The sequence below is a fragment of the Streptopelia decaocto genome (genome assembly GCF_964273445.1).
Source record: "Streptopelia decaocto genome assembly, chromosome: 4".
In the NCBI taxonomy this organism is placed as follows: domain Eukaryota; kingdom Metazoa; phylum Chordata; class Aves; order Columbiformes; family Columbidae; genus Streptopelia; species Streptopelia decaocto.
Window position 1 is genome coordinate 40,166,012 of NC_138658.1, and position 72,089 is coordinate 40,238,100.

The following is a 72,089-nucleotide window of genomic DNA, read 5'->3' on the forward strand; positions in this document are numbered from 1 at the left end:
ATTTTGAGGATAGGTATCTTCTAAGCATGAATCAATTTCAGATGGTGGGAACATCTTTCCATGTTGATAGGGATAACTTGTTGTTGTCATCTGCTTTCTTCTGTTAGTGATAGTGGCTGCTATCAGAGACAGGAAGTGGAAGTTTGACAGTTCCTGTGTACTCTCTGATACAGTCACTGTTTACATAAAGCAGAGAGAAATACTTTAATTCTACATTGCTTTTAGTTTTAATGGATAAAACAGATGCAAAAAGATGAGATGAAAAGTCTGTGTGCCAGAGAAACACTTCATAAAACATGCAGGAGAAGCTGCATGCATTTCAGACATGTAATTTTTTTATTAATTTTTCTTTCCTCACCCCGTCAGCAGAAGGAACAGAAAATACTATGCTGTCCCACTTTTGAGGCTTTGTAACAATTTTGATCCCTGTTTTTCTGACAAAACACCATAAACCAGCTATTGAATGTTCCCAGTTATGTCATCTGCCTGACTACAGTCAGTTCTGGGGTTCAGGATCTGCTCTGCTTACAGTGACTGAAATTGATAGATTCTCCTAGTTTATTTGATTTGTTTCTAACAGTGAAAATACTCCTGCATCACAATCCATTTATTTTATGTGAAGTATTTTAGGAAAAAGGACAAGATTAGAGTTATTACTATACAAAGTGTTCCCAAAAAGCCCAGCAAACAAAAGGAAGCCAAGATTGTGACAGATAAGGAATGTCTTTACGAACATAGTTTGGGACTGTTGTGACTTGTGGCCCTAAATGGAGGAAGTCATTTTCCTCCTGGATCTTTTTAAAATATAGGAACAAAATAAAAGTCTGCTGATTGTAGGTATGGTGCATGGGAAATACTGCAAGGTCATGTAAATGCCTGGACAATAGAATACCCATATTTAGGTATGTCCTTTTGAAAAGCTGAATTGTTTTTGTTTGCATGTATATGAATTCATAACTCCTGTTAATTTTTTTTAGGATGTTAGCAGTAATATACCAGCATCTGAGACAGAATGACTCAACTTCTTAACAGCACTTCCTTTCTTAACAATCAAATAGTGTGGTAGGATGTCTCCTGTTCTTATGCTCTGAACAGTATGTTCACAGAATTGCATAGAAAACCTTTTCACTTCTGTTTCCATTATGTCAGCTACAAGAAGCACATGCAGAAGCTTTAGACATTTCAGTAATTAACTGGAGAACTGTTTAGATTGTTCCAAAAGCCCAGACAAATACCACGTATATGAAAGAAAGCCTGCTAGGATAAGAAATCAAACAATTTAATTTCCAGAAGTTTACCTTCTTCTTTAGTAGAGATCAAATAGTGTATATGTTTATCTCTACATGTGTTTTTTTTTTCTATGATTAATAGGTAATTTTCAGCTTTTATTTACAGTTCAGCTAACAGTACTTTCACTCTCTCAAGACTTTATTAGTATTTATATTTGTATATTATACACATGTTCTTTACTCCCTCTATACATGTATTCTTCATAAGAACTTTTTTTGGTTATAAAGTTCAGCTAAGTATCTTGCTATTGGGTTTTTGACTCAACCACGTTTTTCATATTGTATTTCAAAGTTAATTCTTGTGAACTCACCCTGGTATAATGTTCAGCAAAAAAATATAGTTTATTGCTTATCTGGCCATCTTACTTTCTAGCTGCATATTTCCTGCACTTCACTGATTCTTCCTGGATGTTTTGAAAAATGAAATGTTATCTGTAAATATTCTTCCCTTACTACTTGTTCTGCATTAAATTAATTCTTCCCCAAATCTTTGTTTGTACCGAAACTTGAGGGCATACCAATTTCTTTCACTTTAGATTCAGACAAGCAGCTTGCAGAACAAAGAGAAATGAAGTTTTGGTGAGATAGAGTTTACACATTGCAGGAACTCTTCCTTTAAAATTCAATCTGGAAATCAAAGTTCTTAGAATATGAAATTACAACACCTGGAGTGAAATATTCTTCTGTGGGGTAGCTAGGAATGGGGTTGAGGTTGGTGGTAATCTTGCAGGTTGTTTCATTTCATGGTGTTCCCTAGAGAAAATGTTATTTTGCTTTCCTCCACTAATGAAATGTTTGGTAGATACAATGGGCAGCACTGCTTTGTATAAAAAGGACAGGTCAAGTTGTTAGAGCCACCCAGAAGTTTGTTTCAATGACACTGAGCCGTCAAGTGCCCATATGAATTTTGCCATACAAAATACTGTCACCATTACAGAAAATTGTAAAATCCCATAGCCCATAATGATAGGTTTTAATCTTGAATAGTCTCCCTGTTTCAGCTGTAGATTGTAGCCATTCTTTACTGCATGATCAAGCATATAAAATAAAGAATATCCTTCATTCATACGAGAATGGGAACTGTAGTAAAACATAACATACCATTGCAGAATACGATTGCAAGACTAGACTTTCTATAATGTATTTCATTTTGCTTCAATTTCTCTCTGTACAGATCCCTAGCAGGATTATTTATAGTGCAGAGAAAAACCATGAAGTAATCAGCATTCCAGAAATCCTGCAGTGGACAGTGAGGAAAGCATGGAAGCAAATTAAGTAACGCATATTTCATTTCATTAGTGGTTAGAAATTATGTTGATTTATAAGAATACAAACAAAAGCGGACAGTTGACAAATTCTGTGTCAAAGGGAACCTAATGTTTAAGTAGAAGTACTTAAATAAAAAAAACCCTCTTATTTGTTGAAAGGAAATGTTTTAAAACTTACACTTACAACATTTCATTTCATTTTTTTTTCGTAATTTATAAACACTTTTCCAAAGAAATAAGGTGACAAAATTAATGTTTTCCACACATTTTTATAGTACCCCTATCAAATTCTGTGGGGAAAATTTAATTTGGGTCTCAATGTTAAAAGGAGATAAGGTAGTTTACAACAAAACCATAAGTCAAGATTAACTTGCTAAATATAACAATGTAAAGTTAAGATATTCAAGGTCTTGTAGAAGTGGTGGTAAGTCTTCTGAAAACTAGCCCAAGATGCTGCCTTTTGGGAAACTTGCCACTGGACTGTAAAATCATCACTAAAAGTTTTACCACACTTCTTGTGAAAATATTTGCTTTTTTCCTCTAGGCTGCTTTTCCTAGAAGATGCTCACCCGCAGAACCAATATTCAGCAAAAGTCAAGTTTTTGAGAGAGAGGTAAGTTTTTTGAGAAGCATTTTTTGTTCTGCTGTGGTATTAGTCATGTAAATATTTAGAGACTATGTCAAAACAAGAGCTGAATAAGAGTTGAAAACAGAAAACATTGTGTAATGTCTCAATTGTATCTTTTTATTATTTGGAATGTCAGTTTTATTTAGTATGACATTTATTATTAATTCTTTGTTTTCCAGTTTGATTTTTAAACCCCTTTGTCAATTCCAGCCAGAAGCTGCTAGGTACTGTTAACTTCTGAAAGTCCTTCTTCTTCAGTGTGGGCAGTTTAAGAGGTTTAGGATCAAGGTCAATGGTTTGGTGGACTCAAGGACAGAGTAAGAGGCTCCAAGAAGCTCCTGGATTAAAGAGGCACTTAAGTGTTGTCTAGCAAAGAACAGGAGAGAAAGAATGAGGTTCAGAATTACCTGCCCCTGTAAACACAAACCATTTTTCATGTTCTTGTTCTTTCTCTCACTGAGAGGAGCAAAACCACTTAGTACATCAGTTTTCCCTGGTTTCCCCCCATCACATTCTAAGGCCATGTCTGCAAACCTTCTTGTAGAAGGAAATCAGGTCTTAATTATAATGAATGATTTCTTTTTTTTCTGCAGCGAACTTTCTTAACTAAATTAGGGCTACTGATTTTACATTGTACTATTTCTGCTGAGAATAAATTTCACATGGAAGTGTCCCAGGAAGTAGAAATTTCACAGGGCATTTTACTTGCAATGTTTCTCTCCATCTTCTCCTGAAATTTGGTTCATACACATTTCATATTCTTCTGTAGCACTGGCTGGTACAAGGTTTCTAGTGAGAGAGAGGACATCCGTATTTATTGAAAAATGGTTTCATAGCATGCCAGAAATCACAAATTGTTTGGAAAGGATACATGGAATCCTATGATTCAAATCATACTAGTGCAGAGAAACGAAGGAATTTTTTATAACAAACTAGCAACTGACAGCTAAAAGGCAGAGAAAAAACATGAGCCAAAAGAGAGAAAATTATAAAGGTACAGTTTATTTGCCCCCAAAATTCAGCAGCTGCACATTGGCAAGTGCCCTCTGTGATTTGGAAATTAAATATTATTTAAAAAGTTAATCCAGTAGGCTTTCCTCCTCAGGCCAAGTGTAAGAAATAAAAGCAGAACATGCATGCCTGGTCATGTACCCATGAACGTCTTCCTGCACAGCCAGGATGTGGACTCGTGCATCATCCTCGTGCCTCCATTGTCCCACACCAGTCCTGGTGCTGATGGTCCCTAGTGGTATGAACTGGCTCAACCTTCTGAAAGCTGAGTCACTCATATTGTGTGGTACAAAATACTGTGGACAAACTCTTGGACAACTTGTGTTGCTTTATCAGCAGCTGACTTGTTTACAGGAACATCTCATTGAGAAAGGCTGTAACATCACCAAATGGGATGAACGTCTCGCAATGAAGGCACAGGGGGAGCGTAAGCATAGTCAGGTTTTTGATTCTACTTTCTTTTCCCTTTTAACTTGTCATCCTGATTTTCAGGCCTACCTGTATATTTAACCATGACCTCCAAAGCTGTAGTATTTCAATAAGCTTACTTTTGCTATTCTTGTTTTACACAAGAAACAGAAGGCAGTATACATTTGTTCCAGTTTTTCTCATGGAGCCTGTGTAGTAAAAGTGATTATAAGTAGGCTGGAAAAAAACCCCAAACCAGTAAGCACACACATGGAGCTATCTATAGGATGTTTATTTTTTTTAAAAACTTATGAATTACAGGATCTGTGGTACAGGTCACCTGCTTGATATTACATATTGCCACATGTGATATCAGAAGCATTGCAATTTAGCCTTTTTCTGGATCTTCATCCATGATAATGTGACCTTCAAAAAGTCTGGCTACTTTGTGTTTACAAGAGAGTAAGGTAGTTATGGTGTGCTCTATTATACAGGTGTTTTAAAATATATATATAATAATATTTAAATAAATGATCTTTCAGTTCTTTCCCAATCAGTTTCTTCCTTCTAAAATATATTATACATTGAAGTACAATCTGTTTGTAATGTAGTGTGATAAATGTATGACAACTAGTGTTCATGAGAAAATAGAAGGCTTATTTGAATATCAGTTACTAGTTAAAACCAAAATTGCTACCCCTACTCAGTAGGGTAGTCACAACACATATTTATCCAGGTTCAAAGTGAGTTTCAGTTCCAAACAGGTCACATATTCTTGAGAATAAATTATATGAGCTCTGGCTAGTAATGATGGAACTACTTTCCATTATGTTAACAGCATATATTGTCTTTGTCATAGAAATATTTTGCCCTGAACTCCCTCCCTGCCAAGGAAAATAAGGTAAGTACATCTAATACTCCTAGTCTTAAATAGACTGAACAAATTCAGGATTGTGTTTGTCACTGACAACAAAATTTTTGTATGAAGCATTTTTTTATGTTTTGGATAAAATGAAACTTCTACTTTTGCTTTTAATGATAGCAAATATTAAAAGTCTTTTGAACGTGACGCTAGCACAACTAACAATGCATTCTGAGAAATAAGAGGTTACAGGGAAATTAGAGGTATGAGAATATTGTACTAATTAACAATTCAATCTTTTTATGTGAGGAAGCCTGTCTTACTAAAGTAATCCCATTTAATTGGCCTTCCATCTTGAAAACTGCCTGTTTTTGCAAAACCAAAAGGTACTGTATCTCAGTAAATGCTGCAGGCAGGGACCTGTAAGTTCCCTCCCTGGCCTTTCAGGCTATTTTGCCAGCTTGCTTTCTAAGCTTGCAGCTGTGTTTTGGACATCATTTGCAAGCTGTAGAATTAGGAACAGACAAGAATGCACTTCCTGCATACTCCAGATCAGCTGATCAATTATTGCTGGTGCACAGGCCAAGAAAGGAAGGCAGGTTCAGTAACGTCCCAGACCTCCCCTGGGCAGAGCTGATGTTGGAGGGGTATATAAGCATTTAGATTATTCTAGTCCATTCCAACCTGTCAAGTCTGGAGTTTCCTTAATGTAGCAAAGTATCACTAGCCAGGAAGCCCTTTGAAATGCTGGATACCTCCTCTTCACAGCTGACTCCAGGCCAGCTTAGGAAAACAATTCCTCCTTTTCTCAAACTGAATTAGATGTGTACTTTCTGTCCATCAAGGGTAACTCAGAAAACATGAAGGCACTGTGCATGGTGTCCTCACGCTGCTATCAACACTGTTTATTTTTTTTTCTACCATAAACAGAAGTTTCCCTTCCTTCACCAAGATGTGCACACGGAAGCAGGACTCTACTGTTTCAGGCAGTGGCCAACCTCACAACTTCACAACCTCCTTGGTATGAGATAAAATCCTGCAGCCCATTCTTCTGTGTATAATTTCCAGACCTCTAGATCTAGCACGGGAAGTGGAATTTTGCAGCCATACTCAGTGATTGCAAGAGAAACAAAGAACTTTGCATGCAAAAAGGCATTTTGCCCTTCTCTTTCTTTTGACCTAAAACATAGAATTTACTACTTGAGAAGTTCCAGAAGCACCATAGTATGGCCCATGTAGAACGTGTTAAAGAAGTAATGTACAGAACCACAGAACAGGCCATGTTGGACAGGATCTTGAAAGATCACCTGGTCCAACCTTTCATGGGAAAGGGAGTTTAGATGTGATTATTTTGATGATCTAGAACATCATAAAGTTCTCTGTCCCAGAGGAGATGCCTCTAAGAAAGCTTTCCTGAGCTTGAGTGGACTTTTGTCTGTCTCCTTACCCTTTACTCTTTTCACTGGAACTGGTTCATGCTCTTCCCCGATGGGAATTTTGACACTTCATCTCTTGGACTCTGGACTGATCTCCAGCCAGTGGGTAACAAGTTTCGGTTCAAGTTTTCTACTTAGTCATCTCGTGACTGTGTTTCACCAGAATTCAAGTGAAACTAACCCGATACCAGTCTGATTCTAAATATGGGGGGAAACACTCCAATTCTGTGTCTGCTAAGGTGACCCCAAGCTTTACAGATTCCCTTCCTTAATGACTACCTTTACTTCACCTTGTCATCCTTGACCATCAGACAGCTAACCTCGAAGGGTAAAAACATGAAGCTGCAGGTGTGGAAAGGTCAAATATAAAAAATAATAATGTAATTTCAGCCTGGCGTTAACAGAACATGAAATTAAAAACAGTGTTTTGCTAGATAAGGAAAAATTGATGCATGTCGGGAGGCCCCAGTCCTCAGCTATCAAATCTTCCATCTGCCTCTAACCCACGTCATTTAGAACGGGAAGCCCAGAAAAATCTGTTTCCTCCAGATCATATTGACGTAATGGTATACAAGGTAATTAATATTCTGGATTTCAACATGGACCACTGGAATCCTCAAAGGCAAAATGAGACAAGAAAGCAAACAAAACATTTCCTTTCTTTCCCAGAGAAAGATAAATAGAAACAGCTAAGCAAGCTCTGACAAGCTTTAAAGTCTGATATGAAACTGGATTGTATTATACCACTCCAGGTGGTATAATACAATGCTGGATGTCATCAATTTGATAAGAGCTTGTTGTTCCACTAAATAAACCCCCATTTTAGGAGGAAAAACAAAACAAAACAAAACTAACAGTTGGTGACTAGAAAGTCTCTTCATCCAGAGCTGAAATGCTGTCTATAGGACTAAAAGCTGATGGTTTTAAAAATCTAAACATTTGCTAAACAGTAAAGGAAGCAAAGCAAATAATTTCTCAAAACTTTTTGTTTGGTTGATTTGTTTTGTTTTGTGGTTTGTTTTTTTTTTTTTTTCTTTTTGGTGCTATCAGAGAAGATACAGTATCCTGGTGGATTTTAAAGCTGTTCTTTTAATCAAAAAATGTGATGTGTGGCAAGAGGTTTGCTTTTCATCAGCTTCAAGTTTTTCTCCTTTCTTTGGCCACCAGGTAAGAGGGTGGTGCAGAATGTAAAAAAAAATACACTGATCTCCACTGGATTTAATGAGTACAGTTTTAAAACTAATTTCATACAAATTTATCACACCATTTCATTTTTTTTGATATGTGAGTAGAGTTATGTATCCAACAACAGATATGCAAAATCCTCAAATGCTGCCAAAGAATACAAGTTATACAAGCAGGCATGTCGCAGGCTGACTTAGTGACTCAAGCCTTGGCAGCTGGCCTATAAACAAAGCTACTGGATTGCTTTGAATCTGTCTAATCATAGAGCTTCTTTTGCAGCTCACTTTCAAAGATATGCTTTAAAGAATTACTAGAGAGTGAAAATTTGATCAAAATGCATGAATTACTAATGAGTTGAAAAATTAGAGTCAGCTTTAGAAATCCAATTATAATAGTTGTATTTCAGTGTCTGAGTTTTAATCAGATATGAATACATGCTAAATTTAAAGCAAAGGTTTGCAAATCAAAATGCATTATCTCTATTACTATAATTTGCATTACTGCTTTGGGACTCAGACTCCAGCTTCTGTACCAAACACCACTGTCAGTACTGCTGATCACCTACAAAAACTGATTTTGAATATCAGTCAAATGAGGATCCAATAGTGTAGGTTGCTGTATGGATAATTGGAGGCCTGTTCATACATTCTGGATATACAGAAAATAACAGCATGCAAGGAGAAAGTAAAGTAAGTAATTAGAAACCAGTAACTCCGATTCTGCAGGTCAGAACTTTCCTCAGAATTATAATTTTATAGAGGTAGCTGAGTTCCAAGAGAGTATAGTCATGCTGCCTATGATTGTTATTTGGCAGTTTATAAAAGTGTAAAATGTATTTGTATTCCAGAGTTCCATAGCAATGAGTGTTAAGTAGTAATATTTGAGGATAATTTTCCTAGCATAAAATTTCCTGCTTAACTGATAACAAGTCCTCTTAAGCAAATCTCTATAAATACTGAAAATGTAGAATGATTACTGTACTATAATGCTAGAGTCTTTATACGTAGATTTGTGCTAATCTGCACTTGTGACTCCAAAGTCTCATGACAGCTCTTTCTATTTTCTTTTCTTCTAGTACATTATTTGTTGACTTCCAGAACCGGGAACTCTGTCACCTCTCTCTGGGGAGGAGGGAAAGAGTATTAGCATTTCATTTAGAAAGGGAACTTGACATCTCAGTTTATGCATATTTTCAACTACTGTTAGCAAATCTGGATGGTTTGTCACATGTTCTGGAGCAGCATTTACAGTTTGTTAGTGCCCAAGTCCATGTAAATTAGCACTTTCTTCTGCATTTTCTCCAGAATTGTGCAGCTCAGAAGCTGTGACCCAATAGATTTGGAGATGAACTTCAGTTTTCTGGTATAGACCAAAAATTACTTTTAACTGAATATTTCTCTGAGTATCCAGAAGTTAAGGGAAGCTGGAGGCAAAGAGTTTAACTAAGACTAGGACAGCTAACAAAACCTGCTTTTCTCTAGAAGATGGAGAGCAATGTCACACAGGATGTGTTGGAGTGAGGCAGAAAATTCCAACTCTTTTTTTTTTTTTTTTTTGGGAATTCTTGCTTTGTTCTTGCCTTCCTTGCTTACAAGTGCTGTCCAAAATGCTTAGTCCTCACAGGAAGCTTTGGCAAGGAGGGGCAAAACTCCAAGCCTGCAGGACATATATGCAGTTAATGCCCCAGTGCTATATGTTGTCTCATAACTTTCTGTCTACAGCACAGAGTTAGGCTCTCATTCAGTTCACCAGTACGCTGGCTTCAGTCTCACTGAAGTGGATAGGATCTAAGCATTTCCCTGCTGAGCGTGCATTTTCAAATATTGCTTTACATACAGATCTTTCTGCAAAATGACTGATGTTTCAGTGCCAAAGTTACATTTAATTTGAGAAAAAAAAATTGTAAATGCAGTACCAAAGCTTGAGAAATTAAACACATTTAGTTTATTTAAACAACTATGATTGCTTTCAAACTGTCACTAATTGAAAATGCCATTAACAAAGTTTAATATGCTTTTAGTCCCTGTGTCTGGGAAACAGACCCTGCAGATGTTTTTTTGGCAACCTGTAGTGTTTTAATTAATGCTACCAACATATTTTCCTGGTTAAATGTTCTAAGAAACTCTCCTTGGAAATGACTTTTGAATTTCATTCCTATGTGTAGAGTGATTAATGAATCATTTTTCTTCCTTAAGCTGTATAAATATTTTTTCCAACAGTTTATGGTATGATGACAAGATGAGGGAAAATTAGTGGCCAAAAGCAACCTTACTATTCATTCCAATATGTATACAGATTCTTTGTTGCTCATACAAATGAATCTCATTCTTTTAGCCACAGAGTTTGCACCATAGACAAGTATTCTGGAAGAAATAGCTACTTATCTTCAATTCAGGTTAGTAATACAAACTTTAATTTATGGAAATGTTTTTTCTCTCTCTTTTTTTTTTTTTTTTTTTTGAATGGTTGACATATTAGACAAAATTAGGAATGGCAGGGAATAATTAGACTACTCAGATGATACATACGATGATTTTTCAAGGAACACAGTCTCAGAGATGAGCCTCCTGAATACATTTTTGGTTTTGGCCACACTGTAACATAATCATTACTTTAATTTTTCTTTAGGCAGAACTCACTGTGGCACCAAGTGGACAGTTCTGCTTTTTTACTTACCATTATTCTTTGGATGGGTAGCTTTCAAAGGGGAGTTTGGTTTTGGAGGGGTTTGGTGGTGTTTTGTTTTGGTTTTGCTTTCTGCTAGTAAAAAGTAATACTAGCAGCTCAGATACCAGGAGGAGAAAAACCCATATAAAATAAAAAAGGAAATTCCTCCTGCCACAAAGACTGTCATGAAATATTCAGGAAATGTCCTGTGCACCAAATCACAAATATTTCAGTGACTATGAAATTGATCCATCTATGATAAAATATAAAATAATATATAAGAGAGGCAACAGATTTGCCTCAGCAGGTGGAATTTTAGAGATGCATAATATGTCAAAGATTATACACCAGTTAACGTGTGAGTGTTTAAATGAAAGAGCAAATATAATTTTGGTATAATTCAGGAACTGAGTCAAACTGCAAATTGGAATTAGACTAGGTAAAACCTGCTCAATGACATGTAGTTTATAGAGATTTAAGCATATTTCATGAACTTCACAGAACAGATTTGGCAGATGAACATCACTGAAAAATAGTGCTTTAAACTTAAAAGTAACTAGCTTCAGGTGTGTGCATACATAGTGTACGTTGCTCCAGAACAAAACATACTTTTTTTTTGTATGTGTGTTCTGTGAGTGTGTAGATATACATATATGTGGATACACATATATATATATGTATGTATATATATATATATATAAATAAAATAGTAATGTACGAAGAATATAAAAATGAAGTGTAGTAGTCCATGTATGAAGTCAATATGTACTGTTCTTTCTCTATGAAAATGTGAGTACAAGTAAAAGTGCTAGTGTCGCATCAGGTGTGTATGAATCCCTAGCTGCATTTTCTCTAGCCTTGCATTAATACATTTGTGTGTCCTTCTTGAGAGCTGCAGCATTCATGTGTACATGAGGTTAACTGCTTCTAGTGATAATTGCAGCAATACCTTTTCAAGGTCAAACACTGTACAAGATTCTGAAGTGTTAGTCATTTATGTAAATAGGAATGGCTAGATGAGCTAAAATACAACTATTTTTCTGAAGAATTTTACATTCTTATGTTCCAAAAATATCTTTTCTTCCTCTTCTGTTTTGTGGGTTTTGTTTGTAGCTGTGGGAAAGTGCACTCAAAGCTGTCTTTTTGCTTTTTTTTCTGAAAGCAGGCAGAAGTGTGCTTGTTCTCATGTCCTACAGTAAGGAGTTCAAAGCCATGTAACTGAGAGCCTTATTTCTTATTCTTCTTTAGTTTCTCAATATTTCAGCTGCTGAGGAAAGCTCACATTGCAAAGATAAAAATGTTACTGAGATACCTTGGGCCATTTCTGTGGAGTGGAGCATAATCTGAGCTAATAAACTGGCCTTACAGTTTGTCTGAAATTAGTGAAATGAATGATATATCTAGTGAATATGCTCTTGGTGACTGCTGAAGAGGTGCCGTTGTGTTTCGGTGTAACTGGAGTATTGTTCATTGCTGAAGTGCTTATGTTTAAGGTAGTCCAATGGAAACATGCAGAGGAGGTGGCAAGGTCCGGGTGACAGGTAAGGGTTTAAATAAATATTTTGCATTCTTCTTGGATGTCACTACAATGGATTTCTGTTTCATGAGGCTAGATCTAGAGCCTTAGATCATCCAGAAATCCTGGACCAGATGTCAGATCTTTCACTAGATGATCATCCTGTCATATGTGGCCTCTCTTCTGGATGAAAGCTGAGGGCTAGAAACCCTCTGATGAAAGTAAAAGCTGAAGAGGTGTAATTCTGTAGCAAGAAATCATTTTTTCCTCTGCAATGTAACAATCTCTTTGAGATTTTTCCAGCAGATGCTAGCAGTGAATTAACACAGATTTGTGGAAAAATAAAAGGAGCTGAATATGTAACTTAAAATAGATTATTTTTTTTTTCCTTGGGGTTAATTTTTATTCTCTGAATCCCTGAGCATAGTGTGTTAGACTGCCTCTGTATACAAGTCAGAAACATTCAGGTTTAGATTTGGTCTACAGTTCCAAATACTGGCCTTCCAAATAAACCACAGGATCAAGTTGCTTATTTCAAAGGTGTTCTAGGTTTAGCCTTTTTGCATCTTATATATTTTTACTTGACTGGTTCTCTTCCTGTTTACTGTCTTCTTCAGAGTAAGAGCATAACTCTTCTTGTTTACTGCTTGTCTCAGTTTAAATTACAAATTTGACCTGACATTAAGCTGTTCCTTTTTGTACTGGAGGAAAAAAAAAAAAAATCGAAGTCATATGGTATTATCCTTCACTTCCATCTGGACTCCTGGAGCCAGCGCTGAAAACTGTCAACATCTCTTGATGCAAAGCAAATAGACTGAGCTAAAAGGGAAGTTCAAGCTGGAGAATCATCCTGTAGAAAGTTTAGAGCAGTTCAACACTGGAGGAAGGAAATAATTATCTGTCAGAAAAGCCCCATCCTGCCCCAAAGCCGTCGCATTAGATATCTAATGATGTTCATTTAAAGACTAGGCTCATATTTAAGATTTCAGTGGAAATGAGATTTTGAGTTTACTAAAGCTTATTTTTGGTTTACTGTTTGCAAAACTCATGTTCCAAACAAGAGGAAGAGGTCTAGTCTTAATTTAAGGAAACTACAAGGAGGACTTGTTACTGCATGCATCACCCCTTCAATAATAAAATTGATACACATATCATTTTATGGTACACATAATACAAGTCAATCCCAGGTCCTTCCGAACTGAACAGAATATATTGTGTTATCCTCATAATTATGCTGATGATTGTGGTTATGCACCTTTTTTTTTTTTTTTTTCAGAAATATTTCCTTGAATCAAGGTGTTAAATAATATAAATAAAGTAACATACTCATGTCACAATGCAGTTGAAATGCCTTAAGATTTGAGCTTTAACATAGAATCATAAACTCTGAAAAAATGGAGTTCACTAGTAATATTTATTCTTTACCCTTAAAAAATTCCTCTTTGAAACTCTAAAGACCCACTGTAAAGTAAACTCATGTCACAGGGAACTGAATGCTCCTTACGAATAATGGTCATTTTATGAGCCTAGATTATTACTTGTCATTTTATGTTCTTGGCAATTAGAATCTCTCATTTAAAATATTTATTTTTCCTCTTGGCTGAGTTTCCCTACAAAACTGGAACCGTTGTCTTAAAAATGATGATATCACAGGCAAAATAAATTAAGTCTTGGAATTATGTCAAGACTTTTAACTGAAGATGATTTTCAAAAAAATCTTTGTGCAGAAATAAAACTTGCTTTTTCCTTTTAACTCGTCTTGCTACCTACTGCTTCTCTGGGTGTTTCTCTCTGTGAATCAAACATATGCTCCTTTTCTTGCTTTCTGGAAGACTTCCAAAGATTGGGGGGAAGTCTTACAGGAAAGCTTTCCAAAACATATTTAGGATTGTTCTTCCTGTGCAGATAAAACCCTCAGATGTGCGTTAGTATAGACTAACTGAAACTTGAATCTGTAATATTAAGCTTGGGGCTTTTTTTTTTTTTTTTAATTAAAAGGTGGAAGTTTGATGGCTATTTTTCTCATTAGAATTTCCACAAAGAGTTTTACTCCATTGTTACTTCCTTGTTTCTTTCAGTGAGTTCCAGATGTGTTAATTATTTGAGATTTGTCTCAGAATAAAAGTTTATTTGATCAAATGAACATGTATTGCAGTCTGAGTCTTCCTTATCTAATTATCAGAGGGAAGTGAATGCAGTCTCTGCCTTTCATGAGGTTTTCTGTATGGCTTTGATTTGAAAATGTCTTTTAGTTACAAAAATAATCTAAAATAAAAGAACTATACATACAAGAAAATTCTCGTTTTAATTCTTTCCCAGTTATAGGTTCAGATTTTCCAGGTGTCCTGAAGTCTAATTGTATATTTTATTAATCTAATTTTGTCTTGTGTGACTATTGATATCCCACATAAATGGAATCCATTCTCTTCACAGAACTAGAATTTTGTACCAGTGCAATACTACAAGCTAATTATATGATGTCTAAAGTGATTTGCTCTAACTAACTTTACATTTCTTTGTGTCTTCCTTCCTCCATGAAGTGTGTATTGGACTTCTGACCTGTTATTAATAGCATTCTTAAATTGTATATTCTTACATCGATCCTTTGGAAAACTCTCAGAATCACAATGGTTAAGGCTGGAAGGGACTTCTGGAGATCATCTAGTCCAACCCACCTGCTAAAGCAGGTTCACCTAGAGTAGATTGCACAGGAATGTGTCCAGGTGGGTTTTGAACGTCTCCAGAGGAGACTTCACAACCTCTCTGGGCAGCCTGTTCCAGTGCTCTGGGACCCTCAGAGTAGTTTTTCCTGATATTCAGATGGAACCTCCTGTGCTTCAGTCTGTGCCTGTTGCGTCTCACCCTATCGTTGGGTACCACTGAAACATCCACCCTTGAGATACTGATAAAATCCCCTCTCAGCCTTCTATTCTCCAGGCTGAACAGACTCAGCTCTCTCTCCTCATAAGAAAAATGCTCTAGACCCCTAATCATCTTTGTAGCCCTCCACTGGACTCCTTCCAGTAGTTCCTTGTCCTTAAACTGGGGAGCCCATAACTGGATGCAGTACTCAACTCTCCATGTTGAACAAGTATTTCTTTTGGGGCAGCAAGGAGTAGAGATGAACAAAAGCAGTCAAAACAACAATATATCCTCAATATACATACTGAAATTTACACTATTCCCATTGTTATTTGAAGTACATTATTTAGAGAAGCTGCTGAGTTATCTTAGTGTGGTGCTTGCTAGTTACATGGTTTGTGTATACTGTCATTATTATTAATCCTTCCCTTGTTTATAAAGGACATTGAAATACTGCTTAACAAGGAGAGAAGCAGAAGTAGATGATTATCAGTGGTAGGACCTAACTAAAGCAGCATGCTGACTTTAAATTTACACCACATCTTTTGCACTACTCTGTCACGTATTAGCAAATGTTCTGATTTTGATTACGCAAAAATAGAAATTAATACAATCGAATCAGTTGTTAGTCGTGAGGGATATACAGATGATTTCAGGGGTGCTGATGGTGTGGCTAGCATTGTGTGTGCATTCAAAATAGACTTTAAAAACAGTGTTAACATAGCCAAAAATGGAGGCAGAGGGAGAATTATGAGTAATTCAAGGTATGTGTGTCTGCTTCGTTTCTTCTACTCACAGTCTTATTATTCCCTGACTTCCATGGAAAGTGAATAATGTTCCCACTCTTTCAGTTACAGTGCTGAGAAAAACAAGCCTTACATAGGTGAAATTAAGGTCAGTACTCCTCAGGAGGGTATACATTCACTTTTCTCAGATTTCCCAGGAGTTATTAAAACTTCTTATGTTGTGAGCCTAAATAAATTACCATGCAAAAAATTTATTTTTGTCAGGCATGTAATTCACAGAGTACCAAGGTTTGTTTCATAAGTGGAGCTGAGGGCTGACCTGGATTCAGAAGGTTCAGTGGCGCCCAAGAGGAAGGAAGCTCATTTTTCCTTTTAGTTGTCCCTATATGTCACGCTCCATCTAAGGATATGTATTATGGTACCAAAATGGACATGTACAAAACATGAAAAAAACCCACAGGTTATTCTGGATTTAATAGAGGTTTTAATCAATCAAGGCAAGAAATTAAATTTAAAGGTTTAGAAAATGAGATTTAACAAGTAGATATTTCAATCAATGACAAAGTTTTCATCCTTATATATACAGAGAGAGAAAATTCATATATATATATATGAAAACAAAAATATTTCTGAACTATTTTATAAATAGCTAAAATCCAAGAAGATAAAAATCTGTACTTCTGTGATATGCAACATATTCAGTTGCATATACAAATGAGGAAAGAACATTTTGCCTCTTGTTTTATTTTACATTTCTTAAGAAAATGTAAATTCTTAACTCCTTATTGGTAGATTTATGTGCTAGTTTGTCAAACTGAATTCCTGCTCTGAAAAGTTAAAGATGTAAATATGCAGATGCTTATGACAGTGAAAAGAATTATACAAAGTAAGTCAGGTCCACCAAAATACACTTGGGAGTATGTAGATCAGAACTACCAGAAGGAAAAAACTGGTCGCTATTACTACATAATCAAAAGTATTTAGAGCAGTCTGTTTATTCTACTGAATAAATAGTATTATTAGTACATATAGAATAAAAATAAGATGGTAACTTCTTCCCACACCAAATTTTCTTGTCCATGTCTTCATTTTTAGGATGTGAATATCTGAACAATGTCACTGTTCTAGGTACAACACTAACCTTTTTTTTCCAAAAATTGCTCCTTTCAAAATTTTTTAATATTTAAGAAAAGTCAAAAATGATTAGCATAAAACAATTCTTTATCTCTTTGATGTTGTAAAAGGTGTTTGGTTGTATTGTTGAAAATGAATCCCTTGGGATGCTGTAATCTTCATAACTTCTCCATTTAGAGTATCATCTTCAATTATTGTTATCAGTCCCTCAGCAATTCTTGATGGGCTGTAAAAAAAACAAAACAAAACAAAACAAAACTTTCAAAATCATGATGTAATAGAAGACGTGAAACAGACAAGAAACTCAAGGTAAATCTACCTACCTTGAAAATTAAACAATCTGGTATTTGAACACACTTATTTTCAAGAAAAGCAGAGATGGTATGAGTGTTTCAGGAGAGAAATTCACTCTCCTCAGTCCGGACATACAATGTAAAGTGGCAACTTTACAAATCATCATTTGTTTGCTCTAGTTACTGCAAAATCCCTGTGGACATCCAGCTACCACTGGGCTTCCTATCAAAGTTTTCTCTGTCAGGGCAATGGACAGAAGTAATCCTTACACAATGCTCTGCAGCTCTTAGCTGTTGATTTATCCTGTTTCTGTAGCAGGACTGACATACAAATTAGTGTAAGGAGAATTTTGTCACATGAAGTTTGTTGTGGTCAATAGGTGTAATATATTTTATGCATTAAAAAGTGTGGACAAAACAACACAGTTATACCACTTCCTTTGTGCAGAAGTATCTGAGCAGCTAATTGCTAGACACCAAGAATGTGCTAAAAAAATCACTTTATACTTGTCTTGTTCTCACACTCTTTCCTAGCTGGCTGCTTTTGGCCTTTGTTGGCAATACCATAATGGGCTGGGTAACTCTGTGATCTGATCCATCATCATTGCTACTGTGCTCTTATGAACTTAGTCCAGTTTTGTCAGTTCTTGGTCTGATTTGTATCTTGGTTCACTTCCAAATTTTGTGGAAGTTTGATATAAATTATATACTCCATCTCACAATGTGTTTGATTGAACAAATTTATGAAAGCACACCAAGGGTTATTAAAAACTAATACGGCATCTTTAATTTGGGAATTGGGTTTGCACTTTGCTGGAAAATGGGAATGCATAAGGGAAAACATCACTGTGTAGGTGATACTCTTAAAATAACCTTAAATATCTGCCATTGTTCATTCTATGTAGGATAACACATTGACAGTCTTTCATATGAGGCAGCATTTCCCTTTTATTTTAATTTTGCTGGAAGTGCTATTGTGTGTGCGTGTTCTTCATTAACAAAAGGCAAAAAACCACTCCATCTGACTTACTCCATCACGCCATAGAACTGCATCATATTTTTTATCTCATCCTTATATGAATAATACTGTCCCATATTCTCTTCTTTATCTATTGATTGAAGAATTGGTGTGTTGACAAATCCTGGACAAATTGTGTTGAGTCTCACACCGTAGTTTTCCATATTAGCAGCTAGCTAGAAAAGAGAAAGAGTTAGACATTCATCATCAACATTTTGAAACAGTATTGTTAAAGACATATTTCAAAGAATGAGGTTTACCACTAAGTGCTCTTCAGCCTTGCCTAGTAAGCAAATTTTGCTGCTACTGATTGTTTTGTTTCAACAACTAAGTTTGAAGCACATTTTCTCTAGTAATAGTACTAGATTACTAGAAAGAAACATTCGTTTTGCTGGGAGAACAATTCTACAAGAAATCAACACTGCTCCTTCCTTGCAGGTTTTTTTTTCTGAATAGGTTTGCTATTAGTGCTCTTGGCATGTCATTTCCAGTATTCTAGGTTGATGATATGACTCATAAGCAAAAGCAAGTAAAAAATATCTCCCAAATTTATGCTTCAGATCTTATAGAAACTTTCTTATTAAAAGAAAACTATCTGAAATCAAATAATGATTTAACTCCAAGATTGTTATTTACCTCCCTCATGTCAACAGAAATAGGATTTGGTCTCTACCCTTAGAACTGTAATATTAAACCTCTCCAGCTGCTCTGTTGTACCTGCCAGGGGATGACTCTCACTGAGTATCCCTGCAGGAAAGTCACCGTAAACTCCAGGAAAGGGGCAGGAGTTTTTTCAGGAAGCAGTTCAGGAACATGGCGAAAGCAAGCAGCACAAACTGTTCTGGGAATGGTAGGACCCTTCATTCATAATGCTACCAATGCATGTGTGTAGCAAACAAGTCTGATCAACATCCAGGCATTTGTTTAATGCTGGATGAACTTTCTTAGTGATGAAACAGAACTTACGAACTAAACATGAACTATCCAGGAATAACCGTAATTGTTCAACACTGATTCTATTTATTTTAGCATTTAACAGGAATCCTTTCTAGTATTATGTAAATAATGGTAGCCTGCCATTTTGGTCCAGAGAAGAAAATAAACTGAAGTCCTAGATGTTTTGTATCATACCTGCCAAGTGCTAGGCTGTACTGCCTTTCCTGGCGAATATAGTGATTTGCTGTTGTTATTCTTTTTCTCCTTGGCATTCTCATGTTCCACAGAGACAGTATTTCCTCTAATTTTCTAGCAGACCCTTTATTTTTGAACTTAGATGGTGATGTTTATGTTATCATGAGAAAACAAAAATGGAAACCAGGTGTCAGGTTTGTGCTGTGGTTAATATGTTATATGCAACACTTATCCATACTATTCCGTTTTGGTTAATCTGAAAAATAAGTTGGCTGAGTGGGGGGTGAGGGCGTAAAGTATGGATAAACTACCCAATTTATTATTTCAGGTACTTTATTCTGGAAACTAGATTGGAAAGCTTATATGAGTAGACTTTCTTTAAACTTAGCCTATGAGAGTGTAATAACATTTGCTCCCTTCAAATTATTTTATCATCCTACTTGTTCAGTTTAACTAGAAACTTTTGGAGTCAGAGGTTAAGACATGTTATATGGCTAAGTAACATCTAACATGTCCCATCCTGAATGTGACATTTTGCATTTTCAACTTATTAGGAGCTGGTAAGAATAAATAATGGTAAACATTTTCATGTTCAAGTAAATTTTTGTATACTTTATTGCATATTTATCATTAAAAAAAGTCATCAACCTGATTTACAAATAATGTTAAATGACTGGGACAGAGTTGTGAAAAATATTTTTAAAGCCTGGATAAGAATTGTACTTTTGAGCTACTCCTACTGTCCTTTGCAACATCTTTCTCACAGAATCTCAAGTTGGTCATAAATACATACATGCCTTACTTATTCCATCTTTGGCTTCCCTTTGTGAAAGGATGGAACCTCCACTGCTTCAGACACATTGTTTTCTTTAAAAAAAAGTAGTTCCAGTTGGGTGACAATAGAAAGAGAACATGAGAAACTTCACATGTTCCCAAGGAGCTGCTGATACTGTTTTCAAAAACACGTACTTACTGCTATTGACCGTGTGAATCCAATTACACCATGCTTTGTAGCACAGTACACAGGCTGGAATGCAGCAGGCATGAGTCCTTTAAAATAAAAAGGTAGCTGAATGAAGATGGTGGGTACTCCTATTTATGATTACCTTAAACACACTTATAGGTCCATAATGTAAAAAATATGTGATGCAATTATAGAGATGCAACAAATTAGTAAAAATTTGTAAATTATATTTTGTAATCTGAGAAAATATATGAGTTGGATAAAAATAAGAGGAGGAATAATAAGAGTAGTAAAAAAAGTACAACTTTTCCTCTTAAAAATTGTATCTATAAAGGATTACTTAAAATGAAGGACAGGATGTAGAAGAAACATTGAAGGGTGAGAGTTTTTGAGCCGTCTTCTATGAACCAGTAAAGTATTTAAAGTATATAAAGTATGTAAAGTATTTCAGATAAACTTTGATTGCTGACACTCTGGCTGCCGCTATATAAACTGGATGCCTGCCATCATTTACAGTGATTTCAGGGAGGAAGTTTGGGAAAATCTAAGGGAAACAGCAAAATCCATTTTGACTACTGTAACTGATTTAGTATTATCTTCATAATATATCAAAACATAAATATAATGTTTGATTTTAATCCCTTGCTTCTGTGGAATAGAAACACAACTCAGCCTCAGATAAAAACTTTTCCCCTAGAACTAATGTGAGAAATAAGAAGGAGTGTGCTTCACAGCTGAATGAAAAGCAGTCAGCCTATACATCTGCCTGGGCAATATTGTTACTGCTTATTTACTTGACAATGTAATTAGTACTATAATAAATACATACTGTTTGCACAGTGGTTTTTGCTAAAATGAGCAACTATAAACAAAGTAATTCCGCCTTGATGCACCATCTGAGGCATTGTAAAGTTTATTTTACTTACAATACTACTCTGGTAAAATTTCATAGGTGATAATTTTCCTAAAGATTTAAATGAAACAGGGAAGGCATTTTGCAATAAGCATATGGAAAAAGCACTAAGAAGTGAATGCAGGACCTCAGTGCACAGAGAGAATAGAGATAAGTGAGTAAACACTGTGAATTGAATGATAAGATGAAGGTGTCAGATAATGAGCAGAAAGAAATTAAGTAAGAGATGTGGATAGGAAAGCTTATTGAAGCACTTTCTGGATTGAATTAGATTGGCTGAAAAGGAATTCATGCTATGGTACCTCCTACAGAGGGCCCTGTTCTGGAATAAAAAGCCAGGATGAAGATTTTTAGAAGGGAATTGGAAAAAGAGGTAACACTCCTGTATATTATCATTGCTATCCTCTGTAAGGAAAAGAAGAAACAAAAAGAAAAATGACTGTTAATATTGCAAACCTTTATGGTAGGAGTGGAAGAGCATAAAATCATCATTTATAGTAGATCAAGAAGAGAGAACAGAGTTTTTAGAGCAAAATTAAGAACTTAATTGTAGGAAGACTGAGTTTGATGGCAGAAAGCTGGTCAAAAAGAGACGACAGATCATGGTTTTATATATGTTTCTGCCCATTATGCCAACAAATTCCACTATTCAATGACAGCTGAGCTGGAACTTGTGGATGCTGTAGTTCCACATGAAAGCTAGGGTCTTGTGAACAGCAAACCACAGCCCATCCTAAAGGCAGAGGATAAAAATCGTCTGTGATCCCAAATGCAATATTGGAAAACCGGATTCTGATTTTGATGCATTAATGTTTGATTCTAATGGAAGTCACCCCAATTAACCACTCAGATGTGTTTTTCCATTTTTCACATTTTCATGGGAAATGAACGACTTAACCTCGTGGCTGGTTGTTCTCTTGAACTTGTATTTATCTGCTTAACTTGGAAAATGTGTTATGCTTCTGATTGAGAACTTGCTTCATGAAAAATGTTTTTTGTGTTGCCTCCTCTGGGTTGTGATAGCAACACATTCTCTGGTGACTTTGGATGGTCATCACCATTCTTCAAATAATTGGAAAAATTGGAGTATTGGAATATTATGATACTATTTTTTTAAACTCCTAAGTAGTTTTACTTGTTTTAAAGAAAAAAAAAAAAAACACAACCCCAAACCAAAACAACGAAAGACAAAATCTCCTGGGAAACACAGAGGGGGAATTTTATTTCTTTTTTAAACATAGTAAGAAAAATTACTTGTTACTTGAGAGAGAAGAGAAACAAAGTCAAGAAAAAAAGTAAACAAAGGAAGGGCACAGCTCACAATAATGAAGTGGAATACGGTTCAAAGACTTACTTGAATGTCAAAAGACAGTAGGAATGACTAGGCAGGAAGGGAAGAATAAATAACTTTTTTTTTTTTTTTAAATCAAAGCATTATACCCAGTTCTTTTCTAACTGAAATTATTATTTTTGATAAAACGGAGAACCAAGAAGAAATCAGTTTGACTCACTTTCAGCCAAAGGAGCAGCAATGAAGACTAGCTCTAACATCCTTCACCCAAAATAATGACAGTCCTGTCTCACTTTTTTTCCTGAGTTGGGTATTCAGCACCGTTGTGCGGGATTTCCATCTCTGAGGCACTCCCCTGCCTCAGGGAGTGTGGAACCTCTGGCTGTTGGCAGTGTGTCCTAGGTGCTCCGCTAGCACTTGTTTTGGGATCAACCACTGTGTGACACTGATCCTGCTCTGCCTGTGTACTTATTCAAGCAGTGAGCAAAGATGAGTTTGCAGCATACTAGTTAAGGTACTAATTTGTTAGAAAATCTGGATTCTGTTTGCTGCTCCCGTGATTAGTTAATTATCTTATGTAAAGTGGAAAGATGAGAAAACAGGCTGGAGAACATTATACACAAAGCAAGGTGGGGAGGAATGGGAGGATGTTCAAATGAATGATGATGGGGCAGCATACTCCTGCAAAGCAATACAAGTAATTTTCAATTTCTTTTAGCAAGGGGAGGAAACTGTACCTAGATTTTCCTCTCTCTGGGTGTTGATGCATCACTGAACAGTTATATGAAAGGGGACAGGAATCTTCCTTCTCCTCACAAATGATCTTCATCAAGAACTTGTTGGTGAATTGCAAATGATTTCCTGATGACTGAAGGTGCCCTTTGGTTTACCAAAACCAGATCAAGTGGACCAGCAGTAATTCTGTGTGTCGGTGTTAACTGTGCTCTTTTTTGTTTTTCTCAGCACCTGGCAGGTTGACCAAGACAGCTCTTGCCCCTGGTTATACTCTAGTCCCCTTACTGTTACAGTGTCAACACCACTCTACCATTTGAGAAGTGGTGTCAGGCTTCTCACTACAACTGCTACAATCATGTTCAATAGTTTCAAAATCCACATTTCGAGAAATTAGTCGTGGAGGATTGTATCAATAAACTTGAATTGTATCAGTAAACTTTGTTGAAACCACTATTTCCTTTCAGTCCACTGAAGAGCTTTGATGAATAAAGAACTAAGCATTTTTACCCTACGTATGCTTTTCCGCTGAAAACATAGCCCTCAGAGACTTGCATAAGTCTCTTTCCTTCTGTAAGATTTATTAGCTTTTAGATGACCTTTCCACCCTCTGTTTTCTCCATGGGTGCACTGTTAGGCACCTTGAGACAAATGTAATTTCTGTTTGATAGTATCTTTAAGTTTCATTAATTCTTGGAACAGTACTCTTCATGTTTGTATGTGTGTGAAGTCTATTTTCTAACATGGCTGTTGATCTCATGGAGGCTTTGGGCTCATCAGAAAGCAGTGCTTCCACACTATGACTATGCAGTGATTAAGCTTTATTCTCAGTTATACTTAAGACAAATACATTCACTATTTAAACATTTAAATATTCTATTAAAATATTTCAATTTTCTCTCACTAATGTGATAATCACAGTACCATGTGGCATCCTAAAACTCTCAATTTTCTTTCTCTGTGAAAAAGATATGTGAAAATGCTGAAAGGTAAGTCTTGGCAAACCAATGGAACGTATTTAAAAGCAAAGCAAAAGTGTGTTCCTTCATATGTTGGAAAGTATCACCAGAGTAATTTGTTTTCCTTTCTATTTTAGGTTTGTTTTATAAAATATACTTAACCAAAGACTGTTGCAACATATAGAATACTTAAAAATAAATAACATCACAAGATTTAACCATATTTATTTAAATTAGACATCTTTCCAAACCACATTACAGAAATTTTCTTTGTTGCCCTTAGGCAAAAGTATAGATAAACAGTATGGAATACGCTTACAATGTTCTTTGAAGGATAAAGCTTCTTTTGAAGAAGTAGCTAGGGAAATGAGTTAGGGGACTGATAGTCCTACAGAGTGATGAGAGAACTGATTCTCTCATTCTTCAGAATAGGGCGGGAGTACAGTTACAATGCTGTGATCTGTGTCAAAACAGAGGAGACACAGAAATCCTAGCAAAAATTCTAAGCTGTGTCATTTCTATGAAATTTTTTAACAGTGAACTGAAGTCTCATGAGACTAGTTTCTAAATTTTCTGATCTAATTTCTGTGGATTCTGCTCAGGATCTTCTTTTTTTTTACAAAGAGGAGACAACAGAAGCTTTTTCATGATGCTGAACTGAAGGTGCCAGCTGTGCAGCCATTTACATGTTTGCTCCACTGTATCACTGTGATGAAGTCTTGCCTTTATCCAGTGATGTTAACCATATGCTGAGTTTTGTTCTTGTTATATATATATATACATACATATATATAAGATCAGGTCCTAAAGAAGCCTGTTTGCTGTGAGGAATACTTTATTTATTTTGTCTAAAGCTTTCTATAGGAGGAGGACAAACTGGCTGCTTGTGGAGCTTGAGGGCTTGAAGTTCAGTGTAATTAAGCCACTGATATGGCTGTATAGCAGAAAGGTATCCAAATACACTACACGTTGAACAACCTCTCATAAAAAGCTAGCATGATCTGATACTAAAGATTTTACTAGTTTTTAAGCACTCTACAAATACTTTGATTTTTTTTTTAAATCTGCTGGAATCCAGATAGATACAAATTCAGTTTTACAGAATACTTTATTGAAAGCATGAAGGCTATCAAAACAAAACTGCATGACACACATGAATACTCTTTTCCTCTTGCTTAATAAAGTGTATAAGTACCAGCCACCAAAAGGTAAGAGACAATGCCAAGTTTAGTTACGTAAATAATCTCAGGAGTTGAATTCAGTTTTATATGCTTTTTCTGTGGCTTGTAACTATTCTGTTAAACAAAATTAAAATGAATGTACATAGCTTCCTACAGAAGAAATTTCAGAATGTTTTACCCTTTAAATTTGAAATGAAGTTTATTACAATGCAAAAACCTGCAGCCATTGGCATTACCTGTTATGGGGGCAAGTTGGCAGTAAAACACATTTCCCGTTATCTCAGTTGTTTAGCAGCATTACTTCCTCTTGATATGAATGCATAAATCCCATAAAATTAAGAAAGTTTTATAGCTTTGACATGTGGTGGATTAGGATTCCAGTGCTTGCTACATGTCCTTACTTATTTCTCTCCCTTTCTTATTTAGTTCTGTCTTGTGGAGACATTAAAGAAAGGAAGATTTAATACTGGAAAGAAAGGGTGGACGCTCTGGCTTTCATCCAGCTGAATGAACACTTTAAGCATCTACTTCGTAGGAAGCATTTAAGTAGTTACGTGGGTGTTAATAAATATAAAACAGCAAGACTTGATTCTGTCCCTAGTTCAGATCTTTGGCAAAATTCCCATGGTGAAGAACTGGAAACTAATTAGTGGGTAAAGCAAATATTATTGAATGTTACGTAAGCACTAAGTATAACTCTTCTTACTGCTCAGCAAGACATAAGGATATTTACTTTCTGCAGAGTATATCTGATAAAATCTTATAGAGGACTTGGACGGGGGGATCAAAACCACTCAAAAGTTTAATGATCAACAGAAGCTAGCTCTGAGAAAACACTAGAAGAGAATGTTAAACAAGCCAGTGGTAGCTTGCCTTTTGTGTATGGAATAAACTGCAGGACTTAGACCTTCAGACTGGAAAGGAGAATTAGAGTCACAAAGCACAAATAGTAGTAAATAAATAAACAATAAAAATTACTGTATGTCAGCTTTTCTAATGTGTTTTTTTCTTTTGACCTTGGAAACAATTGATAAATACAAACATGTAACAGGAAACAAAGCGAAGAACACTTTGTTTTTGACAGTTTCCCACAATAATTATGGCACAATGTTGATGTTAAAAAACTTAAGTAAATAAATGCAAATTTTAATAAAATAATTAAAATGGCTCTTATAATGTCTTACCAAACCAAGAAAAGTCAAGCTCTTAGGTCTGAAGATCAAAATTATTTTGTTTTCGAGACTAGTTCAAAACAGAAACTACTTGCTACCGCTGCCCTTTCTTAAGCACTGCATGGGCATCTGCACTTCTGTGAAAATGTTTAATCTTTTACCTGTGTTGATGAACCCTTGTACTGCAGTAGCAGTTTCCTTCAAGTTAATTTGCTTCCACCACAATGTCCATCTGAGCCAATGGAGATAAACTTACTGGCATCAGGAGACAATGTGCAGCATTGCAAGTTCTGACTTAGAGGTACATGGCGACTTTAAATAGTGGACTCCTCGCTCATTTGAGGCATGTGTGTATATTAAGTCAGATCCTCAAGAATCACATGCGTTATGTCAATAGGGTGAACTGGACATCATCACAAAAGCCAAGGCTGTCAGGAGATTTTAATAGTACTCAGAACATTCACACCTATTGAGCACTAATCCCCATTCACATGCAGAAATTATGGCCCCTGCTTTCTAACTGGCTTTTTTTCTGTTTGAACACATAAGGATACCCCAGAGTAAAATTACTATTGTTTGGTATTCTGCATGGATCCTGAAGAAAGCACTGACAATCCAAGTGTAAACCAGCACATGAATTATTTTTCCCAGACATTATGGCAGTAGCAAGAGAGAACAAACTTTTCAAGCAAACAAGAGAGAATGCAAGCATTTCTCTACAATTTTTTGAGGAAGGGCTTCAGGTGACATTGTTCTCTATTTACCATTTCCTTTACAGTTCTGCTTTTTTATTGTGAACCCAGTCACTGCAACATGCATAGCAACAGAAAAGGGAAAAGGATTCTACCTCAAAACTGAACAGCAAGAATCCTGACTTAGAAAACTTATAATTCTATTTTTATGCCAATAAAATGAAATACAATTATAGCATAGATAAGTAGTGAGCAAAGGATGTGTTGTCTTAAGCTCAGCAAAATATGAGTGTTAATTTTATGACTTCTTCAGCAGAGGCAGATCACATCTGAGAGCACTTGGAAAATGGACAAGGTTGGTGTGTGACAATCTTCATTAACACAGTAGTTACAGTCTAATCTTAAATATTCCTACAGCTGTTCTCCTATGGACTTGAATGGAAGACCTGCTACTGCTTCCTTGCTTTCTGTGGAAAAAGATTATCTGATTTTCTTTTTTAATGCCATATAAATAGTTTATAATATAAAAATTAATCAGATTTAATGTAACCCTGAATTAAAATTAGATATATACATTAGACTTTGTTTCTTACACACAGTGTGGTGTAAATATTTTTTTTTTTAATTCATCTGTGTTATTGAATAGTGTTGAAAAAGCATAATGAATTGAGGCTAGTTAGGTTTTGCTCAATGTGTGGCAGTGGCTGTACTGAAACCTGAAAAAGACCTATTTACATCAAACTCAAGATTATCAAATATGAGACTGACGGGTTAGGAAAATTACTAGGAAAGTTTTTCTTTAAGTGAGTTTTAAAAGGCAAATGGAAGTTGTGGTCCTTTGATATTACTTTGGTTGTTATGGTGAAAATCAGGTTGAAATGGGAATAAACAGGGAAGAGCCATAAGAAAGAAGAAGTGTGACTGATCCGTATGATTAATTTATTTCAGAAATGAACCAGTGAGTAGAAAGTCTTTATACGGAAAATATTCTTACCTGCCAAAGATGAGATATTAATAATTACTCCTCCATTGCCTCCATTTCCTTTTCCCATGTATTCTAGGCCGAGGTAGGTTCCTCTAATCACAGATGTCTGATATAGGGGAGGAAAGGGATGTTCATATAAATAATATGTTTCTTTTGTGGTCCTAAAATCTGAATATTTCTTTAATTGTGGGGTCTAGAACCTGTATTTCTTTAGCAGTGATCTTTTTTATACTTGGAAGATTATGAACAGGGATGACATCCTATAGCAAAGCAACTCAGTAACTCCAGAAGCACAACTGCAATGCATAGAAATAATAACAGATTAATTATATTTCTTATTAAGATATCAATAATCAAACTAAAATATTACAATGTGAAATAAATGCTAATGAAGGAATTGAAACCCAGAATAAGAAAACAATTTAAAGATTGAACAACAATTTATCTGAGGATGTAAGTGGTGTATGAACTGATAGAGTTTCCAATGTTTTTATTGAGACAAACTGCTCTACATTATAAAAAATGTACAGACTGAATCTGAAGATAACTCTAACACTTGTAACTCCATTTGGCTCAAGGCATGAGATCCCTTTTTAGGTTTGAGTTATATGCTACGTTTCTGGTCCTGAGATATTAAAAATCCATATAATGTTCTGACAGAAGTTACTGGAATTTTACCATTCCTCTCAAAAAAAGGTTAACCCAAACAGACAAATACAGACAAGGTACAAAAGCATTTGAAAAGGTGTGAAACATGGTGTTACCATAATATTAGCTGCAGCATGTGATTTTTTTTTTAAGGAAGATCTTTGAGGAAGAAAATTTTACGGAGGCCCATATAAACTTGATTCCTTAAGATCTGTTTTTTGAACCCTTCTGCAGTCAGAACTTCTGCTGGGATTTATCTCACCAAACTTCAGACATTTAAACTAAGATGCTTAAAGATACACTGAGCCTGTGGTTATCAGCCTCCCAAATGAATCAAGTGGTTGAGTCTTTCCCGGGGAGTAAGTCACTTTAGCAGACTTTAACAAGAGCTAATAGAAAGCAGACAGTGCTGCTGGTGGGAGATACGAACTTTAGTGAAATGTTGCAATATTACTGCATTAGTGATGAATTTCATAATTATTTACTGATTTATGTTAGGTCTCTCCAGTCAGTTCACATTTGGTTTACAATTTCTACTTAAAATGAACATATGTAATGAGTTACTTTTATTTTTACGGAAATATTTCAGTTTTTAAATCAGAACTCTATTTTATTACTGTTTATTGCTATTTATTTGACCCAAATAAATTAAGATGTTCAAAACATGAAGTGGCCCTATATATATGTTCATGTCCACACACAATTATTTCAATGAGAGTTTTGGTCAGGGAAGGTATACAGAATTGTGAATCATGGAAAAGGAAATCTCCCAAAGTAATAAAAACCGCACTGTTTAAAAAAAAAAAAAAGTGTTTAAAGTGTATATGATTAAAATCTAATGGACAGTGGCTAGGTGTACTGGAAAGAAAAAGCTTTTAAAATGAGAATGTTAAGTATTTTTCTACCACTATCTAAATTCCCAAACCAAAATTGGAATAATTTAAAGACATGTTTTACATTTCGTTTTTGGTAGCTGATAGTTTTAGACATACTTGTTATAAAACATAAAGTATAAGAACTAATTCAAGTTCAGTTGCCCTTTGCGCTTATTGGTTATGACATAAGTCAGATTTGGAAGACTGCATGTCCTACTTCATTAATACTGCTTGTTTGTTGCTCAAGTAACATGAAATAAGCTGCCCATTGACAGAGATACAACCACTTCATGCCTCATTATTATGTTTCCTTCGGAATTTCAATGAATACTCAGCTTTTTTTCATTTTCTATAGTTGCAATGTTTTATGTGATATTTTTAATATCATTGTATTTTCAGTATAACAATTTCCTGGAATAATGTAAAAAAAAATCACAAAATATGAATAGTTGAAAATTATGAAATAACATTTTACAGTTTTCTTAAACAAAAATTCCCATTAAAATATTGTGGGAGTTTTTTGGTGTGTTTGTTTGTTGGTTTTGTTGTGTTTGTTTGGTTTGTGTTTGTTGTTGTTGTTGTGTTGGTTTTTTTTCCTCTCCTGGAAAGTTTTCTCTTAAGTGACATACTTTTAAAAATGTGTTGATTAATATCAAAAGAATGCTATTGATTAAATTTTAACAGAAAATTTCCAAAGAACCATCTTCCGTGGCTTGTAAAATACCAAACTAAGTGTGATTTCTCTCACATGTCCTGGAAAGTATTGTGCCAATACTCAAAGCATTTGCAGTTGTTTTTGGATGTATCATATCAGTAATCAGTAACTTATTTAACAAATCACTAAATGGCAATTTAGGCATCAGTGTCAAAATCAGAAACCAAACTTACAAAATTTATCATATTAGTTGTATTAATACAATTAATTGTGTTGTTCTGAAAGAAATCATATATTGACACTCTGATTCTAAGAAGACACCAAGTCTTCAATAGAGATCTAATTTTTTTTTTTTTTTCTGGCATTAGATACCAGTGTTAGCCAGTGTTGAACAATATTCTTGTGTTCCAACATTACATCTGTAAGTCAATTTTCATACTCTGTGTTTCATTTTAACTTGCTCTATTACAAAAGAAAAAAAAATGTTCTTCAATGATGGTGCCCAGAACATCATTAGATGTCATCCTTTGTATGTGGCAATTGCTTTGGAAGTAATTTAGTGCATAGTGCTTTTTTTATAGTGTTTCAAGGCAGATGTTCAAACTGACACAGTTTCTTATACTTATTTAATAAGGTTTCCCTTGACACTTTTGTCTGATACTTCTTCTGTCTCCTTATGCGCTGTAATATTTCATGCTGAGAAACTATATCTGCATTCCTTCAGAGCTGAAGATGACTACCTTATTTTTATCAAAGTGATAAGGCTATATGAATTCCTTTGAAATAACAAAATAGTAATCAGTAATCAGTCCTAACATTATATGTAGGTTTCTGAGCTAATCTAGTTCAGTGCTAGGGATTCTGAACAAAAAATAAATGAAAGAGCCATTGACTTGTGGTTTCATAAAGCAGGTTAGCACAGAGCTGGAATTTGACCCAAGATCATTTGACTTTCATACTGTGATGTTGTAAACTGATGGCTATCTATAAGGAAACATTTCAAAGTACTTTATGAACTGTGAAAGATGAACTTCAAAAGTCTGAAACTAAGTGCTGCCAGTGATATCTGTGGAAAATTATAGGATTTTACTGTTGGTCAGGGAGGTGGGACTGATTTTTTTTTTAATGCAGATTTTCTAGGAAGCAAACAGGTTGTAGCAAGTATGCAAGTCCCTTGGCAGTCCTATGTATAGGTTAGTTTACTTGCTATATGAAAAGAAATTGCAAGATCTTGAGTTTGAATTTCCATCTCAAACTGTAGAAAACAAGAACCCTCAGGAGAGAGAGGCATAAAGGTACGTGCAGCAGGATTTGTTCATTTTCTAGAAATCAGTAGCTTTTGTACAATGTGGGAGTGATATACTATATTTTAGTTATTTACTGTGCAGTCTTCTTTACTTCCCGCTCCCCATATTCCTGAAGGACACAGGAATAGTATTGCATTTTGCGTAGCTGGTCTTAAGTCGGTCTTAGTACAAAGAAATTTGCTTTTCATTATACTTCAACATTGGTTACTTTAAAACTGTAAGCTAAGAAGTTCAATGACTTGCTGTGCAATTAAGGTAAGTCTGTGTCCTTTCTAGTGCAATATGAACAACAAAAATAATTATAATTATACTTACAGGCTTCTTTATGCATTTAGAGGATTGGCCCTTGTGCCGCTTATTTCAAGGTAAGTGGTATTTCTCACTTTTTGGTGGCCACATCTCTTCCTAGGCAGTCAGTCCTCTTTCTGACATTGAATTATGTTGAAGAATAAGCAACTAAGCCATTGAACAGCAGAGTTGGTGTATTTCTGGTTGTCTTAGAATGCAAACTTGGTAAACTAGTTACCTCTGCTATTTTGTCTTCTACAGATAGCACTGTTTGTTTTGTTTTCTTTCTCTGTTGTTTGCATAAAGAATCAGTGCTTGCCTCTCGCTGTGCTGTGGGACCTGGTAGCAATTCCCAGGTGCTGAATTCAGCTATGTATCCTGGTAACATTATTTTGGGATGAAAGTTTAGTCCTTGTCATTTCTTCTGGTACACTGGGAAAGGAGAGCAAGGTGTATGGACCAGAAGCAGGTTGCAGCATACTCCCAAGGCATCTGCTTCATGGCTTGCGCAATGGAACAACCTTGTGATTATCATTAAATCTTTGTCCCAAAAACAAATAAAATGAATCATTTCTGAAGTTTGCCTAGTTACCCTTCCGGTTTCTGCTGAGACATTAGTTGTCCTTTTGAGGAACAGTTCCTTACTGATGAGTTGATTTTCCAAGGTTTGCTAGTTGCTGGAACATTTGTTTCACCAAAAGCTATATTGAACAGAGCCACACATATATACAGTGTTGCATTCTTTTCTCTGTAGTATCAATCTAAGTATTTTGCAGGGACAAACCATGAGTTAGGTAGACTTCATATTAGAAAAAGAGTTTTCTAAATTCAGAGAAACTTGTTACCTTTGTCATTTATGGAAATAAATTATTCAAACCCATGAAAAATGCAAAAATTTGGAACTGTTGAGTACTGCCACATTTTGCCTGGTAATGAAGGATGAGACTGTCATGCACCTGAACAAATTTTATGTCTGCATTTCAATTCTGTTTCTTTGGCAACTTTTAAATAATTGGATCCCATATGACTGTGTGGGGTTTTTTCTTGTTATTGTGTTTTTTTTGTTGTTGTGGGTTACATTTGTTTGTTTGTTTTTGACATGCCCAAGTTAAGGCCTGCAATTTAAAGTTTTGACAGAATAATGTGTTAAAATGTGCAAAATCATCACATAAACAGGAGAGCAGAGTGATTTTTCTGTCAAATTCTTTAATGAGTCTATTTAATTTTGTTTTGGAAATTACAGAATCACAGAATGTTAGGGATTGGAAGGGACCTCAAAAGATCATCTAGTCCAATCCCCCTTTCAGGGCAGGAACACCTGGATGAGGTTACACAGGAAGGTGTCCGGGAGGGTTTTGAATGTCTCCAGAGTAGGAGACTCCACAGCCTCCCTGGGCAGCCTGTTCCAGTGTTCTGTCACCCTACTGAGAAGAAGTTTCTTCTCAAATTTAAGTGGAACCTCTTGTGTTTCAATTTGAACCCATTACCCCTTGTCCTATCACTGGCTGTCACCGAGAAGAGCCTGGCTCCATCCTTGTGACACTCACCTTTTATATATCTGTAAACATTAATGAAGTCAACCCTCAGTCTCCTCCAAGCTAAAGAGCCCCAGCTCCCTCAGCCTTTCCTCATAAGGGAGATGCTCCACAACCTTAATCATCTTTGTTGCCCTATTGGTTTAAACATACCCACAAAATAATTAATTTGTTGGCTTAAGAAAATTGCTATGTCAAGTGCTTAGCCAAATTGTTATGTAAAATGCTGCTGTACCTTTCATTCAGGCAATATTTAAAATGTAAGTGTATGTGATACCAGTACTGCTACATTTAACTGTATATTGCAACCTATGTCAGTTTTCGGAAACCTCTGATGTAAGCGTATAAAAGGAACCTCTGAGTAAATTTTGGGATTCTCTTAGTGTAAAATGTGCTAAGTGAATTTGTAAAGATAAAAGATACTGTCATTATAGCAGGGACTATAATGACAGTGGTTCCAGAAAGCCTACATCATCAACACAAGATGAAACTAGGGAAGCTTCTTAGAACATCAAATTATTTTTATCTAACATATATTCCAGACTCATAAAAATGTGGAGACTCAAAGAGAAAAAAGTCAGATTTTTTGGATTCTTCAGGCACAAGTTCTTACGAAGCTGAATACAAGAAACATTGTTCTTGTCAAGCTGGAGGACTGTAGGTAGGACTCTTGATAAGAATGTATGTGTCATATAACCTTGTGCTGTTCTGTGCATGGGTATGTGTGTGTGTAGACTCTAAAACTACACAGGTAATATCCATTTGAAAAGAAACTCCTGTATGGTTGCCCATATCTTTTTTTTTTTTTTTGTGTACCATAATACCATAATAACATGAGCGTACCTTTGTATAACTATGAGTAGTTGAAGCTGCTATGGATCAACCTGATGATGATCAAGTCAACACTATCAGCTTTGGAGTTTTGAGATGAGGAATGGATGGCATTGCTGGAATACTTAACTACAAAGGTTAATAGAAATATTAATAAAGTAATAAAAAGGTGGATGTTGTTTAGCACAAAATACAGTGAAATGGGGAAAGCACTGCAATAGAAATCTCTTTTTAGCAGATGATACTTCCCCCCTGTCATATTTATCAAGCTGTCTTTTCTCAGTCTCAGGAAACTGTAGTGGATACAAGTAGGAATTGCATTTTATTCCCTCCTTTTCCTTCTGAGTTAAGTTCCACTCTTTGAACCTGCTTCTTCATTTCTTCTCCTTATGGTTTCTTAGGCAGTGTTGTCAGAGAATTTCCTTGCCTTCCTTTGAAAGTGTTCCCAAAGACCAGCCAGTTCTGTGAATGTTTCAGCCATAAAGAACACACCCTGTATGTGTTTGTTTTGATTTATCTTTTTCTGTACTGCTCTACTTTTGCACTTTGTACTTTAAACTGGGGCAGGGAATATTTGTTGCATCAATATATAAATGATATCAGTAAATTAAGGACTGGCAAGTAAAGGGGTTTTTTTTTGTTTGTTTGTTTTGTTTTTTTTAAGTAGAAAGTATTTGCATGATGTTTATCAAGATGTGTAGCCATAGAAGTTACTCCTATTTCTTGGGGGTAATACAAGGGATACTTAAAATGTCCAATGTTGAGGAAGGAGAGACATTTTAAAACCATGTATTTCATACATGTTTTGTATAAACTATATAATCATCCTCTTTATTTTTTTCTTTTTTAGTTTTTAGGAGCAGTGGCTTCATAGATTTGTAAGACTTGGATTCCAGTTTCTCTATTGCTTGACAAAAAGAATAATAGAAGGAGGTTCTCAATGCCTGCTGTTTAAATATCTTGGCATTGAAAAGTTGTTTGGACATCACTTTAAGTTATTTACCTGGACTTCAAATATATTCAAGATCTTCTTATCAGAAATGCCTTCATTTTTTGAGCTCAATTTAAATGTGAATCACAGACAAATGCATTTCTCGCATGGGCTTCAATTTTTCTGGTGATGACTAAGTATCTGTGCTTGCAAATTTGACAGGTGGATGACTGCCTACAGTAATTTATATCCTGTGTTAAACCAGGCATAAATATAAAGAGAGAGAACTCATCTAGAATACAGGTAAAGTCTTATTTCAAATTCAATTGATCTGTATTAATAGATATTGATGATACATAGCACTGAGGACGTCACACTTGCTGTTACTTCACAATATGAAGTTTCCTGATGTCTAATTTGCCAGAGTACTTTAGAAATGAAAGAGGGAGGAAAAAATATGTGTAGATAAATCTTAAAGAAGATGTAAAGAAAATGAAATTGAACAAATATATGTATCTTATTGTGGAAATTTTCATCTGTGGTCTCAGTTCAGTCCCTTCTAAGAATAAGCAAATTTGACTTTGGACACATATAAAGGATCAGAAAAATGTATTATTAAATAAGTTTTTTTATTTCAAATACATATTTTCCCATTAATTTTTCTATACCTTGCCTCATGTACAGCTTGTGTTACTTGTGCTGAGGTTTTTTTGTTAATTTGTTTTCATGGAGATGTTAGAATTCAAAGACTCGGGTACCTTTGTCCTTAAAACTTTTGACAAAAACAAGCCTCTACTTCTCTTATTCTGAGCTTATTTGTCACATTGACAAATTCCAAAGGACAGATTGGAGAAAACTCCACACTGCAGTCTTCTAAGCTTCCTTTTGCTACTTTCTTTGCAAATTTGGATTATAAAACTTTGTAAGTATGGTCACAGGTGTGACTTGCTGAATCACCATTGAATTAGAATTTCACAGGTGGTAAAATACAAGCTGGTCAGAATTTTATTAGCCCAGAAAGCTGGTCTTTTCTTTGGAGTTTAGATCTCCTAACAATGTACTCTAAATTAAATTTCACTGAGAAACATATTATGGTCTCATCCAGAGATACGAGATAATAAAGAAGTGGTAACAGTCTGCTTGAAAATAAATTTTACAGGCTTGTTGAATGTACTGGGTTTTAGCAAGTAAGTGCCCTGAAGTGGTGTGCTTTCTACCAGTGATGGTGGTGAAATGGCCTATATTAAATGTACCCACTTCATTGATGAAGAACATGTGGAGGTCTTGGTTCAACAAGTTCTCTTGTAATACCAATAAATGATATCTTACTCTCTAATGCAGGCCAGCTGAGTCTCACAACTAAATAAAATGTTCTAGAACATTCATATGAACAAACTGGCCTCCTGTAGATGCAGCTCTACCACTTTGGGCGCCAAATTGTTACACTTACCTCGGATTGCATTGGGTTTTATAGAAAGAGAATGTTGTCTGGTGCTAACCCAAGTACCTTTACACAACTTAAAGGACACAGCGCACACACACATTGATTGGTCAGTACATATGCAGTTACATGGTTATTGTTTCAATAGCTGTGTTTACCAAACCAATAATTCATTTGCTGTCAAATGGCACACACTGAAAAGCCAAGGGCTGTTAAGTGTGTTACAGCATTACATTTTGAAGTATGAACTTTTGAAAGGAGATAATGCTTACCAAGTTAATTTGTATGGTGCTTTCCCAGTCCTTCTCGTTGTTCACTCCAGCATTATTAACCACAATATCCAGCCTTCCAAAATGCTCAATTACTTTTTTGAAAGAACCTAATGTAAGAGCCAAGGGTGAAAGTAAGATATAAAAATAGAATGCATGCATACGAATTTTATTAGTATACCAAAATGTCTTCACTGTTTTAACCACTAATGAGCAACTTGAAATTAAATTCTTTATCTAACCGTTCACCGATATTATACATATTCAGGAAAACTGAAGGGATTAAGATACAATATTCACCTTTTAATTTAGTTTTATAATGCCTGATAATGAAAGTTCTTAACACCTATACATTTTGCATTAAACAGGATGTTTGGCACCCTAACTATATATATTTATAATTTATAGCTTAATTTTTAACAGTGTGATATAGTGGTGAATTCAAGATTTGCCACCATCTATTTTAAATTAGAAATAAAAGCTTCATGTGTTCAGAACAATTTTCAGATTTTAACCTGAGAACGCAATTCTTATTCAGTGACTAATACAAATATTTCAACTACAAATATTTCATCGTAAGTCTTGTTTAAATTTATCCATTTGTGAATAAATTGTTATACATCTTACTTGTCAGGTAACTTTAATAATGTGTTTCTCAAATTCAAATCTTTTTCCTTCTGTTGATAAAAACAGTGTCCTGTCTTCCAAAGAATTTCAAAATAAAGAACTGGAAAACTTCCACAATGACATTGTGTTCTCCCATGTGACAGTGTTCTAACTAAGATAAAAGATGTGTATGGAAAACCATGATGATGTCATAGTGATGAGCAAACTCATCTAAGCTGGCTCTGCTTTGACAGGATAGTTGGATGAGATGACCTCCAGATGTTCATTCCAGACTGAGAGTTTCCATGACTGCAGATGTTATCTGACATAGATTGTTTGTTTTTCCCTCCAAATATTGTTCCTCCTCGTTAAATATTTATTGTAATGTAAACCAAGACACCAGCCCCCAATATTATTTTAAAAAAACATTGTTTTGTGACTGACTGAAAATCTAGAGTATTTTAAGTACACTGAAATTATGCTTGACAGGCCTTAATGAGACCACTTCACCAAAAAGTGATCCCAGGACCATCATAATTCTCTGATCTTTAGCCTTTGGCTATTAGTGCCAATCAGGAGCATAGCAGCAGCTTTGAGATATCTACCTTTTTTTTGCAGCAGTTGCAGGGGTTTACAGACTTTTTTTTCTTGCACCAGATGGTCGGTACTGTTACAGCCTTTCTTTGCCTGAATGCTGTAGGTCCATCACAGTCATCATCTTGTCATCAGAACAAGAGCTGGGCAGCTGGTGGGAAAGGTTTTATTTGTCCAGCTGCCTCTACTGTACAGATTTTTCTAATATTCTTAGTCCATATTCAAATTTTATTTTAATATTACTAAAGCCATTATTTTTGGCCATCTGCCTTTTTGGCTTTTGTTATGTTTGTTTCTAATTCATTCTCTGGTTTCTCAACTTAACTCTTCAGTCACTTCTCATCATTCCAATTCTGCATCAGCAAGTGCAAATGAAAACCTTTGGCTTTATTAGGAGCAGAACTGATTATTTACCTGAGTTTCAATGAGCAAAATAAATACAATTTGGGTCCTCAATTAGCTTCCACATTTCAGAAGCTCAGTCTCCAATCCTCTTTTAAGCCTTCTCTAAGTAGCATCTTTCACCAACCTTATCCACCATGGATAATAGTATTTTTGCCAATTATTTGTTTATGAAATTCACACAGTCCTGACTAATTGTAGTTTTCTAGTATACACATTGAGAAAAGAGCTAAATGCTTTTCAGTTCTTTGCATATCTATGTTAAAATAGAATGACTACCAAATTTGGAATATTTCTGGTAAAAGTTTACCTCCCTACAGTAATCCCACATGTTACCTACCCACAAAAAGAAGAATCTCATTGTAAATTGTTAGTGAAGTTATCACCCACAGAGTGTAAACTGACTTTTTATTCCCTTTTTGAATGTAGAATAATTCTGTGTTTACATTACACTCTTGTTAGTGCTTATGGAATCATAAAAATTAAAAGCAGATGATCATAAAAAATTGAATGAAGAAAAATAAAAAATGAGGAGAAGGATCCATTTTAAAGAAAAAGTAAGAAAATCAGTTGGAAGTAAGTATAAACACCAGTTATATGTGACCTTCCTAAATATTCATGAAAAGCAAAAGTAAATGTATGATTTTTCAAAAGTGGGACAAGATAGGAGGTTTTTGTGGAGGACTGTGTGAAAGAGAAAAAAAGCACAGGCAAGACATGAAAGTATATTAAGCAGCCGATTTCCTACTCATAAGCTTTATGTTCCTACAGACAGTAGTTCTAGGACTGTGACTTATTTCATATCAAAAAGACTAAAGTTAAAATAAGAGGAACTTCACGCCCATGACCTTTAACATAAAAAGCAAGTACAGGACTTGACATATCCACTAAGAACTTTAAACACTAGGAGTGAAATTAATCTAAGTTTATGAAGTGGTAGCTTGCAATTACAAGTGAAAAAATAGGAAAATAAAGCAGGAAAAAAAACCCAAAAACAAAACAACAAACAACCAAAAAACCAACAAAACACCACCACAACAACAAAACACTAAAAAATATCCTACAAACCTCAAAGGATTGTAAGACACGATTGCGAATTTACACTAAGAAACCTGCAGTATGAATAATGCAGTATCAGAGAAGCATAAGCAGCAGCTTCCTGTTCTTGCTCCTTGTGAGAGCCCATTCTGATCCTACTCTAATTGCTCTTTTCCTATGAACTTGGTTCAAAAACCTCCCTTGCTGCCCTGTCCTGCTCACTCCAGTTCCTAGTGCACACCTTGTTGGTCCTGCACTAGCCTGTCATTGAAGAGAGGAGGAAAGGACACTGGGGTGACACTCATGCTGCAGCACATGCTATTCCTACCCCTTGGATGCTTTTTCTTGCTCCCAGGTTACTCCTCCCACTTGGAGAAAAAGTCAATAATCAACCTTGCTGATAAAATCTTTGTTTGCTGATCAGAGCAACTCTCAAATTTAAAGTCCAGCATCTCACTCACAGACAGACAATGTAAATGTTTGAAATTAGGCATAATCACGCTAGCTCAGAGTAGGTCACAACGTTGCTGAATTCTGGACTAGCTGCCATGTTTTCTGAAAGAGGAATGGATATGCTCAATCACCACTGTTGAGAAAGTGGTCAGTAAAGTGTTATGAATAAAAGCAGAACTAAAAATGTCCACATCCAGCCTGACATAAATGAATCTGAGGAAAGGGCACTGACAAAAGTAATGTCCAAATCTGAACCAGAGTCACTACCTATGAATGTATCCCTTTAATAATGAAACTTTGATGAAGTGATGTGTTTGCTAAGAAATGTTGTGAAGGGTACATCAACATTATATGATACTCTAAGAACTCAGTAGGGAACATGATTTATTAACTAAGTGAAAACATAAATGCAAATCATACACAAGGGAATCTCCTTGCCATTCTCTGCATCTGCAAAATGTGCGCAAAATGTTATCAACCTATCGTTAACAATGCGATAAAGCAGTGTGCCATCTTTTGCCCATTCTGCTTTCAATGACAGCAGCACACATTGAAAGTATGTGTGCTGTATGGAAAGAGCACTGCAACCCAGAGCAGAATTTATTACTCCTGTGCTGAGAGAATGCAACTTGGAATCTGCACTGAAACCTCATAAAAAGCAAGTCTGTGTTTTAAAGTTTATATATATTACTCATAAAACAACAATTATCTTCTGCAGAGGCTTTCATGCAAAAATATAACACGCAGCAGTCAATGGAAATTATTTCTTTGCCTTTTCTTTACGATGTGCCAAGTAACGCGGCGAAATAGACACATGTTGGTAGTAACATTTCACATCTGCAGGTTCAGAAACAAATCCTTTTTGAGTCACTGTCAGAAGCGGTTGGGAGTAGGCTGTCCTCCAGAAACCCTAATTGCACACGTATTGGTGCAGCAGCCCGGGCTCGCTCAGGTTGCTGCATGTTAAGCCGGAGCTCAGCGCTGGCCGTTTCCTTCTTACCTCTCAGCTGCTCCTGGTCCGTAACGTCGCACTGGATGAACACCGTCCTCTGCCCTTCGAACTGCTCGTCCAGGGCTGCCTTGCTCTCCTGCCCGGCCTCGGAGTTGCGGTCCAGGAGGGCTACCTGGACGGGGAGGGAGGGAGAGGCTGAGCGGCGGAGGGACAGACAGACGGACGGCTCCCGAGCCGAGCCCAGGGGACTGCCGCCGCCCCGCGCCGGCGGGCAGGGGCCGGAGGGGAGAGGCGGGAGGCGGAGGGGGCGCTTCTCGGGCTTACCTTCGCGCCCTTGCACAGCAGCGCCTGGACGAAAGCCCTACCGATGCCCTGGGCCCCGCCAGTGACCAGAGCCACCTTCCCATTGACATGCATGGTGGCCGCGCTGCTGCCGCCAGCCCCTCGCCCGCCGAGCCGGAGCAACCTAGCGCGGTGTCACCTGCCCGGTTTCCTCCCTCCTTCCTTCGTTCCCTCCCTCTTGCCCTCCCTCCTTCCCTCCTCCTCCTGCCGCCGCCGCGGCTCATTTCCCCCCGCTCCCCTCTCCTGTGCCCGAGAGCCTCCCGGAGCCGCCTGGGTGGGGGGAGCAGGGGCGGAGTAGGTCACTAAATCGTTATCCCAAGTGCCTCGACGAACCCCAGCGATCAAGGGCCAGCGAAGACACCAGCTTCATCCCCTCTTCAGACCCCCCCAGGCTTCCTGGTGAGGACCGGCCCTCTCCCAGCGGCCCCCAGGGAAGGGGTCCCGGGGCAGGTACAGCTCCCCTCAGAGGGAAGGAAGAGTCTTTGCGCCTCCATAAATCGCGTGAGAAGCCGCTACAAACTTTGATAAGGGTTCTTGGCAGCTCCCAAGGCTTTGTGCGTTTTGCTTGGCCCAAGCTGTGTGAGCAGCGGGGTAAGAAATTGAAAAAAAAGTTCAGGCTCGGAAAAAAAACAAACATAGAGCCTTTTTCACGCTTCAGAATACCCCGCCAGCCTTCTCTCTCCCATTCTGCCAGTAGGTAGAATCTGTTTGTATGAAAAAGCAACAATTAAACATAATGTATATTAGACATCACAATAACTGCTTTCTAGAGTTTTTCAGGTCTGTGGATAACATAGCTTGTGTCTTAATATTTGTCCACTTATACAGTTTATAAGCCAAATTCTGTCACATATAGGCAACTAAAATTTATCAATACTAAGATATATCCCCATACAGTAGAACTAAGAGCAACCTTAATGATCTATAGCTGGAATCAATTTTCTTGTTCATTAACCTGTTGCTAGAGATTAATAAATGTTTTCCCATGGAATATACAATGTTGTGGAGTGTTGGGTAGATGAGAAAAATCCATTGTTCCAGTCCTAAGCTCTATAAACATATGTACATCATGTATGTGCCTGTATTAAGACACATACTTGTCTTTGTATTTTTTTTCTTTTTGCCTGGTGTATCAGGTTTAAACTTTTTGCTTGTGCTTTCAAGGCCCTGAAGTACTCTGACTCAGACTTCATCTCTGTTGTTAATGTCTGTTGTCATTTTTTTCTTGCTTTGTAGTAACAGTGTGTCTGTTTTGCCCTGTCTTCTTATCCCAGTTGCTTGTTTTCTACTAGTCTGCCTTCAAGTGTGGAATTCCCTTCTTTGGTATTACCTAGAAGAAACAAATTACATTGCTCCTAACACCAGCAAACTGTTACAGCACCATTAAGGTAACTACGTTACCTAATTGAGTAAATTAAGTAACATGAGATCTTGTTATTATAACCTTTGTCCGTAAAAATGCGAACTAATATAATCCAGCTGCTAAACTGGATAGCAGCCATTTAGTTTTCCTAAAGATCATGATTCACAGTACTTCATAAAAGCAGTCAGAGCTGGCCCTGGGATTAGTGATTTGTTTGAATATGATACCTGTGCTTCTGGGAGGGCTCCAGATTGCTTTGGAGCTGTGAAATCTGTGCCACCTAAACTGCCATGCTTAATGAGCTCCTTCCCAACCAGCTGAGCCAGCTTCCCTGAGCTGTTGAGAGGCAAGTACAGTGCCAGGTCAAAGGCACATCATGAGAACAGTATTACCACACAAGGACCTAACAATAGTGTCACAGTGGAGTCTTTCACCCTCAACCCAATCCTGATAAATTCCCCCCTCAAACTTTGGCCAAATTATGATCAACATCTGTCATGGCCTTCATTTGCACAACCTATTAATATTTTTTAGAAGTGCTATGCAGAGGAAAAGATCAATAAACCCCTCTGTGTTTCCAGACAGATGTAGTTGGAATGATCTTTGGCAACTGTTTTCTAAATTGTTGATAACTTGGCACGAATGTTAAGAACAATCTGGAATCTCCAGAAATGCTGGAATGCTTTAAGATCTGAGTGTACACACAGTTTCTGTAAAACAAATCTTATGAATCTATGTCCCAAAGATCAGCTTGGTTGAATATGATCCTGAATATCATACACTGAAATCCTTTAGAAGTATTGTGATAAGCTAACCCAGGGTCTCTAACTCTGGTTTTGTTGGCTGAATGGACTAATTTCAAAGTGCAGAGAGACTCCCAGGTCGTTTTAAGAGACTTCCAGGTGGTGGGAGGAAGAGGTATGATCTCTCTCAGACATACATCACCCTGTTCACTCAAAAACAGCTTCGCGACATACTCTGCAAGGTGTTATTCAAGTTGCTATGAAAACCCTGTATTCAGTCTCACACCTGTGAGTGGATTATCAGGCAATTAATTTATGAGGGCATTCAAACACAGTTACTGAAGCATCAAGGAAGTGTACTTTGTTATGTAGTTTAGTGCATTTCCTCAACTTCTACTGAGAACAATGGGTGGAAAACAAAGCTAGAAAAATGCCCCAAATATCTTCCTTTGCATGGGATAATCAAAACACGGATTTCAGGTCACATACTTAATGTGGTATTACCAAACCTTCCTTAACAAGAAACTGAAGTGTTCAGTAAATATAAAACAGTTTTCCATGTCTAAGAGTTTTTCTCATAATGTGATTTCTGTATGATCTCTCTGTATGCAGTAAATTAGAAAGGCAGCAATTACTGCATAAAAAGATTAGGTTATACAGCTATGTTTTATTTCAGATATTATACCTAGCTGTGTATACAAAATAATGCAAGACAGATAGACTAGCCGCCAGAAATGTCAAACTAGGTTAGAGGGCAAGAAACTGAATGAACAACAGGCTCAGAAATTTTCCAAAACACATTTTTACACCACAACATCATGTCAGCCCATGCTGTGTCAGTGGCTAGATTATTTTGCTCATCCAGGACAACTGCAGTACCTGGACAAAAATGTGATGTACTTGGGGAAAATAAGAGAATACATCAAAGCAGAGTATAAGAAAATAGTTATGGAAAATCTATTACTAGAGCTCATACTGCATGTGTTGTTCAAGGTATCAAGACTCCCATGGTGAGATTTGGAAAAAGACACTAAAACAAACAGCTCTGTGGTTGTCTGTATTTTCAAAAATAGCAGGCAGGATAGGAGAAAACATAGTGTGCTTTTTCTGAAATATGAGAAATAGCAATCGAATTTAGTAGTATTGACAGAATAGAAATGGAAGTTAATACCTTAGAGGTATATGAGAACAAAAAGGCTTTGTTTAGTAGCAAAAGGAGGATAATAAAGACCTGATCACTTTGCTTTATCAAGTAGAAAAGGGAAGTTATTGGAGACATTCATAAAGAAACAAGAAACTTGTGCAGTGCAATTTCCTGATTTGTAAGAATGCCTACAAAGTGTCCAGTTTTTGTGAAAAGATTTGTCAGAGCATGTGGGATGTTGTTACAGTAAATGAGAGGTGAGAGAGGTGATGACTGTATTTTAGATTGCCTTTGGTATTAGAGAAGAAGGAATGCTAAGAGTTAGAGATCTTCCTGTCGCTTTGGAAACATCCACTATGACTGAAAGAAAGGTTTTGGAGTAAAGAAAACTACCTAGTGGAAACTATCTGGTGAAGAAGGGTAGGAAATAGCTGCCTAGGAAGCTAAGAACAAGGGGATCTAGGAATCCAGTCTTGGATACCTATTCGGAAAGGCTTTCTAGCTCTCCAACATGCCTTTCCTTGATCAAAATCTTAATGTCATGCTCAACATCACCACAGCCTGCCTCTTAGGCATCACCATGGTAAAGGTTTTAATCCATTGTCCTGGACATAGGTCAAATAATGGGGGAACAATGAGCTGCTGGTGTTTCACCTTAGATACTTAATGCTTTTAAAGAAACAAATCAAAGGTAGAAAACAAACTCAAAACAATGAAGGTAACATGGTGCTCAAGGAGGATATGAGTAGTATTACTTAAATCATTTTTAAAAAGTCAATAGATAACTTAGGGAATATGGGGTTAATTCCATGCCTGAAAAACAATAACACATTTATAAAAATTATAGTCTACTGGAAGAATGAGAACATAAACACTAGTGTGTGCCGTCAGGGCAGTACAGGCTTTGCTAGGAAGGCAGTTCTGCAAGGTGTTAAACTTCCCAAGGCTTGAGCCAGGCTCTAAATGAATAAGAAAGGATTCAGAGTTAAAGCATGCCCTGCCCTCTCTCTATCTGATATAATTATAAGAGAACCTTTAAAACCCTGCATTTGGCACTGTCTTTAAACACCACAGCAGTATGGCAGCTGGCAGTAAAAACAAAACAAAAATATGTGAACCCCTCCCAGCCTCTTGCAAGTTTGGCAACACGCTATATGAAGGACTGACTGTCTACCCAGTTAATTTGATTATCAACTCATTGAGCAGTGCAAGTATCTATACATTAGAAAATAAATTGTTGTAGGCTCACACTCAAACTGTAAAAGGCTTCTTAAAAAGCTAGTGAGTTTTAGTCTGGTCAACTAAAATCAGATGAGACACCCAGTAAAGCAACTTGTGCTTCTTAGAACTGTATAATACCAGTGTAACTGAATTGTTACCTACTTCCTTAAAGGATTATCACCACTTAGATAAAAGTCATGGGTTTTTATATTTGTTGAAATGCTGGAGTCTTATTCATTATCTTATTTGATAAATACTGCTAATGTCCTTTGTTTGACTAATATCCAGTTGAAGAGAGAAGGAATATGTTTTTTGAATATGTTTTAACTTTTAGGAATTAAGAATCTAAAAAGAAGAGAGAAATCCCAGAAAACCTCCATTCCAACTTTGAAAAATAATGAATTAGCAGGTAGCTATGAATCCAATGAATTCTCCCTGTTCTGCTCTTGTAGAGCCTGATAGTGATAGCTGTCTTTCAAGCTAATGTTTTAGCTCCTCCCTCCCCTCCCCCCTTTTTTTTTCTCTGCACATAATTACTGTCTAGGTACATCCCTTTCTGAGTGTTCTATTTTAGGAAAAAAAATCACATAGAGAGCTTCTTTTTGAGGTAGGGCAGAGTATTTTGTGCTGCAGAATGCTTGTTATGTGTGTGTTTTAGGGAAGTCAGAGAACTTCCACAATTGTTTTGTATGCAAAAAGCTGGAAGCACTACAGAAATACTTGTACTGTACTATAGATTACTATATGATCAGAAGAATGATGTGGTTACATTCAGAAATACTGCGAGAAAGTGAAAAAAAAATCAAAGAAACTCAATGAGAAAGAAAGCAAAAGAACTGATAAGTGATGTACTTAATAGAAAAGATACCTATCACTTAAGATGCAGTTAATAAATTAGTTGAAACACTCAAATGACACTTTTTCTTAAAAGGAGTTCATGCTTTTAAATTACTTTCTACGCTTAGTGTTATGAAAGACATGAAATTGAATCAGAAACTGAGTAAGAACAACCAAAAAAATTATATGAAACTACTAGAATAGAGTTCTTAATTTCTTGGGGAAATGTAACTGCTGATATTAGTTGGTGAAAATACAAAAACTATCCAGAAATCTTTATTTCAGACACAGTCAATGTGACCTTAAAAGTAGAAATTAAAAATAACAGCAGTTGTTTTAAAAAAACTATTGGAATGTGTAATAAAGTAGTTCTATGTCAAAGGGAAGACCATAGCTAATACTTAAAACTTAAGCCAGCAGCCTGATTGTGAAGTATTTTAACTATTAGAATTTACAGTCAATTACTCAATATTATTTCTAATAACTTAAAATGTTTATAACTACAAAATCAACTGTATTTGCTAGTCAATTGAATATAATGAGATTTCTAGTTGAGAACCTCAGATGAATCTTGACTTACGAAGTAATGTTCAGAATTTTAAGGAACTCATCCATGCAGCTTGGGAAAAGGAACATATTATGCTGGTATAAGAACCGTGTTTTAGTGGTGTTTTTGTTTGTTTGGTTGTTGTTGTTGTTGTTGTTGTTTTAATGGATACAGCCACACTCAGTCTTCTGTCCAAATTAAATATCTAGTACATATCTGTGTGGAGATCAGGTATCACCTGCACACACTGAATTCATTTGCTGAGACCTATTAATTAGTTCCTGTTTGTTTAATAGTGTTTACTTCATATGACCAATAGGAAGAAACTGAAATCCTCGGTGTAATTATTGAGCTAGGATCAGATTTGCCATTATATTCCAGTATATCTGGAAATCTTAGTAATAAGTACATTCCTCTAGGATTATAGAAATAACTAGATATCACTCTTCCAATTTGTACTTCTGCTATTCAAACGTAGAAATAACCATCCATTTTCAGTATGAAAGACATCTGAAAACCTTTCTTGCTACTGGAAAAAAATTAACTTTGACTATGTTATGAAACTCAAAAGCTCCTGAAATAGTTTTGCTGCGATGGTAAACCTATGATGTGTTGCAAAAATTTTTATGGGAAGCCATATAAATAACTCTTCCAAGACATTTCAGAAATCATATAAAAACAGAATCCAAAGCCACATCAAATATGGTAACATACTTAGGTATTCAATAAGGTCACCAGTATGTCACTTTAAATGACAACACAGAAAACCTAATAAAACAATTGTTATGAAGTAAGTGAGGACCTGGAATTTTTGAATGTCACATGCAAAAGGTAGTGCATAACACACCATTAAGACTGTGGTCTGAAATTAAAAAAAAAAAAATAAATTATAATCTAAGAACAGATTCAGACTAACATAAAGTACCATTGCAGTTGACTATGAACCTTTTTTTTTTTCCACAATGATTTTAATAATGGTGAATAAAAGGTGAACATATGTCAGCACTGTGCCCTTGCAGCAAAGAAGGTAAACAGCCTCCTGGGCTACATTCAGCAGAGGATCACCAGCAGGTTGAGGGAGGTGACTCCTCCTTCGCTCAGCCCTGGTGAGATGCATCTGGTGTACTAGGTCCAGTCTGGGTTCCCCAGTGCAAGAGATGTGAATGTACTGGAGCAGGTTCAGTGAAGACCCACTAAAGTGATGAAGGGTCTGAAGAATCTAACATACGAGGAGAGGCTGCAAGAGCTGGGACTGCTCAGTACAGAGAAGAGAAAGCTGAGGGGGATCTCATCAATATGTGTAAAAACCTGACAGGAAGGCGCAAAGAAGACACAGCCAAAGTCAGTGGTGCCCACTGACAGGACAACTGGCAATGGGGAAAAACTGAAATTTGGAAAATCCCGCTTGAACACCAGAAAAAACTTTTTTCCTGTCAATGTGATTCAGCATTGGAGCATGTTGCCTAGAGAGCTTGTGGAGTCTCTACCTTTGAAAGCAGACAAAATTTAAATGGGTGCAGTGTTGAGCAATCTGGTCTAGGTGACCCTGCTTTGAGCAGGGGGGATTGGACTTGAAAAATGCATTCAAACACATTTTGTTTAATGTTTAATATGAATATAGGTATGGTTAGACTATAAATGCTTCCACTGTACAAAAGAATTAAGGCAATAAATATGCAATAAACAAGCATAACTGATTTGTCCCTAGAGCTCATTAACATAAGATTATGCATTTGCATTTGCAGAGCAACCTGGGATCACTTTGCAGAAAAAAGGAAGGAAAGCATATCACTTTGCCACCTTTTTCAGAAAATGGCTTTTACTGAAGTAATACAACTGTACAAGGAACTTCTGAACATGCATCACAGTGGCTAAAAGGTGTTCAGCAAAACAGTACACTTCAAACTACAAAAGTAATTGATTACAATGGTTTAAAACCCCTACTAATAACAAGGTATGCTGGCTTACATGAAAACTCCATATGAGATTTCCTTAGAATCGTAGAATATTTTGGGTTGGAGGGGACCTTCAAAGGTGATCTAGTCCAACCCTCTGCAATGAGCAGGGACATCTGCAACTAGATCAGGTTGCTCAGAGCCTTGTCCAGTCTGGTCTTGAATGTCTCCAGGGATGGGGCATCTACCACCACTCTGGGAAACCCAGTGTTTCACCAGCCTCATTATAAAAAATTTCTTCCTCGTGTCTAGCCTCAATCTCCTCTCTTTTAGTTTAAAACCATTACTCCTTGTGCTGTCATAACAGGTCCTGCTAAAACATCTGTCCCCATCTTTCTTATAGCCTCCTTTTAAGTACTGAAAGCCTGCAATAAGATCTCCCAGGAGCCTTCTCTCCTCCAGGCTGAACAATCCCAATTCTCTCAGCCTGTCCTCATAGGAAATCTTCATGAAAGAGAACAGAAGATATTTGCTTAGAAATTATTATATGGATAACTTTAAAAAGGGTTGGTAGCACAATCTAAGAACTTGTTTCACCTTTGTCATTAGAATTAGTCCACTTAAAATTCTTCATAATTCTACCATGTCAAAAGTAAGAAATTTTCATATCAGATGTTCAAGTTGGAAAACTGCAGGTAAAGACAAGTTGAGTAAGAGCTGAGACTAGTAAGATTTGTTTGGTTAAGTCCCTTGAATGGTAGTTGGGAGTTTGAGTTGGCTCCAGTCTGCCTTGGACATCCCAAGGGGAAAAGAAGCCTTGGCAGCGTTACAGTCCACATTGTTCCATTGTTTTCGAACAATTAATGTGTCATTACCTTTTCTGCAAAGTAGAGGCTCCACTTTTCTGCTCGTTCCTCCCTTTGAGCCCCAATACCAGCTTTGTGCTTCCATGGTTAAGCAGCTGTGTGAAAAGGTTCTACAGTGACTGTAAAAAACATCTTACAAAGGATATTTTCTCTGTTATACCAACATAAGTTTTACGACAGCTAACTCAAACCATTTTCATATTTATTAAATCTGAAAAAAATGTTTAATTTTCTAATATAACATTGATAGTTATTTTTTACTTTCCAGTTCAGCTTTGTTTTAGTTATTGTTTCCCTGCAGCATTGAGAAATCTGGTTGAGTTTGAACAAGCAAATCAGGAAACCCTCTTTTGGGAATAAAATGCATGAGGTAATAGTATTCAATTTCCTAAAGCTTTCCTTTAATTTAACATTTTGAAAATGACATTTAGTGCTAAAACTGCATATGTAAGATTGTGTTAAAAGGCTGATGATTAAAATTTAAAAAATTAATAAATAAAGGCATAGATAAGGTGAAGATAGAACTAATGTACCTAGACACATTTGAATGGAAATTAGTTTAATGTAGGCATATTCCATTTAAACCCAATAACATTTGTTTTGATGGTGGGATTAAGTAAAGAATATATCAATGTTGAGATTATGAAGCAGTGGTTGCCTTGGAGAAAATGAACATATGTGAACAGGTAAGGATATTGCCAGTCATGTTTAGATGGATTAAATATGTTATCTGGTATACTCAAACTATTAATGCAGCATAGGACAAGATGGCTAAAAAGAATTCCTAATTCTTTTGACCTTTAGTAGATTTAAACATGGATAGATATTGTATTTCTCTGTCAGCTGCATGCCTCTTGTGTACTTTGGCTGTGTCCTGCAGAGCTACATCTGCAAAATGACTTCAGTAGTTTTCAAATGTGTGCTCAGCCACTGCACCTTTTAGATGTTTTTGTTTTTACCAGGAAAACTGTCTCACTGACAGTCTTAATGTGTAAAAGTGTAAATGATGTGTTAATCTTTGTCTAGTACATGCATAAACCTGTTTGTGTAAAATCTTCCAGTATCCTGATCAGTCCAATATGCTGTGAAGTGAGCAGTGGGCACAGGCACTGATTTGGGCTTTGTACCTAATACCATGGCGACACATCTCTCACCAGATTATGTTGTTGTGCAATTCCTACTTTTCAAAATAATTTCATGGCAAAATATTTGCTTAGTCTGTTGTTCTTTTCCTTTTCCTATTGGGCAGAGGGTAAGGCTCAAATCCATATTTTTCTCTTTTGAGAGGCATCATTTACGCACCTAAATTTAAGCTGCTTTAGGGCTTAAGTGCTTGTAGTGTTCTGGTGGTACAGAGTGACAGTGAAATTTCATTAGGCCAGATGCAAAGCAAAATATAAAGCAGGGACACAGTAAATACCTTAATTTTATTATTTATTCCTTACTGCCTTTGAACATATTTAAAAATGTGTGCAGTGAATGAGCTGAATAATCTTGTATTGAGCTCAGCACACTGTTTATCGGCATACATAGTTTCCCTCCTGTGCTTTATAATGCACAACTGTTGATGAAATTAACAGGTCTATATAAATGAAACATACACATAACTACTGAGATACAGACATCTTTTTTACAGATCTAGACCTTCATCCTTATGTGACTGAATTTAATTTATTGGAATGGCAATTGTCAATACCTTAGCATTATACTATTAAATAAAAGGTTTTAATTTTGTGAAATGCTTTGTCAGTAAAGAGAGAAATAATGCTCTTATTTGAATAATTTCATGGCCTGTAACATTACTGAATAACAGCATAATGTTTGAGACATTAAAGATCAGTTCTTAGTCTTTTCAAAAGACAAGTGAAAAAAATCCTGAAAACTGAGGCCTTGAAAATCCAAAATAAGAATACAAATATGAACACAGGGAAATAGTCTACTAAAACTCTGTGAGCCATGAAAGACCAGAATGAGTTGGTGATGACCTGAGTATTTTTGTGAAGGGAATCAGTGGATCATTCCATCTTTCTAGCTCACTGTATCACATGATATTTCAAGTCACTACTCTCTATGAGTAGTGTATAAGTAGTGATGTTTAGTGCTTCAGTGTTAAAAAAGCTCAAATCTTTTATGGAACCATGTTTATGTTGACAAGTTTCAAAGAAAAAAATCATTAGAACAGGACTGTTCTAATTTCATTAGTAATGATAAGATTTCTTTTGGCAAAATAAATGTGATTAATTCTGAGTTTGTTCTGTTACTGTTTATTTGGGCTTTTGTATTCTATTATTTGTGTTATGGCATAATGTAGTTTCTTTTATGTATAATATTTCTTTATATGTTTCAATTTCCTAGCATTTTTTTTCCCTAGAATTTTCATACCACGAATAATTGTGAAATTTCCTGACTGTGAATTCCTTTACAGTGATATAAGTAATTGTGAAATGTAAGAATTTTCCATAAAATTGATTTTCAAATTCTCTGCCATTCTAGTCAGGGTTTTTAAAGACTTATTAGGAAAATGTGTTTTGATGGATTGTCTGCCTGGAGAATAAAGCTAGTATTACTAAACTTCATTCCCAGGAGTGAAACCTTCCATTCAATTCCCCTATATTTTTTTTAATGTCATCCCATTATTGCCTTTTCTTTTGCTTTAAATCATGAAGGTGCCACAAGATATTGAATTGTGTGCAGTACAAACATTTATTAGATATATGAAGATATGATAAAAACATCATTCTCCCAGTTTTGGAAGGAAACTTTGTGTTGGTTTGTGAATAGCAGCCTAGGTGTAAAGAACTACGTAACCCATTTCTAAGCAGCTGAGACAGCAAAATCTATAAGGGAATTTACAGTGTTGCAGCAGAAGTCTTCAACAGAGTTTAATTAAAGTGTTCTGGTGATCTGAAGATATTAATAATCCAGTACTGAAATTAAAGAAGTCCACATCAACAAAACTTTTTCTCAAGCTCATGATGCCAGTTGGCATTGTTACTCATATATATATATATATATCACATATAAAAATCTACAGTTAATGACCAAAATACCAAATGGTTATTCAACCACCTCCAAGTAAGCAATGCAATGCCAAGATATCAGGCACCTAGTTCCAGCTGGTTGTTTCAGATCACTTAAGTGAGGCATTCTGTACATAAGCTTTCTATATAGTTCATGGAGAGAAAGAAGTGGGTGATCTAAGGGGGAAACTTTTCTGCTGAGCTGCTTAGAGTTTGTGAGTGAAAATGCTAAGCATCACCTAAGTCTGAGCTCTGTGCTTTGGGTGTCTGTTCATTTGGCTCCAGCATTCCTTCTCAGCATCAGTCTAACTAGAAAGGAATATTTGGCTGTTTAAAATATAGGTGTAAATGCAAGTGGAATCATTACAACATGCACAATGTGGTTAAATTGCGGGGCCCATTCCCATAGGATGTTGCAGTAATTTTACATGGATTCAAAAAATGATCAACCCAATTTAGGTTAATTAGACACCAAATTACCATCATTGAAGGTGAAATAGCGAAATGTGGAAGAACTACTATCTATCTATCTATCTATCTATCTATCTATCTATCTATCTATCTTCTGTTCTGGCTACTGTCAAACAGAATTTTAGAATATGTGGATCTTTGTTCAGAACAAGTACAGTCATGTTTTCAGTATTATGGCAGTACTATAATGTCTACTAAGTTAACTAGATCTATTTCATACATTTTTCAAGAGGAAATGGGATATTTCTGAACAATGTTTGAATTTTTAACCTAATTTAGGTAGATTCAGTTCTTTCCTCTCTATATCAATATGTATTCAATAATCAAAATACATTTTTGTGTGTACATGTATACATAGCTTGCATACCTTTCCATACCCAGGAAGCAGTCCAGTTCTCCATGTCACTAATTTCTATTTGAAAGATAAATTAGCCCATTACGAACTCCCCAAACTGGTGCAACTTGGCAAAAGGGCAACAGTATTTACAGAGTGAGTTTGTTTTTCTTCCTGGTTTAGGTGATATTAGGTGGGGCTGATAGAGTTCAGTGCCAAGAAAAGCATGTATATGTATCTCAAAGTGCATTTTAAGGAACTTATTTGATTCTATACCTTAAAAAAATATTATTGTTTAAATAAGAAGAAATTTCTATATGTTATATTTTCAACACTTTTAGAGTAATAGTTTTTCTTCTCTCTCCATGTTTATGTTGACAAGTTTCAAAGAAAAAATAATTAGAACAGGACTGTTCTTATTTAATTAGTAATGATAAGATTTTTTTTTTGATTTTGTGAAATTTTGGTCAAGTCTATGAATCCAGTTTCTGTGTGATCCTAAATTAATTTCAGTCAAGCTGGGGGTATTTAACAGCTCTTAGGTTTCTAAGGACAGACAATCTTGTATGATCATGATTTCACACACTAAAGACAACTCAACCACAAAGTTTATAATATGGTTTAAAACAACAGGCAACCAATATTTTATAAAGGATTAAGGAAGAAAATAGCAACATATTATTTTCACAAATTATAGAGTTACAAGACATTAAAAATATTTTACAAATATCTTCTGTCTCCATAATGTCTGTTGACCTACTTGAATCGTGTAAACAAACAAGTATTCTTCATAAAGAAAGAGGAGAATCACACAAAGCCTCTTATTATAATTGGATAGACTATTCCTGAATATATTTATTTATTTTATTTTGGACTTTTTGCTTTTACAAGTGAACATGGTTATTTCTTTTTATTTCATTCATGTCTATCTCCTCTAAGGTAGAAAGATGTTCTCTTGAAATCAGTTATGTAGAGGCTTCCCAGGGATAAGGTACAAAAGTCAGCTCTGTGTATGTTGAATCAGAGGTGACTGGTAAATGCAAATTGTAGTTCTAGGCTGGAGCTTTCAGGCTTCCTTTTGGCATTTTTGAGGTCATTTTTTTGCAGTGTTAGGCCTGTGGATGGAGCATTTGTTTGCTGAAAGTTTTCAGAGTACCTTCTACACATGAAAAGTGAGAGTGGATCTTGGCACCACTGTAGGTTCTTTTTCTGTGTCTGTGTTGGCTTTTTTTTTTTCAGTTTCTGGGCTCTAGCTCAAAGTTACTAACCACATCTGGCATCCAGAGCATGGAAAGTTCAAGGCAGGACGTCTCAATAGCTAGCAAAGATGTCAAAAAATTTGGAAGGTAACTATGTGCAAATTCAAAATCATACACTAGGAATCTAGGAATCAAGACAAATAAAATATTGCATGACTAAGTGTAATCCAATAAAGCTAAGGCACACATGAATTATTTCCCGCTGATTCACTTAGGTATATGACTAATCCAGCAGAGCTAACAAAGTCAAAAGGGAGAATAAGCTGGAGAAATCAGCAAAGTTGCAGAAAATATCAGTAACAGGGAAAACACTGTGCTTAACATTTTAGTTCATTGCACAAATTCATTGCATAGCTTCCTTTTGTTGCTCTGAGAACAAATAATCCACCTATACAATCAGAGATGTGTCTTTGCTAGCCTTTGCCCTACATCTTTCAATCATGATGATTAGTGAGGAAGCAGTCCTCGTGGCAGCTGATACAGCGCTATTAGCACAGTAACTATTGGCATGCCTGACTGCAGACAGCGTGGGGGTCAAAGGCAGTAGCGACTTTCCCATAGTAGACCTCTACAGTTTCTTGTAGTACTAGAATGATTCTAGTTTAACTCAAGGCTCAGGGAGTTTCAGGCAAGATCCACAAAAATATTTGAGTATCAAAAGTGGATCTGTAGGTGGTTTAAGCATCTAAATCTCAAAAGCCTCCCTGAACAGTGTTAAGGACTATATTTTTGACAGTAAAACTCCTCTAATGCAGAAGATTCCACTTTTTTTTCAGTGACTGTCATCTTCTTTGGATTAAGACTGTCAGGTTTTTTTTAAATTTAAATCTAATTGGAAGACTGAAAATTGGCATTTCTCTGCCGAAGTATTTACCTGTCCTGCTTGACATTAGGTTCAGACAAAATATGGTTGTTTTTGCCACTTCTTTAAAATTTACAAAGTAGGTAGGAGAGATGAGTTTTCTGGTTTGTTTTCTAAAACTGAATGATTAGAGTATTCCCATAGAATATGGGACCAAGAGGTTCAAGACTTTCCACAACATCAATTAAGTGAAATCCACATCTTCCTAGAAAGTGTCTTAACGACAAGGCTGTGAGGCTGTAAGGTGGTACTGTTTTGGTACAGGGGACTGCTACTCTCTTGAAACTAGAGGCCTTTAAGTAGTGCTTCCTAAACTATGCCCATGTATTTTAAACTAAATGATCATTTTATGTAGCTGAAGAAGTGGCCAGACTTATGTGAGGTATTTTTGCTGTTGGTTTTAAGATTTTAAATTAAAATCTATACCAACATGATTAATTTAAACTCTAAACTAAATAATTCCTTGCAAAGGCTGCTTCCTGACCCCGTGGGGAGTAAAACAAATCCTGAAATTGTTGACTCATAACTGGGGATTAATTATTGCATCTAGATATCATTAAATAGTCTTCCGGAAGAGCATGGAATGAAATAGGAGGGATAGATGCAGAAGTAAAGTAGAAAGATCTGTGAGTCTATTGAATTTTTATTTGGGCTTGTCCATTTAACCTAGAATTTGTATCAGCAGGAGGTGTCCATTATCATGACATTAACTAGTTGTGACTAGTGTTTAAAAAGGGGGTTTTGTGGAGAAAACATGAGATAAATAAATGCAGCTGGGTATCAGCCTAACTGAGATAACTGTTCTCTCTGTTTTTCTGGAATCAGATAGCACTTTTTGGTCACAGAATCCAACTAAATTTTCAATGCCGTAATTATAAAACGCACATGGAGTCAGAATTAATGTAGAGTAAGCAAATCAGAACTAGAGAGAGACAGAAAATGAGAAAAAGAAATAAACACACAGTATGTGGTAACCACAATTTAGTAAATCATAAATACAGATGGAATATCCTGTGATGGGAAAGTTGCAACTAAACATCTGTTTCTTCCAAATTTCCAAAGAAAAATAGACTCATGTTTTATGCCCAGATGTTTCAGAAACTAGACTATGCAAATACGTCAAAAAACGTCAAATTCATATGCAATTTTTAAGAACTTGGTATGTTTATAAATTGCTTCTAGCACAATCACTAGCAAATAAAAATTAGTCAGCAAAAATGCAGATTTACCCCTTATGACCAATTTTTTTTCTTTAGTTTAGAGACAACAGAAAGTATGTCAGGGGTTTTGTCTACAGGTACTAATAAAGAAGGCCAATATCTTGATTTTTGAACAGTGGCTATTCTGGTATGATCTTCTGTTCCCTAAGAACTCTTGACAGAAATCATCAAAATAGTTATTGCGCAAAAGTCAGGTGCTGAACTAAATCTTTGACCCACGGTCTACTCTGTAATGTACCCTTTACTTCAGTTTAGAGACAATAATGGGAAGGATTCTGCTGCTTAAACAGGCATCCACATCCTTTTAGATGCTTTAAGGAATCTCAGATACCCATTGACAGATATGAAATAGGGCATTCAAGAAACCCAGATTTTCTAGAGCAGCAGTGAAAATGTAACCATAAACATAACCCTGAGACACAAGTCTGCCCTGATGCAACAAGTGGAAATTCCCTGTAAGTAGATGAGTTTTTCTGTGGCATAACGACTGTCATATCCTGTTTGTAGTCCTAACAATCATGAGATCCAAGAATTATGCTGAAGTGACAGAGCATATATGTGCATGTGTGTGTGTGTCATAAATATGCAGAGGCGGAGACAAAGAGTTAATGAGTTTATGGTAGCACGAAGTGTTTGAGATCAGATAAATGATTAATTCTTAATCCATTGCAAACTAATTTTACATTAAGCCAAGTGCTCTCTCATCTCAGTGCAATTCATGTAAAAGGTATCCTAGCCATGGAATAAGATAAGGTAATACATAAAAAATAATTTAAATATTTTCTCTGTCATACCAGGATGTTTAAAGCTACAGAGTATGAAATGAATTATTACCTCAGGATGTCTCCAAGAAGATATTATATTTGCATTTGGAAGATGGAATTTTTTTAAAAAAATGTTGCCTTTGGCACAGGAGAGTCACAATTCATTTAGGTTTCCTTAATGGATTCATTACTAGCATTTAATTTAGCTGTGGTGGTTACCTGCCAATAGTTGCTATACAGAATCTATACTGCACAAGAACAATCAAGTGTCTATTCACTCGTTTCTTTAGCAGGATTTTAGTTCTTCAGCTTGTTCCTAAATGCTTACACTGTTGTGTTATCACCCTTGAAGAGAGGATAGATTTTTCAGGCAGACAGAATATTATGAAGATCAGGTATTCGAGTTTTTATTATCTATTCTGCACTTTGCATGACATTTTCACTTAAGTTGATCCAAATTTTTCATTAATGACATTTTTTTTCCACAGAAAATACTGGTAAGCTGCAGCCACATAATTTTGTATTGATTTCAGAAAAATTTTCAGTATCATACTTGAGCTAATTGAAAAATGTCTTTCCTATTTGGTACCATTGTGGCTTTTCTATTTCATTTTGGTTTGATTTCAGGAAGGTCTTCTTTTGTTACATGTTTTTGTGTGTCTATTGACTGTGTGAGTTCACACTGATGATATGCATGGCTCACGGTAGAAAACTGAGATAACACTTGAATTCTGCTCCTTTTGTAGTTTGTCCATTTGAAACTGTGCCTGTTTACAGTTAGTTGTGCAGGGAAGAGAACACCCAGAGGAACAGAAGTAGAAGCAGCAGTCACTGAAGAGGATGATTGCATACATAACTATACGTCTTGAATGATGAAAAGAGGTTTAGGACTTATTTTCCTAGTTCCAAGGAAGAGAGAGAATTAGCTCTGATAATGCAATATTGCTGCTTGATCTGGCAGCTTCACAATTCCTAAAGCCACAAACTGTGTTTATGGTTCTAGGAACAGCAGTACGGACTGTTCACAGGCAGCATTCCTCTGAGTAATACTTCAGAAGGAGAAACAGAAAGAAGTCCTCTGCTTCTGGGAGCTTGCTAAGTGGAACAGCTAATCTGGAGGTTTTGCAACTTGAATCCCAAGAATCAGTGAATATGAATTAGCCTAAGACAAACTCTGACCTTGAGGCACAGCCCATCACTTTGAGAATGCCAATGATGTGGAAGAAGAGGAGCATCCCTAATCAGTCTAGAATCACGTGAGACAGCTTCTTTCAAGTCTCAATAATTGCTGGCCATTTGCCAGACATTACCAATTTATTCTGCAGCAGAGGTCTAGTGGTCTGCATTCCATTCTGGTTTTTTTTTGTTGTTATTTTGGTTTGTGTGGGTTTTGTTTGTTGTCTTTTTTGCTTGTTTTGTTTGTTTTGTTTTTTGTAGCACCTAGCCAGAGGAGTTCCCTACTAAGTGACTAAGAGACTAAGTGACATATTAGAGACATAGTAGAGACCAGCTCCACTTGTAATTGTTTAATTCTGTCAGCTTTTGAACCCAACATTATTGAATGACATAATCATCATTTGCTGGCTGTGCAGATGATTTGGCTGTGATCCCACAAGGGTGGGGACATTAGGCATGATAAAACAAATTTAAAACCATCACAGAACAAATATGCCCCAGAAGGTTACTTCAGGAGAAAGGGAGGCAAGCACTGTGTCTGCTAGCACTTACTGTTGCTTTTTATGATTTCATCAGCTCATTCCAGCAGCATGGCTCAACAGACTTTAGCAAGTCTTTTCAGAGGCAGCAAAAACATCATTGCAAACACCCTGAAGCCATGAACTTGGCCATGTAATGTGTGTGGATGCTGACCACAGTTATGCTTCCTTCTTGGGAATAGCAGAGACATTATATGCTTTGTTGATGTTGCTCCCTCCAGTGACAGGTTCCCCACAGTCTCTTTTCTTAAAAAGGGCTGTCACTTGTCTCTTTAGTGTCATGAGAAGAGCACTACTGTACAGAGATGGTGTTGGCAGAGTACAACTGATCACTTACCATGCCAACAACTGTGTGTAGGACAGTGCTACCTCTTGGATCAAAGAAATTAAAACATAGGGTAAGAAGAACAGGTCTTAGGAGGACAGGTCCTAAAAGAACAGTTTACTATGTGGTGCATTTGTAACAGGTAAAGAACAACACACTCCTAATAATGTCTATGGAAATGCACAATGTCATGAACAAGCAATCCTGGGAAGCTTCTGCTGAAATTATGGAACATGACAATGAAACCTCATTGGCAGTGCAAAATGATAACTTTGAGCACGACAAATGAGAAGTTTCCTAAAATGAGTCATATTATTCGCTCTTCTACCAAACTGGCATTTCTGTGTATTCAGGAGCCAAAACACTGATGCATCAGTTGCTATGTCCTTTCTTTCATCAGGAAGCAGCAACACATAAAAAAAAAAAAAAAGTAAAAAAACCCACCTGACTGGCATCTCTTAAATCTATGTGTGTTCAAGATAGCATCTACATCAGACAGAATTAACCTTCAAATTTTGCTACAGAACTCATAATGAACTTTTTTTGGGTTGTATCTCGAGCAATATATGCCTCTTCTTTTTAATCCTGTGGATGGGACCATGAAAATGGCCTAAAAAGATATGCTCCTCCAACTCTTTAGCAACTCTTTTTCTGATTCTGTTACAGCCATGTATGTGATTGTATGCACTGCATCATGTAATTGCATGTTGTCAATCAAAGTAAATTCATGCGCCACACTCTAATAGTGAAAAATGAAAATAATGACTGCAATTATTAAAAGGTTTCAAGAATTAGAAATCTTAAATAAACCAAATGATAATTCAAAACCAACTACAAAATCACTGCTGAGTGGTGTAATTGAAAACTCTTCTTCATGCTTACACTGTTCTTACACAAAACAAAGGAATCACTTGGTCTGAAAAAATTAATCTTGTGAAAATTCTTTATGGAATTTAAACTTTCTATTAGTACAAATCTAGTCACTACTTTGGCTCGCATTACTCTGTTGAGAAGTCAGATTTAATATGCAAAGGATAAAAATTTAAGAATCATATATATATCCCATGTTCTTAAAAAAAGGCTGAACTGGCTTCAACTTTACATCTTGAGCCAAATCTACTTGCTTACAAAAGCACATTCTCTAAGTTAGCACAAAGGACAGATAACCTCCAAGACCTTGCAGAAGTGTACAGAAAATAACAGGAACTAAACTGTCTAATATTGAAAACACAGTTCTTGCTGCTTGAGAAAATGTTCATAATGAGGATTTCAAGAAAGAAGGCAGTGGCCCTCTCTGAGGAAGTTAAGAGTGTGTTTCTTTGGGGGATGTCTGATGCTACAAGATACATTTTGGGTTGAAGCCATTGCAGACCACAAACAAAGGGACTGAAAGGTTGCATATTAGAGCTGCCAGACACATTGATGTGACAGTTCTGAAGAAAAAGGCTTTGAACAAAAAGTTATGGTGAACACAGAAGGTGTGGTTGATGTAAATGCAGAATGTTTCTTCAGTGATGTGAAAAAACTGAAGCAAAGATCCATGATTTGATCTGGAAGACTAAAGTGTAAACTTCATCTGGCAAAAACGGTCAAAATAAGTCACCCTTACGTCGTAGTATTTTGCCCTTAAATTTGCATGAAATCACAGGAAACACAGCCTTCTTGTTTTCAAATTGCTGTTGTTGGGGAAATTCTAGCTCATCGGCTGCACTTTTTGAAAGAGACGAAGGCAGTGCCTGAGGTGTGACTCCATAATAGGTAATAGCATAATAACAAAATCCCATACAGAATCAGATAAAAAGGGCAGTATTCCCTGGTGGTAGCAATGAACGTTTTGTTATAAGAAATAAGGCACTGCACAATTTTTTTTTTCCCTATTATGCACATAAGGATCCGAAAAATAAGGGAAAACTTAGCTCGGACTCAAGCTCAGAGTTTCCCTTTAAAAAGCAGTTATGCATCCCCAAGTCTCAGACCGTACTTCCAAGGGAGTCATCCCTTGGCCTTTGGGTAGACCTTGAAGTTTCTGTCAGAGTGTCAAAATATGCAGCTGCAAGAAGTTGTGGTGACTAAGATATGGAAAAGGAAGCAAAAAATAAGTTCTCTATTTTGGCTGCTGAACCAGAAAATTCGAAGAAAAAATGTTTTCTCTTGAATCAAAATATGTTTTGTTGTTTGGTTCACTGAGATGAGCTTGATCCTTACTTTCCTACCCTACTTCTTAGCAAAACACTTTGTTCAAAAGGAATGCTTCCCAGGTTTTTATGGAAAAAGAAAAGAAAGAAAGGAGTGTATTTAGAAAAACAGTGAGAGACCATTTTTCCTTTTGCAAAATGGTTGGGGCGTTCAGGCACAGTCTCAGGAGTTTGGTGTTCTTTTCTGTCTGAGAGATTTTGAAATCACGTCCTTTACCTCCGGAAAGAGCATCCTGGCTACCTGGGTGCTGAATGGCTATCTTTACTATCCTGTTACCACCTTGTGGAAACTCTAGAAAGGAAACTGTGAGATACAAAAGTCACGAAGAAGAAGAGTGACTATTTGGTCATTGGGACATTCACTGTAGAAATGAGGCACCTCAATGCCCATTTCATTGTTGTGTTTTAATTATTATTGTTTGCAAGGACAGGTTGAGAGCACCTTCTACTGCTAAGAATGTTCACTTAAGGGGTAGGACATACAAATAGTCAGCAAGTTTTGAAGTCATTTGTCACAACTCTAATCTCAAACAGCCTTGTCTGCACAGGCTGGTGCTTGATACTCATATGTTCAAATTTTGGGACATAGAAAAGGTATTTCTTTCATCCTTTCATTATTTCTAAGGTAGGAAAGTATGCAGAATTTTTAATAAGTTCACTATATTCAATTTTTTGATATTTAACAAAAAACCTGTAACATTTTACCAGACAAAATAATCTAGCCTCTGTGGATTGATTTACAATATTTGTTAATAATTTTCTGCACTCCTATGCTGCTAAGTTGTTCTGGGTTTTTTTAACTTTCTAAATGCTTGTTATTGTATGATCAAGCACTAAGCTTAATCTTGCTGTGGTTAGATGAGATTTAGCAATTTCATTCCACGCTTTCATCTTTAACGGTTCTTAGCCATGCATGCATGTCTCTTGCTACTGTTTCATCTGTCTAGAAGAAATTTGGTCCAGAATGTCATCTGTATGGAGTGTCATCAAGTATTATGAGCACATGATTCGGGGGCTGATAAGAAAAATATTTGCTGTAAGTTTGCATCTTCTTAGTTGGAAATAGTTAAGGAGGAGGCATACAATATATTACTGATGATAACAGCATGGCAGTAAATTGCTGATGGGATGAAGCCATGAAAAAAGACAAACGTGCTTTTGAAAAATTCCCCACCAGGAGTATTCCAGGAGGAGGGTCAAGGAGCGGGTTGATGGTGCTAGGCCTTGGTGTGCAGTCATCTGGGATAGTTAAAACTCCAGTCACAGAAATGCAAAGAAATGAACTGAATCTAGTTCATTTGCAGAGAAGGATACTAGGTTGACAGGAGGAATGGAGAATCTGACTAATGAGAGGAGATGGAAGGGTGTAACTTGTTTAGCTTTGCAAAAGGAAGGCTGAGAGGGGATAAGATTACTCTCCTCAGGGATAAACACCACAAGGGAACAGATCTGTTTAAGTTAAAGAACAATGTTGGCATAAGAACAAATAGATGTAGGCTGACCCTGAAAAATCTTGGACTGGATGTTAAAAGAAAATTGCTAACTATTAATAACGTGTTCTTTAAGTAGTCACAGGCATCCTACAAGGATGACCAGGGTACACCTGCACCTGAAGCAAAGGGATTTGCATCTCTGAGTGAGGATGGATAGCCCAAAGGAATCAGAAAGACCAGGCCTGTAGGTCGACTTCTCTTGCACCAGCTTTTTTCCCTTTAAATGCAGTTAATCAAATGAGTCTGATATTGTGTTGCTCTTATTAACAAGGATCCAGGTGTAAAGACTCCCTTCCAAGCTCTCTTCCCAGCAGGTATTCCCAGCACATGTTCCCGTTAAGGTCCTAAAATTTAACTGACAGAAGTTGAATCCTTTACTGTGATATATTCTGATTCAAGAGCAAGCTGCTGGCTGGCTGGCTTGCTGATCTGCTACTGACCTGCCATGTGCATCACATCATAATAAATGATCTTAATAGTCTCTTCTAGTCTTGAAGCCCATTATTTTGTGTATGTCATGACCCAAAGTCCACTAGAACCGAGGGAAATCTTCCCATGATTTCATTGGTATATGTAGTTAATAAGCACATAATTTTAAAACAGCAGTTTATTTTTGCCAACAGCGATTCTATGAAGCGTCAACTATAAAAGCTGCCATCAAGCTTTGTTATGACATTTACAAAGAGAAAGTAAAGAGTCTTTGAAAATTACATAACTTAAAATAGATTATTTACTTTAAGCTGTCACTAATGAAAGATTTAGAGGTCTGCCCAAGCTACGTTGCAGAGGAACATTAGAGGCTATGAACTTAAAAGCACCTGTTTTTTATGTAGCAGGCTAATGTGAGATGTACTGTCATATGCTGTAATGTTTTCCTTGCAGGTAAAGACTCTGCTCTGCTGACAGCATTCTACCGAGGAAAAAGAAATCCAGCTATTCATTACTTTTTCTAAGATATCTTCACTTTTGTAGGGAATAGAGATATAGAAGCAAACACTTGGCTTAAAAAAGGCTAAGATAAGACCTCCTAAAAATGGTATAGTTAGATAAAAGGGGGTAAAAAAGTTTTTCTGGAAGAAAATAACAGTTAAAACATTTTAATTACCAAATTTTCCTAAATTAAGATTTAACTGAAATCTTAGTAATTGTTTTGTAACTTAGAGTTGAATAGCACTTTCCAAACTTGAAATTGTGTCTTTATCCCAGGTGATTTATAATCCAGTGAAGCAATTCAGCAGACATTAGGTTGGACATTAAAGAAGCAAAATAAATTTAGATTCTTACTGCATCAACATAATTTTTAGAGTGACAGAAAGTAATAATGCTTGATTTGTCCAGCAGGGAACAGTCTACTTTCAAAAAACCTGTTTTCACAAAGAAGTGGTAGATATTTTTACTTTCAAAAAATATTGTGGTTTCTTGGTCCATATAGCTCAATAATCAAAAGGACTAGCCTGTTTTTCTAGAAATGTATGCCTCGCATTTGACTTGTTTTAGTCTTTAAAAATGACAGCAACTTTCCCTATGGCAACCATATTTCTGTATCTCCCATGTGGATTTGTTCATGTTTAATAAGGTATGAACAGACTCCGCATCTTTTCTCAAAGCTCAAAAAACTGCATGATCTGGATTTTCTGCCTGGCCATCTATTTTCATGGAAACCACCCCCACTCTTCCATGAGATTTGTTTAAAATCTGCCAAACTGCTCAAGAGCTATTAGGAGAAACCAGTCAGAAAAAAAATACACCAACAATACATTAAGTTCTTTTTCCATGGAATATCGCATTAAAAAATAGAAGAAACACATTGTAACTGTTGTCTGTTGTACTGCTTTCTTCTGACAACTCATTAATTACGTTGATAGATGTTTTAATAGTCTTTTGTAAATATTTTGAAAATGTAAAATTAAAATCAATTGCAAAACAGAAGTTACCTGTAATCTTTTGAAATGGAAAACTGTAGAAATTTAAGCATTTTCGACCATGCTTTATCACCTGACTATATGGGAGTCACAGTGGGACAGCAGAAGAAAGGGAGCATAGGAAAGACAGTAGGTGAAAATGTATTCAAATTGCTCAGTCTTCACTCAGTGAGCATCTGCTGAGCAGTAAATTTAAAAACAGTGTACACCTCTTGTGGGGCTTTGGAGTTTTTAGTGCACATAGGCACAGATTTTAATTTACTGAGGGGAAGGAAGACCACTTCCCTAAGACAAGAAGCCACCAATTCTGCTGCTGAGATGGTAACTCATGTAATCCAAGTGGTATGCTGTGACTTCGGTCTGATGCCCGACCCTCCACAAAGATAAATGGAGCAAAGATGGGGTGTTGACAGCATGTAAGTAATGTTTTACTTTTCTCTGCTAGCATCATCCAACGTAAAAAAGGGAGCGGTCTCTAGTTGCGTAACTCTCTACACTCTTTACTTCAGGGTTATAAATGTCCTTGAAGTCATAAATACTTTTAAAAAGTTCGTTTTATTGTTGTGCTTTTAAAAATGTTATATGTGGGGGTGTGTGTTTGTTTTTTAATGCAGATACCCCAGTGTACTTCCAGGTAACTGTAGTACATTCAGCAGTTATCAGCTGAAATAAGCGAGACTTGAACTCGTATTAGCCCAAGTTTTCCCTCATATGTACCCTTACACTTCCTCACATGAGAAGTGAGAAGCTTCATAGGGGAACTAAATTACATAACTTCAGCTGAAAAGCATCAAGTCTGAATTTTGGCATGCAGACGTTCCTCTGGGACATGTTCACTGTGCAGGCTGAAGATTATCTTCAGTTAAATCGGTAAATGGCAGCCTCTGTTTTAAAATTCATCCCAAGTATCCTCATTCACAAGGTAATTTATTGCTAGGAGTCATGCTGAAAGGTGTTTACTGGGAGAGGCGAATGCAAAACTAATACAGAACAAGTATGCTAATAGGGGAAATGTTAGAGACAAACTTTTATGAGCTTCCTGTTCTTCCCTGGAAGAACAAGCTGTAACTCCAGCACCTGCCTTGTGCTCTGTGTATCATCTTGGCAAACTCGCCATCTGTTAAACCCTGAAGCAGAGAAAAAGCTGTTTCCAGGCCTGCAACAAAGTTTAGACGGCTGCTTAGCAGTTTCCTATTTCAAACAGATTTTTTAAAGGCAGGTTGATGCAGAATGTCCTGTTCAGATACATGCACAAGGCATGGCAAACATTCCTTAGTATTTTAGTATTCTTAGTGTCTTAGTATCAGTAATTTTTCGGTTTAGAGTAGGTTAGGCAGATCAGTAGTGATATTTAGATCAAAAACCCCAGCAGCCTAAGTAGTCACCAGCAAGTGAATTACTTGCTGCTAGGACTTCTCTGAGACTGGGGAAAGTAGGTCCCACATCGCCAGTACACATCAGCCACTGGATGTTGCGGGAAGAATAAGGAGTGGGCCTAACACTGATATTGTTTAAAATAAAGTATTTGCTTTCAAGGCGCGAGATACTTTTCACAATTATCCTGTTGCTTCCACATGCCTCTGGAGTCTATCGATCCCTGTCCCACCAAGGGGCTCTGTTTGAATGTTTTCTAGCCAGGGGAGACCTTCGCCCCTTACCAGCCCCTGCGGCAGTGGGGCCATGAGGAGAGGTGGCCTCAGGGCTCCATGGGGAGGCCGTGACAGGGCCCTGGGAGCCGCTTTGTGCCCGTGCCTGCCGCAGGGCCTGGCTGGAGTTGTCACTGCTGGAGCGGGCCCATCTGTGGGTCTGGGACGTGGGTCTGACCCATGGGCTGCCTCCCTGCCACCAGGCTCTGCGGTTACAGGGAGAACGAGCTGTGGAAATCAGGGAACAGGAAGGTTGAGGTGGAAGGAGCAGACTGTATGAAAACCAAGGCCAGTGGATGCTGGGAAGGAAAAGCAGCAGGCTGTCACGGATCAGAGGCAAGAACAAAAAAGCTCTGCTGTAAGCTTTCACGTATTCTATAAAGACACACGTTTAATCCACATAGCTCCTGAAGTGCACTGGATTCTGGTGGGTAACCTCAAAGTTATAGATGGGCAAATATGATAATTGTGAGTATGTGATCTACCTGCAGCCAAGAGCCTGGTTGTCAGGAACCTGGAAAAATACCTGTTGTGAAAACCTCATCCCTCCCTGGGATGTTTTAGGCACTTTCAAACTTAGCGTACATTCTAAGGCATTTTCTATAACTTCAAGATTTCTTGTGATCCCTTATTAGACCATTTGTTGTTTGACTTTGCTACTACTATTCTGGTACCAAATGTTCATAGAGAATTCTATTTAGCTGGCATACCCAGCTAATTTGCTGGGAACACACCCATTCACTGATAAAATCGCTCATATTTGCATCCCCCCACTCCAAAGTAACAACAAATATTGTCAAGGTAAAGAATATTTCTTTCTTTTGCAGCCACACCCAGCATACTATAACCGTGACTCAGTCTTGACCATTTTTTTTCCAGCTGACAGTGTAACAGCCATAAATATATCCTTCCAAAGAAAAACTATATGAAAATAGTCTGGATAATCTTCTGCTGTTCCCTTCAACATGTCTGATTGTGGCTGAAGATGTGGAACCAAACTTGATTCTTATTTGCAGTTGTTTAAATCTGGAATACATCCATTGGCTTCAATAAAGAGATTCCAGATTTACACCTTAGGCAGAATTTGGCTGAAGTCATTATGGTTAAAAAAAAGTCACAGGGTTATAACATTTGAAATTGATGCAGTACAATAAATTCTGAAGCAAAACTTTTGTTCTTATGTTAAACTATTGTAAAACATCCATTACACATGCCGAAAGTGCTATGAGAATATTAAGGGAATGGAGGTATTAGTGCTCCTTTTATCTCCAGATCTCAAATAGCTTTGGTGACTGGTTTGTTAAGTAATCATAACAGAACAGGTTACAACCATTTTTGCTTCATGAACAAACCCAAGGGACCTTCATAATATACTGTTAGTATACAAACTGATTACTCTTCTAAAGAAAATATCAGATCTTGCAAACATTTAGACATGCTTAAAGTTAAGTAGGAAAGCAGTTTCTATTCAATTCAATTGAACTAACTCTTGCATAATGTTTACTTGTAAACTGAAGTCCTTTCAGAACATATTACTTCTCATCTAATATCATTATTTACAGTCATAGTGTCTGAATTAATAACATTTTCAAACTTCTATGCTGATCTCTAACTAATATAGCCTTATTCATAAAAGTGATTATGATGGTGATGAAGAAAATACAGGAGCATGGTCTAAATATCTACAGAATATACAATAAGACATAAACTTAAACTAGTATGAAGTTAAAACAGGAAGATAAACTTGCAGGGAAATATTTTGATATGTGATACAAGGACAGAAAAGACATGGAAGGGAGAGACAAAAGCTCTGAACAATAAGAGAACTGACTAGGTTAACTGATATAAGGTAACTATTTTTAGTGTTCTCAGTCATTCATTGTTAGACTGGATTTTCCTGGGTACTGCTTTATATGTCCATATTCTACACCATAAACAGAGTTAGATGTAACACGTGTGGTGATGAACTTGCCGTTTAGTTTATGTACTCTTAACTCATCAGAAGTAATTTACTGCAATGATTGCAATCCTCCCAAGAAAGGTGACACAGACACCACTGAGGAAGAGACGTATCAATTCTTGTTAATACAAATTATAGAACTGACACCAAGTACAAAACTGATCAACACACTTCATGCTTCAATCTAAAACTATAGATAATCTGACCCGTAAAGGTCATAATATATGATAAAGCTTTTATTCTTTTTGTGTTTTTAGGAAAAAACATAGCACTCTTTTGGCATAAATGAGCTATCCTAACTTCAGTGTTATTTACAGAAGCCTGAAAATGCCTGAACATTGTTCTTATTCTTGTAAGAAGGAGGCATTATGCTTTGCTTGAGTCCCTTTGCAGACATGTGAGGCCAATAAACAATATCTGAAGTCCTTTTTAGATCAGAGAAAGTGGGTAGGTGTTGCATTAGTGATTATGCTTGGTGATTTGGGCTCTAGTGTAAATATATAGAATCCTGCGTTCTAGTCTCTGCTTCAAAGCTATGTTATAAGTTTTGTCTGAAGACTATCTAAAGTAGAACATCCACTCGTTAGGGAAATGCCTCTGTCCCTGGTGCCACAATCTTCCCTGTGTGCCTTCAGTGGCACGAATTCAACAACAGGTGTGGAAAGTTGCCTTACTTGAAAAAGACATAGGAGGATGGGTGATGGGAGTTTGAATCATGTCAGGCTGAAAAGAATATGAGGGAGCAAAAGCAGGAAAGAAGAGTGTACACACTGATAGCTATGGTTTTAAATAAAGTGGAAACAGATGTTGGATTTTATGAAAACTGGAGGGTTTTGTATATGTCAGTTTTGTTCTAAGCATAATTACCGATTTTTAGAATTAACCTTTTCTGATCTTTCTCGCTTTCATTTGCCAGCCATTTTCAAACAGGTACGGGGTGGAAGTGATCCTTTTAAGGGGAAGAAAGCATGGAAAAAATAATATTCAGAAATGTTTTTAAATTGGGATAAACTCAATCACTTTTCTTTTGTCAGTAGTACTTTCATAAAGATTTCTGTTATTTCTAGTGTCATATATCTTAGGACTCTTCCAAGCCACACATGCATATAAAACATGCTGCCAACAGCTAAAATACTTCACATGAAATATCTAAATTACAAAAAAGCTATACTAAATAAGAGATACCTGTTTAATCTTTTTCTGTTTATCATCTTGTACCATGCTCCATATTAGCTTTACTGAACCCATTTGTTGGAGCCTCACTAAAGCTAATGTGGAGTTCGACACTGGTACTTCAAAGTATAGACCTTCAGTTCACTTCAGTGGTTAAAAATGTATTTATGTCTCATGTTATGATTTATTAAATGTGTGTCACTGAAGGAGAATTATAGATGCATAATAGTACACCCTCATTCCTTATGAATAGTATGTGGAAATGGAAATGAAATGAAACACTACGTTAGACAATAAAATAAGAGGGACATTTATTATTTTAAATAGTTAACATCTTTGTTAGGTACAAGTTTTTAAATAAATATATAGGCAAACTATTCTTCTAACTTGTTTTTTATTTAGATAATAGATATGTTTAGTTTTTATTATATTTATTTAATATTTATATCTCCTGTTAGACTCCTTAAGAACAAATGTTCTAAAAGCTCTGATAATTCTGTAAAACAAATATACAAAGTCTCTTAGTTTAAAATAGAACAGTTTTGTTTAGGCTAAGACAGCTGTAACAACATGAAAAAATGAAAACACAGTATAAATATTAGCACTTCACTTTGTATCTTTAGCTTACCAACAGAAAATCATATGAATTTTATATTTTAGGAAAAGAAGAAAATCACAGCTCTTTTAGCATCTGTGTTATTTCTGTATAGAATATATCTTAATGAAAAATCCAGCTAATGTTACAATTTTATCATCTGAGACGGCAAAATTGAACTTATTTACAGAAGTGGGATCAGCTAAAACAAACTATTGTGTTAGGCACAGAAATCACAAATATTCTTTCAGTACCAGAAAGAAAAGTGTTCTATTGGCATGGAAAATTTCCAGATCTCAGTAAGACCAAGGAAGCAGCTTGTTTCCTGAAATGTGAAACAGTGCTTATGCCTCTTCCCTTCTCCCCTTTTCATATAAAAGAAAAACATAAAAAGAATAAATTAAAACCATCGTATTTCTCCCTATTATGAGGCCAACTATAATCAGCTCTGTGAAATTCATATTGTATCAAATAAAAATCTTGTTTTCACGAAATAAAACCAAAACCATTGCAAACTAAAATACACACAAGCAGTGCCAAACAGAGCAAGGAGACCTTTATAGGACCATAATGCTTATCTTATTTACACCACTGTGCTTTCATTGTCAGCAGTCATTCTAAAGGGAAAGAACAACAAATTTATCAGTTTTCTGATGCTAAGTGGCAGTCAAGCATAGGAACAGCTTTTAATTGCAGTGCTACTTTAGACTAGCCTTGGATCAGTATTGCTGTGGATTGCTTTAGATTAATACACCTGCTCCCACTGGGGCTGTCATGGCTTGCCTGTCCACTAAATTTTGTAGTTCAGCTTCATGGGCCACAGGATGCGATCCATTGGCTCCCATCCTTTCTGACTGCTCTTCCTAGCTGTTGTACCACCAGACATGCAGTGAGAGTAACATTCCAGGTAGAGCTCTTCTAATGAGATTTTGGTTGACAATGGCTTGTACAGATATGCCAGTCTTGCAAACTCTTAGCCGTTTTGTGCATCATGTAGAAGACCTCTCTC

At 36.3% G+C, this 72,089-nt stretch overlaps 1 protein-coding gene across 4 annotated transcripts; it reads right to left on the minus strand.

Annotated features, from left to right (window-relative positions):
• Positions 1-16,350: 16,350 nt before the first annotated feature.
• On the minus strand, positions 16,351-41,662 carry HPGD (15-hydroxyprostaglandin dehydrogenase). 4 transcript variants are annotated; one of them, XM_082051362.1, is made up of 7 exons: positions 41,493-41,662; positions 41,217-41,340; positions 37,127-37,233; positions 28,353-28,449; positions 20,428-20,504; positions 18,336-18,499; positions 16,351-17,238 (listed from the first exon to the last, which is right to left on the minus strand). In XM_082051362.1, exons 1-7 carry the CDS (start codon positions 41,583-41,585, stop codon positions 17,100-17,102), a joined length of 801 nt encoding a protein of 266 aa, XP_081907488.1. In that variant the 5' UTR covers positions 41,586-41,662; the 3' UTR covers positions 16,351-17,099. The 4 variants fall into 4 exon arrangements, with proteins under 4 accessions (XP_081907488.1, XP_081907490.1, XP_081907491.1 ...); XM_082051363.1 differs by lacking the exon at positions 16,351-17,238 and adding an exon at positions 19,455-19,591 and having other exon boundaries at positions 18,364-18,499; XM_082051364.1 differs by lacking the exon at positions 18,336-18,499.
• Between the last annotated feature and the right edge of the window lie 30,427 nt (positions 41,663-72,089).

Excerpts from the sequence above, each read along its gene's own strand:
- HPGD (XM_082051362.1), bottom strand. The coding sequence starts at position 41,585 with ATGCATGTCAATGGGAAGGTGGCTCTGGTCACTGGCGGGGCCCAGGGC. Across the intron at positions 41,341-41,492 it reads TGCTGTGCAAGGGCGCGAAG|GTAGCCCTCCTGGACCGCAA; the intron begins GTAAGCCCGAGA and ends CTCCCCGTCCAG. Across the intron at positions 28,450-37,126 it reads GCACCATACAAATTAACTTG|ACATCTGTGATTAGAGGAAC; the intron begins GTAAGCATTATC and ends CCCCTATATCAG.